The sequence below is a fragment of the Hyla sarda genome, chromosome 5 (genome assembly GCF_029499605.1).
Source record: "Hyla sarda isolate aHylSar1 chromosome 5, aHylSar1.hap1, whole genome shotgun sequence".
Lineage (NCBI taxonomy): Eukaryota > Metazoa > Chordata > Amphibia > Anura > Hylidae > Hyla > Hyla sarda.
The window spans coordinates 44,289,171-44,361,259 of record NC_079193.1 but is presented as its reverse complement, the minus strand read 5'-3'; the positions used below and the strand labels follow the sequence as shown (position 1 = coordinate 44,361,259).

Genomic DNA, 72,089 nt, shown 5'->3' with positions numbered 1-72,089 from the left:
GTGTATTGTGACGGGGTGACTGTTCCACCTCTTATACAGGCAACATTCCTTGTTCATGCTTTTTCAGCTGGACTCCGGTGAGTTTTTGGTTACCCTGCCTCTCACCTTGGGTTTTTATTGCCCGGTTTTCAGGTGGAACACTCACCCAATCTACTTTTTCCTGTACTACTTTTTTTTCACCTGGGATATGTGCAATATATATGAACTGTGGCCATTGCCTTCATATTAAAGTGTGTATACTGTTTACATCTATTGCATGCTGCACTTTAGTAGCCGCATAGATAGCACCAGTCACTTTGACCAATATATATGCACATCCCCAACCTCTACATACCAGGTTTATGTAACAGTCAGTGTATTTCTCTCTTCTGCTTTGCTGCTGTCTCATTTTAATTGTTTTTACTTATGTATGTTCAATAAAGTATCAACTATTTTTCATCAAATTTCCTTTGTTGTGATGTGTTTTTGGGTATGACTACCTGGTTATTGGCACACCAGTGTGTTACTTAGTACTTTATAGTGCCCTGTATATTTTGGATTATTCTGTTATAATGTATTGTAAGGTGTTTGTTTCAATTTAAAGATATATTTTCTGCTAAAAAGTGAAACCGAGAAGAAAAAGAGAAGTGAAACTATAGCAACTTTAAACATTTCTCAGTATTTCTCTGACCAAGGTCAGCACTTGTACTATCATGGCCTCATACAGATGGAGAGAACTTTAGGTTGACATTTCACTTGTTACTTCCCGTAATGCTTTAAATTTTGACTTTTTCAGCGGGATGTGATGCATTAAGTTATTATGTATCATGGTGAGTAATGTGTGAAAAGTCAACTTATATTTTGCTACATCTGTATCAGGGGAGGGCCCCTGTGCAAGTGTGGTGTCCCAGCACCAAAGGCTGTCCTGTGGGCTGCAGATCTCCTCGGCATGCCTGCGGCACCTATGAGACTGTTTGTTATTTTTCATATGTTCAAGCACTTTATTACATATTCATTTATGTTTGCCATATGCACTGCATAATATGTTATTTATGTGTGTTGTACCTTGAAGAGTGAGGAGCAGTGTAAACCAGGTGACCCTGCCTGCCCAATGGGAACCCCTAAATTGTTCAGTATAGAGTGGAGAGGGGAGGAGATACCCGAGTTTCCAGTTAGTTCTGGTCTGAGTTCATGTGTAGAAAGGAGGAGAAGTTGTGTGGAGAAACTCTGAAGGGAGCCTAAGAAAATATCTCTTCTAAAGTCTACCAGTCATTCCTTAAGTGTTCAGCAGAAATTCAAGTGAAGGTAATTGTACCTTGTAGGAACTATAGCCAGCGTGGAGAATCTACAGTCTCTAATCTCAAGTTAGTTATCCGTAACCCGGCATCGGTGTGTTTCTTATCCCCTGTGTCTTGCCCAGGAGAAGCTTTCTCAAACCTTGGACCGTGTATAGGATAACGGTGCCCTGGCATCACGAAGTGACAAGTATACCTTGCACTCCCGTGGTACCAAAACTCCATCACGTCCAAGAAAGAGTTGGTTCCCATACCTGCTGGGCCCCCGTGGAATGATGCAGGTTGTGCATATGATACATCTGTCCCTATCCCATACCATGAAACAAGTTGCGTTCCTTCCTGCCCAAGCCTTCTATCTCACATCTTGTAACCCCATTTGTTGGGCATTTTAGAGATGATGATTTGGAGCAGCTAAAAGAGCCATATCGCATTATAAAGATTCAGCTATACCAAAAAATCAAAGAATGCAGGAAAACTGCCCCCCCCCCCCCAAATAAATGGAGTGAATGGCGCGTGTGCACCCAGTACTCCATTCATTAACTCTGAACTTCCGACCACTGCTAAGCACTGAGCTCAGCAATGTCCAGAAGCTCCATATGAGAGGGTAGGGGTCTTTTCTCAAAATCCTCATGCAAGTCTATGGGACTTTCAGTACGCCTCCTGATCATGTAACTCTTGGGCTGCAGAGATTGCCCAGGACTTGGACTTGTCCCAACATCCTGCTGACTGTCGAGAAGGTGCAGAGAATAGTAAGTGCAGAGGATGAGACATAAGTACCTGATAAGAGAATGGCATGTGAGGTCAGAATATGTGGATGGGATAGGAGTTTAGGATATGAGGACGGGATATGAGATCAGCATATTAGGTCGCATTATAAGAACGAGGTATGTCATGGGCATACGAGGACGGGACATGAGGTCAGGATATGAAGTCGTGATATGTGGTGGGGATATGAGAACGGAATATGAGGACAGGATACGAGGCCAGGAAATGTGATCGGGATATGATTCCTTCCTTTTGGTTTCAGCTCAATGTAATCCACAGCCTAGGAGCTACAGTGAGAGCAGACAGGTGTAGTGTAAGGTCTCGTTGCAACAAGACTCTATTTCCTTTGTGGAAAGCTACACCTTACCTCGGGGGCAAAGTTACTGCTCCTTAACTATATATGTGTACACTATATTGGTTTCTTTGACATTTTTGACCTGTTTCATTAACGTACTGATTAGCAGTTACAGGGATTTTCCAGCATTAGTTTATCTTACTACTTTGGCATCCTTTTTGTGGCCTGCAGCTTACTAACTACATTGTTTCTTTTGTATTTTAGCTGTTTTATGCACCACTCCTAAAGGTGATCACCTTTCTTTGAACATCCCTTTTTTTTAATTTAAGCTGATTACAGGCTATCCTGCTTCCTAGAACGTCTGTGACCAGCTGTAACAGTGTTTCCCAACCAGCGTGCCTCCAGCTATGGCAAAACTACAACTCCCAGCATGCCCCACTCCAGGTATGCTGCGAGTTCTAGTTTTGCAACAGCTTGAGGCACGCTGGTTGGGAAACACTGAGCTGTAATCTGTGGAGAAAACTAGCAATTCATCTGAAGCGCTTCTACAGGCGATATAAAGCCTTAAACCATTTACATTAAAGGGGAACTCCAGTGGAAAACACGTTTTCTAATCAAATAGTGCTAGAAAGTTATAGAGATTTGTAAATTACTGCTATTTAAAAATCTTAATCCTTCCAGTACTTATCAGCTGCTGTATGCCCCAGAGGAAGATGTGTAGTTCTTTCCAGTCTGACCACAGTGCTCTCTGCTGACACCTCTGTCCATGTCAGGAACTATCCAGAATAGGAGCAAATCTCCATAGCAAACCTCTCCTGCTCTGGACAGTTCCTGACACAGACAGAGGTGTCAGCAGAGAGCATTGTGATCAGACTGAAAAAAAACACACAACTTCCTCTGGAGCATACAGCAGCTGATAAGTACTGGAAGGATTAATAATTTTTAAATAGAAGTAATTTACAAATGTGCATAAATTGATAAGTTTATTTGACAATTTTTTTCCCCAGAGTACCCCTTTAAAGGTGCCTATGTTGTAACAGCTGCATGTGGTATCCAATGGGCACAAAGTTTTATTGGTATTACAAGTAAAATTACAAAATCTTAAGAGGGAATCAGTCAGTCAGCATGCAGAAGCCGAAACACTGAGTGTAACCTATTTAATGAAAAAGTATGATCACTGGGCGCCTAAGACCCCATCAATCATAGAGTGGCAGTATATGCTAGTGAAGGGGGGGGGTTAAGCTTTTGATTTATATACAGTCAGACTGAAAAGAACTATTCAACTTCCTCTTGAGCATACAGCAGCTGATAAGTCCTGGAAGGATAACATTTTTTAAATAAACTTAATTTACAAATCTGTATAACTTTTTGATACCATTTGATTTGAAAACATTAGTTTTCCATCAGAGTATACCTTTAAATGGGTACTGACAGATGCAAATACTTTTTATATGTTGTACATCTTGGCGAAACATTCATCTTTGTAATATACTTCATAAGAAAATGTTATTTCCTTTTTATAGAAATCATGGCTTATAAAATCATGACTTTAACCTGTCTAATGGGACCAGAGAGAGCACAGAGGAGTGCTTTCAGACAGGAGAGAGCACAGAGGAGTACTATCAGACAGGAGAGAGCAGGGAGGAATCCTATCAGACAGGAGAGAGGAATCCTATCAGACAGGAGAGAGCACAGAGGAGTGCTATCAGACAGGGGAGAGCACAGAGGAGTCCTATCAGACAGGAGAGAGCACAGAGGAATCCTATCAGACAGGAGAGAGCAGGGAGGAGTCCTATCAGACAGGAGAGAGCAGGGAGGAGTACTATCAGACAGGAGAGAGCAGGGAGGAGTACTATTAGACAGGAGAGAGCAAAGAGGAGTCCTATCAGACAGGAGAGAGCAGGGAGGAGTACTATCAGACAGGAGAGAGCACAGAGGATTGCTATCAGACAGCAGAGAGCACAGAGGTGTCCTATCAGACAGGAGAGAGCACAGAGGAATCCTATCAGACAGGAGAGAGCAGGGAGGAGTACTATCAGACAGGAGAGAGCACAGAGGAGTCCTACCAGACAGGAGAGAGCAGGGAGGAGTACTATCAGACAGGAGAGAGCACAGAGGAGTACTATCAGACAGGAGAGAGAGAGAACACAGAGGAATCCTATCAGACAGAAGAGAGCACAGAGGAGTACTATCAGACAGAAGAGAGCACAGAGGAGTACTATCAGACAGGAGAATGCAGGGAGGAGTACTATCAGACAGGAGAGAGCACAGAGGAGTGCTATCAGACAGGAGAGAGCACAGAGGAGTGCTATCAGACAGGAGAGAGCACAGAGGAGTCCTATCAGACAGGAGAGAGCAGGGAGGAGTACTATCAGACAGGAGAGAGCACAGAGGAGTCCTATCAGACAGGAGAGAGCAGGGAGGAGTACTATCAGACAGGAGAGAGCAGGGAGGAGTACTAATAGACAGGAGAGAGCACAGAGGAGTCCTATCAGACAGGAGAGAGCAGGGAGGAGTATTATCAGACAGGAGAGAGCACAGAGGAGTGCTATCAGACAGCAGAGAGCACAGAGGTGTCCTATCAGACAGGAGAGAGCACAGAGGAATCCTATCAGACAGGAGAGAGCAGGGAGGAGTACTATCAGACAGGAGAGAGCACAGAGGAGTCCTACCAGACAGGAGAGAGCAGGGAGGAGTACTGTCAGACAGGAGAGAGCACAGAGGAGTGCTATCAGACAGGAGAGAGCACAGAGGAGTACTATCAGACAGGAGAAAGAGAGAGCACAGAGGAATCCTATCAGACAGAAGAGAGCACAGAGGAGTACTATCAGACAGAAGAGAGCACAGAGGAGTACTATCAGACAGGAGAATGCAGGGAGGAGTACTATCAGACAGGAGAGAGCACAGAGGAGTGCTATCAGACAGGAGAGAGTACAGAGGAGTGCTATCAGACAGGAGAGAGCACAGAGGAGTCCTATCATACAGGAGAGAGCAGGGAGGAGTACTATCAGACAGGAGAGAGCACAGAGGAGTCCTATCAGATAGGAGAGAGCACAGAGGAGTGCTATCAGACAGGAGAGAGCACAGAGGAGTCCTATCAGACAGGAGAGAGCAGGGAGGAGTACTATCAGACAGGAGAGAGCACAGAGGAGTCCTATCAGATAGGAGAGAGCACAGAAGAATCCTATCAGACAGGAGAGAGGAGAGAGGAATCCTATCAGACAGGAGAGAGCACAGAGGAATCCTATCAGACAGGAGAGAACAGGGAGGAGTACTATCAGACAGGAGAGAGCACAGAGGAGTCCTATCAGACAGGAGAGAGCAGGGAGGAGTACTATCAGACAGTAGAGAGAGGGGAGGAGTACTATTAGACAGGAGAGAGCACAGAGGAGTCCTATCAGACAGGAGAGAGCAGGGAGGAGTACTATCAGACAGGAGAGAGCACAGAGGAGTGCTATCAGACAGCAGAGAGCACAGAGGTGTCCTATCAGACAGGAGAGAGCACAGAGGAATCCTATCAGACAGTAGAGAGCAGGGAGGAGAACTATCAGACAGGAGAGAGCACAGAGGAGTCCTACCAGACAGGAGAGAGCAGGGAGGAGTACTATCAGACAGGAGAGAGCACAGAGGAGTGCTATCAGACAGGAGAGAGCACAGAGGAGTACTATCAGACAGGAGAGAGAGAGCACAGAGGAATCCTATCAGACAGAAGAGAGCACAGAGGAGTACTATCAGACAGAAGAGAGCACAGAGGAGTACTATCAGACAGGAGAATGCAGGGAGGAGTACTATCAGACAGGAGAGAGCACAGAGGAGTGCTATCAGACAGGAGAGAGCACAGAGGAGTCCTATCAGACAGGAGAGAGCAGGGAGGAGTACTATTAGACAGGAGAGAGCACAGAGGAGTCCTATCAGATAGGAGAGAGCACAGAGGAGTGCTATCAGACAGGAGAGAGCACAGAGGAGTCCTATCAGACAGGAGAGAGCAGGGAGGAGTACTATCAGACAGGAGAGAGCACAGAGGAGTCCTATCAGATAGGAGAGAACACAGAGGAGTGCTATCAGACAGGATAGAGCAGGGAGGAGTGCTATCAGATAGGAGAGAGCACAGAGGAGTACTATCAGACAGGATACAGCACAGAGGAGTACTATCAGACAGGAGAGAGCACAGAGGAGTGCTATCAGACAGGAGAGAACACAGAGGAGTACTATCAGATAGGAGAGAGCACAGAGGTGTGCTATCAGACAGGAGAGAGCACAGAGGAGTGCTATCAGACAGGAGAGAGCACAGAGGAGTGCTATCAGACAGGATACAGCACAGAGGAGTACTATCAGACAGGAGAGAGCACAAAGGAGCGCTATCAGACAGGAGAGAGCACAGAGGAGTCCTATCAGACAGGAGAGAGCACAGAAGAGTCCTATCAGACAGGAGAGAGCACAGAGGAGTACTATCAGACAGGAGAGAGCCCAGAGGAGTGCTATCAGACAGGAGAGAGCACAGAGGAGTGCTATCAGACAGGAGAGAGCACAGAGGAGTGCTATCAGACAGGAGAGAGCACAGAGGAGTGTTAGCCTTGATTTCTATAAAAAGGAAATATCATTTTCTTATGAAGTATATTAGAAAGGTTCATGTTTGGCCAAGATGTACAACATATACATTTTTATTTTATCTGGCAGTGCCCATTTAATACACTGCTCAAAAAAATAAAGGGAACACTTAAACAACACAATGTAACTCCAAGTCAATCACACTTCTGTGAAATCCCACTGTCCAACACTGATTGACAATCAATTTCACATGCTGTTGTGCAAATGGAACAGACAACATATGGAAATTATGGGCAATTAGCACGACACCCCAATAAAGGAGTGGTTCTGCAGGTGGTGACCACAGACCACTTCTCAGTTCCCATGCTTCCTGGCTGATGTTTTGGTCACTTTTGAATGCTGGCGGTGCTTTCCCTCTAGTGGTAGCATGAGACGGAGTCTACAACCCACACAAGTGGCTCAGGTAGTGCTGCTCATCCAGGATGGCACATAAATGCGAGCTGTGGCAAGAAGGTTTGTTGTGTCTGTCAGCGTAGTGTCCAGAGCATGGAGGCGCTATCAGGAGACAGGCCGGTACATCAGGAGATGTGGAGGAGGCTGTAGGAGGGCAATAACCCAGCAAAAGGACCGCTACCTCTGCCTTTGTGCAAGGGGGAGCAGGGGGAGCACTGCTAGAGCCCTGCAAAATGACCTCCAGCATGACACAAGTGTGCAGGTGTCCACTCAAATGGTCAGAAACAGACTCCATGAGGGTGGGACGTCCACAGGTGGGGGTTGTGCTAACGGCCTTAGAACTACGTAGTTTATCTAGCCCTGTGAAGCCTCCAGGTTTTCGGTCTCTTTTTAGATCACGTTTTTATGGTGTCTGGCAGAAGTCTATGTTGGGGGACTCCTCGATGCATACCCCTGCCACTTTGTTCAAATCTATTTTTATTGAAGTTATTGAAATAAATGAGTATACAACAATAACACATAATTATAATATCCAAATCTTACAGTAGACAGGCACAACATCCTTCAAATAATCACTATATCTAGCAGCGTGTCAAGAAGAAAAAAAGATGGAAAGAATTGAAAAACAAAAAGGGAGATAAAAAAAAAAAAAAAAGAAGAAAACATTCAAAAAAGAATTTCTGGTATAACCGTGTGTTGTATGTTATAATCTGACTAAAAGGTCAAAGAGCTCTGAAGGGCACTGTCTGATACCCAGTGTATAAAGGCAGGGGGTTCTCTGTATAAGTCCCAGACAGACCAAACATTATTAAATGCTTCTACCTGGTCCCTATCCATAGAGACCAGTTCCTCCATCCTACTGTCCGGATACGGTTCAGTGTCTCCACGAACTCCAATCTAGAGGGTGTAACAAAGGATTTTCAGTGTCGTGGGATAACCACTCGTGTGGCACTTAGAAAATGTCTTAATAGTCCCTTCTTCACCTCCAAAATTGTATATGTGTGGTGGCCCAGTACGGGAGATATTGCCCCGTACCCTTGCTGTCCTGTCAGGCAGCCTCCTTCAGTCTCCCCAGGGCCCCCTGCACCTGTTTCCCCCCTGTACGTATGTTCTGCAGTGTATTGTAATATAAAATGTGTTGTATCTTTAAGAGTTATGTCATGTGATTGTTACCAAGGAGGTATCAGTGACCAGGTGATCCCAGGGTAGTGATGAGTGGCATTGCCCATATTCGAATTCACGATATTTCACGATTATATAGATGAATATTTGTCCTATATTCACGAATTTCCCGTATTCGTTATATTCGCATATTCAAGGAAGAAAACAGTGAGGAGGTGGGCAACTTTACTATTGGTTGTTAGGGATGTTGTTGATAACCTCTGACAAGTGTATTTGCATCATTTTAATTGGCCCACAAGTGAAAAGAAGGAATATGCGAATATTCACATATGCGGGGGAAAAAAGCGAATATTCGCAATTTAGGATATATAGCGAATATTCACAATATTCGTGAATTTGCGATATTTGCGATAATAATTTGAAATGCGAATATTCGCGCCCAACACTATCCCAGGGGTGACCTATGGGCTCCCTGCTAGTCTCCCCCATATAAGCCCTGGGTGGAGCTTCTCTCTTAGCTCTTGTCTCCTGCTGAGGTCCAGTGCAGTCTTGTCTAGTGTGTGTGTCCAGAGTGTTGGAGACCTCAAAGTCCAGTCCTGCAGCCACCATCAAGTCAAGTAAGCTAAAGTCACAGCTTTATGAGTCAAGTCAAGTCAGTCCCCGTCATCTGTCAAGTCAGCGTGATCTGCATTCAATTGTCGAGTCCTACTTCAAGTCCCAGTAAGCCCTTAAGGTCTCTGAAGTCACTGGTCTCCTCCTTGGGCCCAGACTGAACTGTATAGACTTTACCAACTGTCTACCCTCAGTAAAGCTCCCGTTATCCGTAACTTGGCATTGGAGTCTTTATTGCCCCCGTGCCTAGCCCAGGATCTAGTGGTATACCTTCGGGTGGTTTTAGGCTAAATCACACCCTGGCATCACGAATATAAGGGGTTAATGCCATCTACCTCTAGGGTAACAACATCTGCCCTCATCACACCCCGCTACCACATATGGATAGTAAGATAGTAATGCACATTCTGGGGAGGGGTTAATGGAGTCCGTGGAGACCTGATTAAACAGGTTGTATACAGGCAGTCAGTATGGACTAATCCTAGTACATTCCCACCATATATGGAGGAAAGACCCCAGAGCATGACCACAACGCCAACATGATGCCGAGGCTGAGGGGAACATTTCGTGTATCCTTTCTGGGCATCTATACCACCTAGAGATAATCTTGTAGTTCCATTTTTGGGTTTTAGAGGATAGGGAGGTTTTATGAGTACAAAGGAAGATTTTAGAACGTTCCTGCTCATAGTGATACCCATCCTATTATGGGATCCTGCTCCATACATGCAATGTAAAGAAGCAGGGACTCCTGTCAAAGCCTGCTCCTGTACACTAAGTGGCATACGCCAGTTACAATGTGCGCTGTTCAGAGGTAATCAATAGTGTTGCTCGCGAATATTCGCAATGCGAATTTTATTCATGAATATCGCATATTCGCGAATTCGCGAATATTCGCAAATATAGCACTATATATTCGCAATTACAAATATTGTTTTATTTATTAATTTTTTTTCACAGTACACATCACAGTGATCACCCCTCTCTGCTTCCAGTTTGTGTGGTGTAAAGAAGCCTCTAATACTACTGTGTGAGACTGGCGTGCAAATTTTTGCATATGCGCAAAATAGCATATGCGAATTTGCGCATATGCAAATGATATATGCTTATTTGCACATATGCAATTTTTTTTATATGCTAATTTGCCCATATGCAAATTTTCACATATGCAAAAATAAAACGCAAATATTACGGATATGCGAATTTAGCAAATATATGACGAATATTCGTCCATATGTTCGCGAAATTTCACGAATTCAAATATGGCCTATGCCTCTCAACACTAGTAAGCAATAAAGCTCAATGGCCCCCATCAGCATGAAGCCTAGGTCTCCAAATTGTAAACCTCCAGCTGAAACATAACTACAGTAGTTTTAGTTTTGCAACATCTGGAGGTCCACACTTTAGAGACCACTGCTCTATTGCTACTCTTCCCCAAACTTACAACTCTCTGCATGCTGGGAGTTGTAGTTTTGCAACATCTGGAGGTCCACACTTTAGAGACCACTGCTCTATTACTACTCTTCCCCAAACTTACAACTCTCGGCATGCTGGGAGTTGTAGTTTTGCAACATCTGGAGGTCCACACTTTAGCGACCACTGCTCTATTGCAACTCTTCGCCAAACTTACAACTCTCGGCATGCTGGGAGTTGTAGTTTTGCAACATCTGGAGGTCCACACTTTAGCGACCACTGCTCTATTACTACTCTTCCCCAAACTTACAACTCTCGGCATGCTGGGAGTTGTAGTTTTGCAACATCTGGAGGTCCACACTTTAGAGACCACTGCTCTATTACTACTCTTCCCCAAACTTACAACTCTCTGCATGCTGGGAGTTGTAGTTTTGCAACATCTGGAGGTCCACACTTTAGCGACCACTGCTCTATTACTACTCTTCCCCAAACTTACAACTCTCGGCATGCTGGGAGTTGTAGTTTTGCAACATCTGGAGGTCCACACTTTAGCGACCACTGCTCTATTGCAACTCTTTACCAAACTTACAACTCTCAGCATGCTGGGAGTTTTGCAACATCTGGAGGGCCACACTTTGGAAACCACAGCCCTATAGTTAAATCTATCCAATAGCATTGGTTATGGCTTTACCGAGACGTTCGATGAACTATCCCTAAGGGTGTCTGCCTTTACGTAATGACAGGTCCTGCGGTTATCTAATCAATCGCCTTCTCCTCTGCACTTATGTAACCATTTAACCCCGATATTCCAAACACAATGTACTATATGGGACAAGTCATCTGCCGTATGATTCATCATACATTGTGTAGGACTATAAAGAATGTACGGCTCTATCTTGTTGTTCATCCTCAGAGGGTTTATACTCTGTTTTGAGTCACTTTGTGTTTACAGTTTTATCAGTAGCCGCCCCACCTTTCTTCATAAAACTCTACACTTCTGCTTTTTCTGGATTTCTCGGGCATGACCGAAGCGTTACAACAATGTCTAATAGTGTGTCACCGCTTCATTTACATTATTTAACACTTTCATCAAAAACAGAGACCTTACTCATTCGGTGGTTTCATAACACTTTGTTGGTATCAGGTCCCGTTCTTGTTTACGGCCTCTGTAGAGGTGATGGGGTAAAATCATGGCGCCCTCACCATTCCCTTCCGTTTCTGCAGTGAAACCTTCACGTGATTTATTGGAATAAGACGAAGGAACTGTTATGTCCGCAAAATGGGGTTCTGGCGTATCCGCGCACGTACAGGTCTCATTGATTTTAGTGGTCTGAGTGTAGTCAGCTGGTGACTACATTTTCTGAACATACATTTGTTTGGGGCTCGGATCTAAAAGTGCAGCAAATTACGCTTTAAAGGGGTACTCTCGTGAATACCTTTTTTCTTTTAAATCAACTGGTGGCAGAAAGTTAAACATATTTGTAAATTACTTCTATTAAAAAATCTTAATCCTTCCAGTACTTATTAGCTGCTGAATGCTACAGAGGAAATTCCTTTCTTTTTGGAACACTGATGACATCATGAACACAGTGCTCTCTGCTGACATCTCTGTCCATTTTAGCAACCATGCATAGCAGATGTATGCTAAGGGCAGCATGGTGGCTCAGTGGTTAGTACTGCTGCCTTGCAGTGCTGGGGCCTTGGGTTCAAATCCCACTAAGGACAACAATAAACAAAGCGTTATTATTATTATAATAACGTCAGCAGAGAGAACTGTGCTCGTGATGTCATCAGAGAGCATTCCAAAAAGAAAATAATTTCCTCTGTAGTATTCAGCAGCTAATAAGTACAGGAAGGATTAAGATTTTTTAATAGAAGTAATTTACAAATATGTTTAACTTTCTGCCACCAGTCGATTTAAAAGAAAAAAGGTTTTCACCAGAGTACCCCTTTAAAGTTTGTGTATAGGCCATGTTTACATGGTATTAAAGGGGTACTCCAGTGGAAAAAAAATTCTTAAATCAACTGGTGCCAGAAAGTTAAACAGATTTTTAAATTACTTCTATTTAAAAATGTTATTATTTCCAGTACTTATCAGCTGCTGTATGCTCCACAGGAAGTTCTTTTCTTTTTTTAATTTATTTTCTGTCTGACCACAGTGCTCTCTGCTGACACCTCTGTTTGTTTCAGGAACTGTCCAGAGCAGGATAGGTTTGCTATGGGGATTTGTTTCTACTCTGGACAGTTCCTGACATGGACAGAGGTGCCAGCAGAGAGCACTGTGGTCAGACAGAAAATAAATTCCTCTGGAGCATACAACAGCTGATAAGTACTGGAAGGGTTAATATTTTTAAATAGAAGTAATTTACAAATCTGTTTAACTTTCTGGCACCAGTGAAAATAATTTCACCGGAGTACCCCTTTAAATGTGCGGAATGTCTGCCCGGGTTTCTCTTCCACGGAATAAAAAAAAAAAAAACACCACAAAAAATGTCATGTGGTTTTAGCATTGGTGTTTTTTCTTGCTCCCCCCCCCCCCCCCCCGTTTCTCCAATTAAAATCAATGAGTCACATGATGAAAGAATCACATGACTTGTCATGATAAAAACGCAGAGGAAAAACTCCAAGACGAAAATCCATCTGTTCATTGACAAAATCCAAACAAAAGTTATATCTGTTCATAGATTTACACAGGATCCAAGGACAGAACTTTTTCCTGCCGTCACGAATAGTGTTGAGCACGAATATTCGTAATGTGAATTTTTATCGCGAATATCGGCACTTCGCGATTTTGCGAATATTTAGAATATAGTCCTATATATTCGTAATGACGAATATTCGTGTTTTTGTTCTTTTTTTCCCATGAAAATTTTTATACGAATTTTCCATGCGAATAGGGGTCTATCACGTGGGTCTGTTTTTTTTTTTTTCACATGCAAATTTTTATGCAAATTTTCCATGCAAATTTTCGCATGGAAAAAAAGTGAATGAACATAGCGGATATGCGAATTTCGCAAACATAGGACGAAAAATCGTCAATACATTTGTGAAATGTAGCGAATTCGAATATGGCCCCTGCTGCTCAACCCTCCATAGATATGAATGGAGGGGGCGTGGTGGGATGTCACTAGGGGGCGTGACCATGATGTCACATCCCCGTCTCGGAAGCAGTGACCGACACAGAATGCTGGGGGCTGCACCGAGATTGCGGGGGTCCCCAGCGGCGGGAACCCTGTGATCATACCTCTTGTCCCCCATCCTTTGGATACGGGAATAAGATGTACAGTATAAACCCGGCTGCCGCACACTGATTGACTGATGCCCTCTTGGGTTAACGATTTTGCCTGCAATACCAATAAAACTATGTGCCTATTGTCCACCACATGCAGCTGGTACAACGTAGGCACCTTTAGGTCACCCTGCTCTCTGGTCCCTCCTGGCAACCAGCTTTGCAAGAAACTGCACCATGGTGCCCCCTGTGCAAGGGAAAACAGTGCGGCCATATTCACCCCGCAGAATGTCCGCCCGCAGAATTTTTCCACTTAGAAATTGTGCTGTGTGAACGAGGCCTGAGGCTATAGTTGCCACCTTTCTTGCAAAAAAAATACTGGCCATGCTAATTTGTATAATTAATTATATATGCGTGACATCACAGGATACACATATGTGGGGGAAATTTTGTCCTATTCTGACCCCTTTAACTTTTTTATTTCTCCTTATACGGGCCATTTTCTGCACCTTGACCTGTAGTTTTTAACAGGACCATTTTTATTTTGATGGGCCTTTTTGATCGCTTTTTTAATTAAATTCGAGAGTTGTAGTTAGTTACTAACTACAACTCCCAGCATGCCCTGATACAGCCTGTGGTTCAGGAGCTGCCCCAAATGAAAACTACAACTCCCAGCATGTTGGACTATATAGTAGTGTATAGTATAGGTCAGTGTTTCCCAACCAGGGGTACCTCATGCCCGGACTGCATGCTGGAGTCGTAGTTTTGCAACAGCTGGAGGTGCTCTGGTTGGGAAACACTGCCATATAGCACTAGGGAAATATAAAATGCCAGACCCATGTTCTTTTTTTTTTCTTTTTTTTTTTTGTCTTTCACCCTGTTGAGGCAATTTTATGCTTCATTGCAGTTTTTGCAGAAAATAATTAATAAAATAGTGGAAACTTAGCCTGAATCTTTTGGTTCTAGGACCGCTCGGACATGCGCTGTCTCCATAAAGGGCAATGCATTTTCAAGCAGGTTCGGGAAAAGGATAATCATGATCTTTCTTTTGTCGGAGTCCAGTGCACAGTGCAGCAGATTCCCAGTGATGACAATGGAAGGATGCCACACTGGTATTTTCAAGCGGAATTTCGAAAATCCTATAGTGTGAATGCGCCTTTGTCAATGACATAATCTGCAGCACAAAAAGCACATGTGAGCGTACCCTTAGGCTGCGTTGAGAGTTTTTTTGGAATACTACCACTGCACTTTTTGAGCCAAAGCCAGAAATGTATTCAAAAGGAATGGGAAATAGTAAGGAAGGACTTATACTTCTCCTGCCGAAACTATGTTCACACATCAGAATGTCTGCACAGAAAATCTCATCATAACATGCCGGCACTAGGACCGCACAGGAATGTGTGGTGGCCCAGTACAGGAGTTGCCCTCCTGTACCCTTTTCCATCCTGTGTTCCATCCTATGTCAGTGCCCCCTGGGTCTATTTTCATTCCACAGACCCTAAATGTTTAGCAGTGCCTTATGTTATTTATGAATTTATCTTTCTGATGTTAATGTGCCTTTAAGTGTGGTTACTAAGTCCTATGTAACCAGGGAAGGTGTCAGTGATCAGGTGACTTGTGGGTAACCTATGGGAGTCCTCTAAACTGCTCCCTTATATTTACATGGAGGAGATAGCCTAGTCAGTTGAGTGGAGGGGTTTAGACCTTGCTGAGCTACAATACAGTCAGGACCTGAGAGTGTCTGGTGTCCTGAGAGAGACCAAGGCCTGACCACGCAGCCACGCTTCTACCAACAGTAAACCCCCTTCAGGTGAAAGTCAAAGCCTGGTAAGCAGATACAGGGGAGAAGTCTAGTCAGCATAGTCAAGTCTGTCAAGTCTAAAGTCAGTGTGGGACTGCATAATTGAGTCCAAGTCCACTACAAGTCCCAGTGAGCTAACAAGTCTCCTAAAGTCACTGGTTATCTCCTTGGGCCTAACTGAGCTGTAAAGACTGACTGTTGAGACCCAATTAGCTCCTAGCAGGCTATATCTACCCCTCCCCCTTACTACAATAAATAATTCAATAATAACTGACACAACAACAATTTAACTTTTCCGTGGGTGGGGATCGGCCACAGCTTTATTTATAAAATCACTTATATAAATAACAATTTAACTGTAACAAAGACACCGATTGGCTTCTTACCAACCCGAGAGGTGCTGCCACACCGTCCTGTGTGGAGGTCTACCCCGGGTTGACCCCGCTTTCACCGTCTTCTTACCGCCAAGCTGTGACTTACAATAAACAGAGATACAAAAAGGGAGGGAGGGAGGGCAAAACTCCGGGTCCTGGGCATATTGATGGGGGAAGGGAGACACCACAGCTATAAATACCCAGGGGAGGGCCCCTGAAAGCCAGGGAAACTATTAAATCCCTGATTGGGCACAGTCCTTCCCCCACACCCATGGGACATACCACTATAGTTACCGACAAGTTTTACAGGCGGGGGAGGGGGCTAAAAACCTTGCCGGTATTATTTCTTAACCCCTTAACTGCTCACCAGTCAGGGGGCAAGCTAGTTATGCACAGCTTGCCCCTCCAATACCATCTGTCTGCTTCGGTAAAGCTGCCATTGTTCCGTAACCTTGCATCGGAGTGATTATTTGCCCAGCGCCTGGCCCAGGAACCAGCGGCCATATCTCGGGTGGTGTAGATAAGGGTTAGTAACATCTGCCCTAAGGGTAATAACATCTGCCATTCATCACACCCCTCATCACAACTTTTGGCATCCTACGAACAGTATACGGGTGTGCGCCTTATGCGAAAAGTACCCCTCCCCCCCGGTTTGAACTATGTCTGTACTGCCGAAAATTTACATGTCAATGCAAAAAGAAATTGTGCCAAAATTGTACGGGAATTTGTCTGCGAAAACTAATATGTTGAGAGGCGCTTGTGAAATAGAGGGGGAGGTGAAGAAACATTTATTTTCTGCCATTGGGAACAGTGTGAAAATTGTACCCGCCATGTGTAAAATACGTGCTGAAGCTATGCTACCTGGTGAAATGTTTGTCGTACCTGAAAGGGTTAAAGATGTTGAAGAAAAACACGCAAAGAAGTCCCGCCCCTTGGCATGCAAGTCAAGTTGCAGTCTCGAATCCTAAGTGGAATCAGAAAGGTCATCGCCTTGTTGGCGGGGGAGCGGAAGTAGGGGATGCACTTGCTGATGTACTTCCTGCCGACGGGGCTGAAGAGGCATGCTTACAAGTCCTGCTGCCGGAAGATGATAAACAGTGACCAGCGACTCCTGAGGGCAGAACGCCCACATCATCCAGAGGAGCATCGCCGGGGAGACTGTCTTCACACCACCGATCCTGGGGTCCTGGGCTGAGATACCAACTGAGGAGTCAGATGTGAGTACTCCGGTGGAAGCCTCATTTTCTACCCCTTCCAGCCAGTCCAGCCCAGAATCCACCCCCCAGGCCCAGAAACCCGTAGCAGGATGAGCCACAACTTATTGAATATATGCTTCGGTACCTACTCCCTCTGCCCGGAAAGGAGCATCCCCCTGTCCCAGCAGCAGTGTCCAAAAGGGCCAGGCAAGAAGCCCAAATGTCTGCAATCATAGAAGAGCTGAGGGCACAGAGGAGGCGGAAGTATGGCCCAAAATAGATGCCTTATGAGGTGCAACAGGCCCAACAATCAGACACTAAAAATTTGGAACGTCTGTACATCCATATGTTGGACCACCTCAGAGCAGGAGAACCACCCCATGGGAGGCAAAGAGCGTCAGTAATCAAATTTGATAGAGTCCGGGACTTTGGAACTTTAATGGACTGCTACCATGGGGGCACCATCCTTGTGAATCATCGGGCAGTCAAGAGAGACTACCTCCCCCCACACCTACATTCCTTAGAGAGCGGGGAGATAGTGGAGTACACCCCAGTGCAAGAAGAGAATGGGCGGCCGCTGTGACAAGGCCAAAGAATCCCACACAGCTCCCTTTTATCTGCTCCCCTCAGAGGATTGGGAGTCGGATCCCTTCGGCCTACTACCTTCACAAGTCAGAGATCAAAGTCAAGTCAAGGAGGAAGGTTATCTGTCCGAGGCACCCATCATGGCATCTAAATACCAGCCAAAGAAGTCTACAGATGTGCCCAGGCCTACTCCTGGCATTAAAGGGATACTCCGGTGAAAACCTTTTTTCTTTTAAATCCACTGGTGCCAGAAAGTTAAACAGATTTGTAAATTACTTCTATTAAAAAATCTTAATCCTTCCTGTACTTATTAGCTGCTGAATACTACAGAGGAAATTATTTTCTTTTTGGAATTCTCTCTGATGACATCATGAGCACAGTGCTCTTTGCTGACGTCACTATAATAATAATTACAATAAGTCTTTATTTATTGTTGTCCTTTGTGGCATTTGAACCCAAGGCCCCAGCACTGCAAGGCAGCAGTGCTAACCACTGAGCCACCATGCTGCCCTTAGCATACATCTGCTATGCACGGTTGCTAAAATGGACAGAGATGTCAGCAGAGAGCACTGTGGTCGTGATGTCATCAGTGTTCCAAAAAGAAAGGAATTTCCTCTGTAGCATTCAACAGCTCCAACCAAGGTGCCTCGGCCTACTCTTGCTGAGGAGGAGGTTTGGCCGGCTCAGCAGGCACCAACACTTTGTCCCACAGTGGCGCAAGCTGCTGCGCGGTACAGGTGGTGGTAACAGTGAGCCCCATCATCACTGATTCCTAGCTTTCTCAAGTGTCTTGGAAAACACGAGTCAATCCCTTAGAGGGGGCACAGTCCTGTGGTCCCGCTACATGTCCCAACCTAGAAAGCATCCTGACAGGCGAGGTTGGGATAGAAAGTTTCTGGGATGAACTTACCTGTGTTAATCTCATTTTTCCTACTATGTCGTGAGACTAACATTGTTCTGTGGAGTACCACTATTGTTTTACAGGTTCCACTGTAATGTTCAAGAGATGCACCTGGCGGACTAGCCAAGAACTACCTGTAACCATTATGAGTAAGCTCATGTGGCCGGCTCAAGCCGTGATCCTTTACTACGGACTCTTGAGTACCAGAACTGTAGAGCGGTACTATAAATTGCTTAAAAAGAGTAATAATAATATATTGTTCACTGTTGTTGGGTAAGTGTATGTAATACTAGATATTATTGTGAAGTTAATTCACTGGGGCACCTTGTAATAAAGTGTATATAAAATGTTTGCACAAAACTTCTATAGTGTATAATGTTCTTGCTAGATATGATATTTGTACAGGAGATATCCTGAACCCATCAGGAGAAGTATATCTACTTACCTCATTGCCATAAAATGCATGTTAGTAAACAAAACATTTATGTATATGATAGTCATTAGTCAAAAATATGCTATTATTGTCTAGTCATTTCTAGTCATTAGGAAGTATATAATTTCATGTACAGAAAGTCAGTAAAATACAAAATAGTCAGTAATGTACCTATAATATATTTTGTTTACAGAGAATACTTACATGTCATATTCAGTTAGGACTGTAACCATATAATCAATGTATATTCAGACCACATCAGTCTACAAAATGTGTCATGTCTAATGTCTATTATTTCCTGTCCACTGAGCACAGGGTTCTCTTGTGGCCAGAGAGATCACCTGACCATCGTAAGTAGCACATGAAAGTGGCAAAGCTACTGTGTACATATGTAATTTTGTCATGTATAGTAAGAAGGTAATTAACTGATAACTAGCTGTTACGGGGAGAAGTAGCAAATATGCCGATGGGCCCCGTTAGCACAGGCATCAGGGTAGAGAGCCTCAGGCAGCCCGATCCACAACAACCTTTAACAAAGAAGTTGTAAAGCCAAAGGAATTCATACAGATTGTTGTTTATATCACCTCAGCTAAATAACCTGTTACTTGAGTATGTATGGACATTGTTCAAAATGCCAAATGAACTCTGTTTCCCCAATTTATTAGCCCTGTGAAGGACATTGGTGCAATGCCACAGGAACTGTCTTTACTACTGTTATTGCGGGGCCCCAGTTGTCACTTCATTTCATCCGCCCTCCAGGACTATACGGAGAGGATGGCTTCTTTTAAGAGGGGGAGTTTGTGGTAGCCCAGTACAGGAGTTGCCCTCCTGTACCCTTTTCCTTGCTGTGTGGCAGACTCTATGTCAGTGTCCCCAGGGTCCACCTCCATTCTATAGACCCTAAATGTTTAACAGTGCCTTATGTTATTTATTAATTTATCTTTCTGATGTTAATATGCCTTTAAGTGTGGTTACTAAGCCCTATGTAACCAGGGAAGGTGTCAGTGACCAGGTGACTTGTGGGTGATCTATGGGAGTCTTTCAAATTGCTCCCTAATATATACAAGGATGAGCTAGCCTAGTCAGTTGAGTGGAGGAGTTTAGACCTTGCTGAGCCCGGGAACCAGCGGCCATACCTCGGGTGGTGTAGAGGATAATCAGGCCCTGGCATCACGAATACTAAGGGTTAGTAACATCTGCCCTAAGGGTAATAACATCTTCCCTTTATCACACCCCTCACCACAAATGGGCAGTCTCATAGACAGCTATGCATTCCATGCGGAGTCTGCAGAAAGAATGGACAGGTTCATTATGAAAATTGGAATTTCAGTGCCAGAAACATCTGGTGCAGAAATTCCACTATGTGAACAAGGCCTAAGGGTCCGTTCACACTGGCAGATTTTATTGCCGGATAGCTGGGTGTTTCCCGCTGTAAGTTTAAATTGGGGCAGGCTCTCTGTGGCAGATTCTGCATCAGGTTTTCAGCAGTGGAAATTCAGCTGCCGAAAATGCTATCCCGCAATAAAGTCTGCCCATGTGAATAAGTTTGCTACCAGTTGACTTCAATGGGCAGCAAAATCTGCTGCAGAAAATCTGCTGCAAAATACGCACATGTGAATGTACCCTTAGGGATTGTTCAAATGGGTTGACTTTATTATGAGTTAGCAGTGCATTTCCCACTCCGGGTTTGAATGAGGGCGGGCTCTCCGTGGCACATTTTCATCAGCGGAATTTCCACTGCTTAAAACCTGCTGTAGAATTTATTTACTTCCATGGAGTCTGTGGTGGATTTTCGACAGCAGAATTTCTGCAGCAGAAAATCTGCTGCGGAGATCCCGCCCCCATTCAAACTCACAGTGGGAAACACGCTGCGATTACACAGTCAAATCGGCCTGTGTGAACGAGCCCTTAGGGCAGTGATTCACAACCCCAGGGTCCCATCAGGCCTTGCCCGGGGTACCACGATGCTCCGGCAATTTTTTTTTTTAATCTCCTGCCCTGGCCTGGGCGCCGGAGCCTGCGCCTGAGCTGTAGTGCCAATAAATCGTATTTTAGGACATGAACCTTGTGTCCTAACTATTTTACACCAATTGGACCAGCGTCACAGGCGCGCAGGCCGGGAAGGGGATATATGCAATGGGGATGGTGCGCCAAACCAACCTCCTGGCCCCAGGACCATCTTCCCGGCCCCAGGACCATCCATCCTCCCGGCCTCAGGACCATTTATCCTCTCGGCCCCAGGACCATCCATCCTCCCGGCCTCAGGACCATTTATCCTCTCGGCCCCAGGACCATCCATCCTCCCGGCCCCAGGACCATCCTCCCTGCCCCAGAACCATCTTCTCGGACCCCTGCAGAAGGGCATTGAAAAACAGCTGAATTAAGGTGCTGCACCCTCTTCCATCTGTCACCCCTCTGTTACCCCCTTTCACCCTTGTCCACTTTATTGTCATCCATGTCCACCTTCTCCATCCCTGTCACCAATGTTTACCACCCTTCTTGTCAGGCCCAAGGCCTGATTATTAAAATCCTATATGTGTATTATAAATTATATCTGTGTATAACCTAAGACCTGGGGGTGAGAGGTCATTCAGACTGTGGGTTTGTGTATTGCATTATATTGGGGGTCTGGCTGTTTGTTTACATCTCCTTTGAAGGCAAAGGCTTTTTTGAAGTCATGCACTCTGGTCTCATCATATATTCAAACAGATAAGGGGCCAGGAAGAGATCCCCTGGTGGGATCAGAGGGGAGGGGGGAATGGAGTCTCCCTTTCAAAAAGGCAGATGTATAATATTTAACAATGCTAGACTCAGGGTGTTCAATGCTGTGCAACAAGCTGACAAGACCATCCTAAGAACAGCTGGAACTCACTCTCATGGACTGCTATATCATCATGCTGTAAGAACTTCATCTTTTGTTTTCTGAACTTGCCTTGCTAAACTCTTTTATATTTTGTTATACCTGTATGCCATTTGTTTCTGTATTTTTATGCATAGCACTGTGATACCTTTTATCAGATTAAATGTTTAATTAATCAGCTCTGGTCTTTGATCTCTAAATATATGAGCTCCCTTTCTGAAGGCAGCTCTGGTGGAAACACGTTTATCTAAGGGTTAATTTGGTGACTTGCTGGGACTAGTAGTGGATACCCAGAGGTCCGGTGGCCTTAACCCTTGCACCATCACACTCTCTCCAGCGTCTTGGCTGGACCGATAGGGTGTGATCGTGACACTTCTGACCACCCCACAGTCTACCCCCATCACCAATGTTCACCCCTCTGTCCCTTTGCCACTCTTGCCCACCCCTCTGTTACCTCCTTGTCACTCCTGTCCAACCCTCTGTTACCACCTTGTCACTGCTGTCCACCCCTTTGTTACCACCTTGTCACTCCTGTCCACCCCTCTTTCACCCCCTATGCCCCCTGTCACCCATGTACACTCTTCTACACCCATGTGCACCCCTCTGTCACCCCCACACCCCCCTGTAACTCATGTACACTCTTCTACACCCATGTATACCCCCTGTCACCCATGTACACTCTTCTACGCCCACCGATGTACACTCCTCTACACCCCCAACACCCCTGTTACCCATGTACAACCCCCTGTCACCCCCTACGCCCCCTGTCTCCCATGTACACTCTTCTTCACCCATGTTCTCCCCTCTGTCAACCCCTATGCCCCCTGTCACCCATGTACACTCTTCTAAACCCCTCTGTCACCCATGTACACCCCTCAACACCCCTCTGTCACCCATGTACACTCCTCTACACCCCTCTGTCACCCATGTACACTCCTCTACACCCCTCTGTTACCCATTTACACCTATACGCCCCTGTATTCCTCTTCACTTGCAAAAGGGGAATCTGGAGGCTGATGAAGGAAAAATGTTGAGCCTAATAGGTTTGTTTTGCAGTTTTAACGGTAAAGAATTGTGGCTGGAATAAATTGTTATGATGACCCGGAGAAGAGAAGGGAACGACTGTTAGAAGACATCACTTGTGAGATGCTGTATAAAGCAGCACTGTAATTTACATAGCTAACAGATAAATTGATGTTGTGCATTGCGGCTGTTTACCGCCCCCATCCCCCCCTTTTTTTCTTTTTTTTTTGTCAAATTCGGTAGGGGTACCTCACGAAAAAAAAAAATTCGGAGTGATTCCCCAAGACGAAAAAGGTTGGGAACAACTGCCATAGAGTGTATTCACATGTACAGCACCTGCTGCATATTTGATACTGTGTTCAATGATTTAGTTTATAGTGAAAACTGCAACATAATATCGGTAGCATCAAGCATGCAGAAGATCCTGTGCGTGTGAACATACCCTTAGGATATTGTCCCACGTAGCGCAGTGGTAAATACTCTGAGTATTCTCCGATCAGCATACACATAAGGCTACCTGGTGGCACCCCTGTGTGCACAGTGAGGTTTGGGCGGCAGGGCCATGCCTCCAAATCTCACTGAACACACAGAGGTGACGCCGGGTAGCCGTGTGCCTACACTTATCGGAGATTAGCAGCGTATTTACCACACATTTTAGGCAGCGTGAAATGCCCTTAAAGGGGTTCTCCGGTGCTTAGACATCTTATCCCCTATCGAAAGGATAGGGGATAAGATGCCTGATCACGGGAGTCCCGCCGCTGGGGACCCCCAGGATTTTGCACGCGGCACCCCGTTTGTAATCAGTCCCCAGAGCGTATTCGCTCCGGGTCTGATTACGGACGACCACAAGGCCGGCGGCGGGTGACATCACGCCGGCGGCGTGTGACGTCACGCTCCGCCCCTCAATGCAAACCTATCAACAACCAGTCAGTTGCTATCAACAACCAGGACCCGCGGCTAATACTGGACATTGTCGGGCTAATGTCTGGTATTAACCTTTTAAAACAGGAGAAAACACTTGCCGATTAGTTCAGCTGGCTGTTCGTGACCGCGATGTCCCGAACAGCTGAGAGGACGGCGGGAGGCTCCATACCTTTCTCCCCGCCATCTGATTGGCGTTCTATTGCTCCAAGCCTGCCATGCAGGCTGGAGCAGCAGAGCACCGATAACACTGATCAATGATATGCTATGGCATAGCATTGATCAGTGTATGCAATCTAAGAATTGCATGTAATAGTCTCCTATGGGGACAAAAAAAAAAGTGTAAAAAATGTAAAAAAAAGAAAAAGTTAATAAATGTGATTTAACCCCTTCAGTTATAAAAGTTTGAATCACCCCCCCTCCCCCACATTTTCCCATTTAGAAATAAAAACAGATATATAAACAAAAATAAACATATGTGGTACCAATGCCTGCGTTTATGTCTGAACTATAAAAATATAACATTAATTAAACCGCACGGTCAATGGCGTACACGTAAAAAGATTAAAAGTCCAAAATTGCATATTTTTGGTCAGTTGTATACCCTAAAAATAAATATAAAAAGCGATCAAAAAGTCCCATCAAAACAAAAACTTCAGATCACAGCACAAAAAAATGAGCCCTCATACGGAAGCCCCCCAAATTAACAAAATGGCTTTTTTTTTCCAATTGTGCCCTACAAATATTTTTTTCTCCTGTTTTCGGCCTACATTTTGTGGTGAAATGATTGATGTCATTACAAAGTACAATTGGTGCCGCAAAAAACAAGCCCTTAATCCCTTGCCGCAAATGGACGTTCAATGAAATCCAGGCTAGAGCAATCGACTGCCGATAACACTGATCAATGCAATCCAATGCAATGGCATTGATCAGTGTTTTGAATAAATATGCTGGATGTTATAGTCCCCTATGGGGGCTATAACATAGCAAAAAAAAAAAGTAAAAAAAAATTATTTAACCCCTCCCCTAATAAAAGTTTGAATCACCCCCCTTTTCCCATTAAAAAAAAAAATAACAGTGTAGATAAAAATAAACATATGTGATATTGCTGCGTACGTAAATGTACAAGCTATAAAAATATATGGTTAATTAAACCGTGCGGTCAATGGCATACGCGCAAAAAAGTTACAAAGTCCAAAATAGCGTCTTTTTGGTCACTTTTTATATAATGAAAAAATGAATAAAAAGCGATCAAAAAGTCTGATCAAAACTAAAACGGTACCGCTAAAAACTTCGGATCACGGTGCAAAAAATTAACCCTCATACCGCCCCATACACGTTAAAATAAAAACGTTATAGGGGTCAGAAAATGACAATTTTAACCCCTTAAGGACAATGGACGTACTCCTACGCCCCCGTTTCCGAGTCCTTAAGGACCGAGGACGTAGGAGTACGTCCTGTCCTTTCCCGGCCCCCCGCCGCTATCCGGAGGGGAGCCGGTGCCCGATGCCTGCTGAAATCGTTCAGCAGGCATCGCGGCATATCGCCCAGGGGGGTCATTATGCCCCCCCATGTCGGCGATGGCGGCAGATCGCTGGACAATTCAGTCCAGCGATCTGCGGCGATTCCGGGTCAATCGGGTCTCCAGTGACCCGGTGACCCGGAATTACTGGCTGATCGGGGCCATCAGAGACGGCCCCGAACAGCCAGAGCCTGCAGGAGTGAGGTGGCACTGGTGCCACCTCATGATCGCCCTGATTCGTCGGCCGGATTACCGGCCGACCAATCAGGGCGCCTGCTGCGGGTGTCACTCCCGCACCCGCTCCGCCCCTCTTCCGGAGGACGTGAGCGGGTGCGGGACGTGCACCCCTGGTGCTGGGGACCCCGATCCCAGGCGTTAATGTTGGGATCGGGGCCCCAGGAGCGACGACGACGGCGGCGGCGGGACTGACCTGTGTGGCGATCAAGCAGCAGCAGGAGGTGAGTGACAGCCTCCTGCTGTTGCTTAGCAACAGCTCCCAGCATGCAAAAAGGGCATGCTGGGAGCTGTAGTTATGCAACAGGAGGAGGCAGACCACCACAACTCCCAGCATGCACTTATGGGCATGCTGGGACTTATGGTTTTGCAACAGCTGGAGGCACATTCTTTCTATGGAAAAGTGTACCTTCAGCTGTTGTGTAACTACAACTCCCAGCTTGCACAAACAGCTTAAGTGCATGCTGGGAGTTGTAGTGGTGCATCTGCTGGGTGCATAACTACAACTCCCAGCATGCCCGTTGGCTGTCGGTGACTGCTGAGAGTTGTAGTTTTGCAACAGCTGAAGGCACTCTGAGTTAAGTAGCAAACCAGTGTGTCTCCAGCTGTTGCATAACTACAATCCCCAGCATCCCCAGCCAAAGTAGTATGCCTTCCGCTGTTGCATAACTACAACACCCAGCATGCCCTTCCGCTGTCCGTACATGCTGGGGGTTGTAGCTTTTGCAACAGCTGAAGGCACACTGCTTGCAAAACACTGAGTTTGTTGCCAAACTCGGTGTTTCACAACCTGTGTGTCTCCAGCTATTGCAAAACTACAACTCCCAGCATGCACTGATAGACCGTACATGCTGGGAGTTGTAGTTTTGCAACAGCTGGATGTTCCCCCCCAATGTGAATGTACAGGGTACACTCACATGGGCGGAGGATTACAGTAAGTATCCGGCTGCAAGTTTGAGCTGCAGCAAATTTTCTGCTACAGATCAAGCTGCCAGCGAGAAACTACTGTGAACCCCCCGCCCATGTGACTGTACCCTAAAAACACTACACTGCACTAACACAAAATAAAATAAAAAGTAAAAAAAACACTACATATACACATACCCCTACAATAAAAATGAAAAATGTCTGGTACGCCACCGTTTCCAAAACAGAGCCTCCAGCTGTTGCAAAACTACAACTCCCAGCATGCACTTATAGACCCTACATGCTGGGAGTTGTAGTCTTGCAACAGCTGGATGTCTCCCCCCCCCCCAATGTGAATGTACAGGGTACACTCACATGGGCGGAGGATTACAGTAAGTATCCGGCTGCAAGTTTAAGCTGAGGCAAATTTTCTGCCGCTGCTCAAACTGCCAGCGAGAAACTACTGTGAACCCCCCGCCCGTGCGACTGTACCCTAAAAACACTACACTACACTAACACAAAATAAAATAAAAAGTAAAAAACACTACATATACACATACCCCTACACAGCCCCCCTCCCCTCCCCAATAAAAATGAAAAACGTCTGGTACGCCACTGTTTCCAAAACGGAGCCTCCAGCTGTTGCAAAACAACTACTCCCAGTATTACCAGACAGCCACTGACTGTCCAGGCATGCTGGGACTTTTACAACAGCTGGAGGCACCCTATTTGGGAATCACTGGCGTAGAATACACCTATGTCCACCCCTATGCAAGTCCCTAATTCAGGCCTCAAATGCGCATGGCGCTCTGTCCTGTCGTATTTCAAGGCAACAGTTTAGGGTCACATATGGGGTATCGCCGTACTCGGGAGAAATTGTGTTACAAATTATGGGGGGTATTTTCTGCTATTACCCTTTTTAAAAATCAAAAATTTTTGGGAAACCAACATTTTAGGTAAAAATTTTTTTTATTTTTTTTTACATATGCAAAAGTTGTGAATCACCTGTGGGGTATTAAGGTTCACATTACCCCTTGTTACGTTCCCCGAGGGGTCTAGTTTCCAAAATGGTATGCCATGTGGGTTTTTTTTGCTTTCCTGGCACCATAGGGGCTTCCTAAATGCGGCATGCCCCCAGAGCAAAATTTGCTTTCAAAAAGCCAAATGTGACTCCTCCTCTTCTGAGACCTGTAGTGCGCCAGCAGAGCACTTCTCACCCCCATATGGGGTGTTTTCTGAATCGGGAGAAATTGAGCTTCAAATTTAGGGGGGTATTTTCTGCTATTACCCTTTTAAAAAATGAAAAAATTTTGGGAAACCAAGCATTTTAGGTAAAAAAATTTTTTTTTTTTAACATATGCAAAAGTCGTGAAACACCTGTAGGGTATTAAGGTTCACTTTACCCCTTTTTACGTTCCCCGAGGGGTCTGGTTTCCAAAATGGTATGCCATGTGGTTTTTTTTTGCGGTTCTGGCACCATAGGGGCTTCCTAAATGCGGCATGCCCCCAGAGTAAAATTTGCTTTCAAAAAGCCAAATGTGACTCCTTCTCTTCTGAGACCTGTAGTGCGCCAGCAGAGCACTTTTCACCCCCATATGGGGTGTTTTCTGAATCGGGAGAAATTGGGCTTCAAATTTTGGGGGGTATTTTCTGCTATTATCCTTTTTAAAAATGTAACATTTTTGGGAAACCAAGCATTTTAGGTAAAACATTTTTTTTTTTTTACATATGCAAAAGTCGTGAATCACCTGTGGGGTATTAAGGTTCACTTTACCCCTTGTTACGTTCCCTGAGGGGTCTAGTTTCCAAAATGGTATGCCATGTGGTTTTTTTTTGCTGTCCTGGCACCATAGGGGCTTCCTAAAGGTGACATGCCCCCCAAAAACCATTTGACGCTCCTTCCCTTCTGAGCCCACTACTGCGCCCACCGAACAATTAACATAGACATATGAGGTATGTGCTTACTCGAGAGAAATTGGGTTTCAAATACAAGTAAAAATTTTCTCCTTTTTACCCCTTGCAAAAATTCTAAAATTGGGTCTACAAGAACATGCGAGTGTAAAAAATGAAGATTTTTCTCCTTCACTTTTCTGCTATTCCTGTGAAACACCTAAAGGGTTAATACACTTATTGAATGTCATTTTGAATACTTTGGGGGGTTTAGTTTTTATAATGGGGTCATTTATGGGGTATTTCTAATATGAAGACCCTTCAAATCCACTTCAAACCTGAACTGGTCCATGAAAAATAGCGAGTTTGAAAATTTTGTGAAAAATTTCCAAATTGCTGCTGAACTTTGAAGCCCTCTGGTGTCTTCCAAAAGTAAAAACTCATAAATTTTATGATGCAAACATAAAGTAGACATATTGTATATGTGAACCCAAATTTTTTTATTTTGAATATCCATTTTCCTTACAAGCAGAGAGCTTCAAAGTTAGAAAAATGCAAAATTTTCATTTTTTTCATCAAATTTTGGGATTTTTCACCAAGAAAGGATGCAAGTTACCATAAAATTTTACCACTAAGTTAAAGTAGAATATGTCATGAAAAAACAATCTCGGAATCAGAATGATAACTAAAAGTATTCCAGAGTTATTAATGTTTAAAGTGACAGTGGTCAGAATTGCAAAAAACGCTCTGGTCCTTAAGGTGTAAAATGGCCTGGTCCTTAAGGGGTTAAACATATTAATTTTCATAACAAAATCAATCCTATATAAGTAGGGTATCCTTTTAATCGTATGGACCTACAGAATAAAGATAAGGTGTAATATTTACCCGAAAAATTTACTGCATAGAAACAGAATCCCCCAAAAGTTATAAAATGTCGTTTTTTCTTCAATATTGTTGCACAATAATTTTTATTTTTTTTTTGTTTCGCTGTAGATTTTTGGGTAAAATGTCTGATGTCATTACAAAGTAGAATTGGTGGCGCAAAAAAAAAAAAATAAGCCATCATATGGATTTTTAGTTGCAAAATTGAAAGCGTTGTGATTTTTAAAAGGTGAGGTGAAAAATACGAAAGTGTAAAAATGAAAAAACCTGTGGTCCTTAAGGGGTTAGATAGTATTTTGGCGCGCTAAACCTTTATCTGGCTTACAATCTGCAGGTTAACAGCTGCCTGTGAGCCCCCCTACCCACCGCTGTTTCGCAATTTTCTCAATAAAAAGCTGAAAAAAATTCCTGAAAATGATGCAAGACCCGTGTTATCTCTGCAGAAAACGTGTACTCTGGTTTAACTGCTCATTTACTAGACACAGGATAAAAAGCTTTATTTTCCCAGTAGCTGAAACATCAGATAGATTATCAGTTCATCGCTCCATTCTAAATATGACGCGCACATTGGAAAAAAAATATTTTCCTTCGAAACAAGTTTCCTTTCATCATGAGATTCCTAATATGTAAATACCATAGTGTGAACCCTCCCCGGGGGTGTCTCCCTAATTTGGGGATTTCCTCTGGGTGGCCCTGACATCTGAGATCACTTTGTACTTTGCCACTGCTAAGTGAGGATCTCCCTCTCTCTCTCTCTCTCTTCGCTTGCAGGCACTGTAAGGGTTAATATCGTCTTCTGTTTCCTTCTCATCATTTCCTGAAAGAGCTCTGCCTGTGTCTTGAGAAAGAAAGAAAAAAAAACTTCCTGCCTGGACTTTCCAGCATTGAGCTTCAGCCTAGGGAGAGAGCAACACTCAACACCTCAGAACATGGGGACCGTGAAGGTGGTCAGTCCTGGACCAAGAATGGACAGCTAGTGGGGACCTCTCATGGTCCTAGCCATGCTGGCACATATGGAGTGTAAAGGTAAGCTGGCGGTATTATGTGGGCTATAGGGAGAAAAGGTTTTGGGACCTACAGCTGGTTCACCGTATAGTAGCTGCGCCATTGTATCTTCGTCTGAATTAGATTGCAATCTCTGCGGATTCTATTCTTTTGTTCCACTTATAGCTTACTGGGTACAATTCTCATGTCTATTGCAAGTATTCCCCAAACTTCCAGCTCGCCACCTATGGCAAAACTACAACATCTGGAGGGCCACAGTATGGAGAACACTGGTCTATTGCAGGTTTTTCCCAACCTGTCTGGGCATGCTGGGAGTTGTAGTTTTGCAACATCTGGAGGGCCACAGTTTGGAGAACACTGGTCTATTGCAAGTTTTTTTTCCCAAACTGCAATTGTACGCCTATTGCAAAACTACAACTCAGCCAACGGATGTCCGGGCATGCTGAGAGTTGTAGTTTTGCAACATCTGGAGGGTCACAGTTTGCAGAACACTGGTTTACTGCAATTGTTTACCAACCTGCCTCTAACCACCTATTGCAAAACTACAACTCCCAGCATGCCCAGACAGCCGTTGGCTGTCCAGCATGCTGGGATTTGTAGTTTTGCAACATCTGGAGGGCCACAGTTTGGAGAACACTGGTCTATTGCAAGTTTTTCCTAAACTGCAATTCTACACCTATTGAAAAACTACAACTCCCAGCATGCCTGGGCAGCCAACGGATGTCCGGGCATGCTGAGAGTTGTAGTTTTGCTACATCTGGAGTCTTGCAACAGTTTGGAGACCACTCTGGTTTTTGCTAATGCAAAACTGCAACTCCCAGCATGCCCGAACAGCCATTGTCCGGGCATGCTGGGAGTTGTAGTTTTGCAATAGGTGTAGAATTGCAGTTTGGGAAAAAACGTGCAATAGGAGGGCTACCGTTTGGAGTACACTGGTCTACTGCAAGTGTTTCCATCCTGCCACTCATCACATATTGCAAACTACAACTCCCAGCAATGGCTGTCCGGGCATGCTGGGAGTTGTGGTTTTGCAACATCTGGGTGACCACAGTTTGAAGACCATTGGTCTAAGTGTTCCCCAACCTGCAACTTTCCATCTAATGCAAAACTACAACTCCCAGCATGCCCGGACAGCCATTGGCTGTCTGGGCATGCTCGGGGTTGTAAATTTGCAACATCTGGAGTTGCACAATTTGGAGACCACTCGTCTATTGCATGCGTTTCCCAACATGCATCCTTTGTCTGGACTCACACTGAGTTGTAGTTTTGCAACAGCTGGAGAGCCGCAAGTTTGGGGAATGCGGATCTATTGCTCTTTCTGTCTGTAAGGCTGTGGCTAGTCAACATCTCTAGTAGCATGTATAAAGGTATGTTCACACATACTGTATACACTGCAGATTTTATGCAGTATTCTGATTCAGAGGTGTGTTCACACAGGCTGCAGATTTTATAATTGAATACTATGGAATTTCACACTGTAGATTTTCTGCAGAAATTCATCTGCAGAAAGAATGAACATGTTCATTCTTTCGGCAGAATACAGAGCGGAATGCATTGTCTGCTGTAGGGACTGGCAATATCTGCATGGTCCTGGTCCTGACTACCCAGGCGGACATTCAATAGTGTGAACGCACCCTAAACCTGCAGAAAATGTGCTGCAAAAAATCTGCAGCAAAATATGCATGTGATAGCTGAACACTGCAAAAAATATCCGGCATAAAATCTGCAGTGCATACAGTAGCTATGCAAATGACAATTAGTTGCCCAGTCTGAATTGTGCACAAGGGCTCATGCAGGAGCTTGTACAGTGATGCCATATGGCTGCCGTATATTTTATTATTCTGGATTTATTTTTTCTGTCTGATCCATATTGAAGGCTTACAAAAGTAGAGCACAGGGCTCATGCACCTCAGTGGGAGCCCTAATACAAACTGAATGTGCTGCGGCCATAATGTACAGTGTGAAACTGGCCTCAGCCTGCAAAAGGGAGGTTCTACTGTATATAAATTAGGGATATTACTAGTAAGTGTGTACGGAGGTGACAGGTTGGCGTCTGTGGGCGTGGATGACACCACATATGTATGCAGCTACTTAAAGGGGTTTACCATGACTTTCATATTGTTAGGGGGCGCTTAATCTCATGCCTCCACTTAATGATGCGAGCGGGGGCGGGGGGGGGGGGGGCTTGGGGTGAGATTGACCCTCAAAATAGGGTGAGTTTTTCCACCTTTTTTTCTTTCAATGGACCCTACTGTATGTCACATTTTAATCTGTGTTAAAAACAATAGAGGACCAGTCTAATGGAAGGCTGCACACATATTGCCCGACAGCAATTCCTATCTAAGTGACGCAACCACCTACTGGATGTGCTGCAGATTTTATGCTGCAAAACAAAATCAGTGGCATGAAAAGGGGTACTCCCATGGAAAACTTTATTTTTTAAATCAACTGGTGCCAGAAAGTTAAAGAGATTTGTAAATTAATTCTATTAAAAAATCTTAATCCTTCCAGTACTTTTTAGGGGCTTTATACTACAGAGGAAATGCTTTTCTTTTTGGATTTCTCTTCTGTCACGACCACAGTGCTCTCTGCTGACCTCTGCTGTCCATTTTAGGAACTGTCCAGAGCAGCATATATTTGCTATGGGGATTTTCTCCTGCTCTGGACAGTTCCTAAAATGGACAGCAGATGTCAGCAGAGAGCACTGTGGTCGTGACAGAAGAGAAATCCAAAAATTAACGCATTTTCTCTGTAGTATACAGTCCCTAAAAAGTACTGGAAGGCTTAAGATTTTTTTTTATTAATTTACAAATCTGTATAACTTTCTGGCACCAGTTGATTAAAAAAAAAAAAAAGTTTAAATCTGCAGCAAGAAACCAATGGCTGTCCGGGCCTGCTGGGAGTTGTATGTGTAGTTTTGCAACAGCTGGAGGCACCCTGGTTGGGAAACACAGGGGGGGAGGGGGTAATTTATAATTAGTGCAGATTTTGGCACAATACAAAATCTGCTGCTCAAGTGTCAAATTTGGCCAATTGACAGGAAGCCCCTGGATAGTTTACAATATGGTGAAAAGCTCACGCACATTCCTGCACCAGTGGGCTACAAAATTATTTTCACTCAAGTGATAATATCAGCACATCTACTAACCACGCTCCCTGCGATTGCACATGAATAATGATGAAGCCGGCACAAACATCATGAAAATAGTGCAAATGATATGATAACTTTAGTGCAAGTCAATGCCTAAAATAAAAACATACAGCTCATAAAATTTTGCAGGCACAGGATGGTTAATAAATCCCCCATGTGTGAACACGGCATGCTATTTGTGGGACTTTCTGTCATGTAATGTTATTATAGTTAGCTTTGCAAGCAAGACACAGCGGCCTGTTGCTGTCTGGGCACAGGCATGCTAGGAGTTGTAGTTTTGCAACAGCTGGAGGCACCCTGGTTGGGAAACACTTCTCTAGCCTAGAACAGCTGGAGGCACCCTGGTTGGGAGGCACTTCCATAGCCTAGAACAGCTGGAGGCACCCTGGTTGGGAAACCCTTTCTTAGCCTTGAACAGCTCGGGGCACATCTTCCCTAGCCTAGAACATCTGGAGACACTCTGGTTGGGAAACACTTCTCAAGCCTAGAACAGCTGGAGGCACACTGGTTAAGAAACACTTCCATAGACTAGAACAGCTGGAGGCACACTAGTTGGGAAATATTTCCCTAGCCTTGAACAGCTGGAGGCACACTAGTTGGGAAATATTTCCCTAGCCTGGAACAGCTGGAGGCACCCTAGTTGGGAAACTTAATTTATTGTGAATGTAAATCTAGAATCATTGAGGAATAAACTGCACAATTGTTACAAAAAAGTAAACCTGATTGTGAGTGATTGTATCTGCTGTAGTGAGCAGCCATATCTCTGGGGGGGTCATGTACAGTCTCTGGTGGGTAGCCCATAGACTCCTGAGAGGCCGCTTCCTAGGAAACCTCATAAACTCTCTTGGCACTGCTACACGGCGCTCTATTTTAGGCACAGCTTCAATATTCTGATGTTTTTAGCTTCAGATCCCTTGTCTCAAATCAGTTATGCCTTGAAGTCTAATCCCATTGCTGTGGGTGAGAGATCCCCCACAATTCAGGGACTATATATGGACTGGAGCATTTTTGGGATTCCTGGCTGTAGTTGTCTTTCATTGTGAGGTTTGGATGAATCATAGGTAACAGATCCCGCTGTTCTGTTGTCTGCTGGCTAGTCGGTAGTAACAGCAGAACAAATACTGCACATACCAATGCTATAGCATCACACATCCCATTCATGTTCTTAGTTAAAGGAGTACTCCAATGGAAAAATATATATTTTTTTATCAACTGGTGCCAGAAAGTTAAACAGATTTGTAAATGACTTCTATTAAAAAAATCGCAATCCTTCCAGTACTTATCAGTTGCAATATTCTCCACAGGAAGTTCTTTTCTTTTTGAATTTATTTTCTGTCTCACCACAGTGCTCTCTGTTGACACCTCTGTCCATGTCAGGAACTGTCCAGAGCAGGAGAGGTTTGCTATGGGGATTTGCTTGGACAGTTCCTAAAATGGAAAGAGGTGTCAGCAGAGAGCACTGTGGTCAGACAGAAAGGAAACTGAAAAAGAAAAGAACTTCCAGTTGAGAATATAGCAGCTGATAAGTACTGGAAGGATTAAGATTTTTAAATAGAAGTAATTTACAAAGCTGTTTAACTTAAAGGGTACCTCTCATCAAATAAACTTTTGATATATTTTAGATTAATGAATGTTGAATAACTTTCCAATAGCATGTTAATGAAAAAATATGCTTCTTTCTATTGTATTTTTCCCGATCAGTCCTGTCAGCAAGCATTTCTGACTCATGCTGGAGTCCTAAACACTCAGAGCTGCCAGCCTGCTTTGTTCACAGCCAAAGAGGCTGTGAACAAAGCAGGCTGGCAGCTCTGGGTGTTCTCCTTTGTGAACAAAGCAGACTGGCAGCTCGTAGTGTTTAGGACTCCAGCATGAGTCTGAAATGCTTGCTGCCAGGACTGGTAGGGAGACCCCTAGTGGTCATTTCTTCAAAGTGGAAAATTAAATAGAAAGAAGCATATTTTTTAATAACATGCAATTGTAAAGTTATTCTGCATACATTAATCTATAATATATCAAAAAATGTTTTGGTTGAGAGGTACCCTTTAAAAAAATGGTTTCCAGTGGAGTACCCCTTATATGGTGCAGAGCAGTGTTTCTCATCCAAGGTGCCTCCAGCTGTTGCAAAACTACAACTCCCAGCATGCCCAGACGTTGGCTGTCCGGGCATGCTGGGAGTTGTAGTTTTGCAACAGCTGGGGCACCCTGGTTGGGAAACACTGGTGTAGGAGAGGTGGGGGGTACTGGTGCAATAATTGACTTTATTATTAATATCTATTGAATTTAAAAAATGAAGAATTCTTGTATAAATCCTCTTTATTTTTTACTTAAAAACAACGCAGTGAATTGCACGCCTTTTTGATGGTGTCATTACATTCTTTTGTTTGGTAACCTGTGTTTTTTTTCTTATTTTTTTTTTTTTTTTTATGTGGTCATTTCAAGTCCTATAGTGAATCTTATGGGGAAAAATGACAAACACCAAGTGTAACCCCAGCCCAATGTGGTTATGATCACACTGTATTTTCGGAGTGCATTTTAGAGGTGTAATGTCACACGTGTTGTATTTTGTTGCATATTTTCCAACCTATTGGAGTCAATGGGTAGCCAAATCAGCTTTGTATTTCACTACACATTGACTTCAATGGGAAGGAGAATACGCAGCAGTAAATATGCAGTAAAATACCGCATGTTTGAACCAACAGAAATTGTACACCTTGAGGGTACGGTCCCAGGTAGCATGTATGCAGCATATTTCACACCTTGCAAAATGTGCGGCTCAGTGGTAAATACGCTGTGTAATCTCCGATCATCATACAGAGAGCGTTACAAGACGTCAGTGCTGTGTGTTCAGTGAGATTTGGGGTGGGGCCGCGCAGCATGACTGTGACGTGCAGCGCCACAACCCAAACCTCACTGAACACACAGCACTGCCTCCAGGTAGCCCTGTGTATGATGATCGCAGACGTGCGGCGTAGCACATTTTGGGCAGCCTTAAATATGCTGCATTACGTGGGACCAGACCCTAAAATATGTTTTTGTAACATCAAATTTTTTCCCACTGAATTGCATTTTGTTAAACAGAAAAAAACTTGACAATTCCTGCAAAGTTTTTTTTTTAGTATGCCTATTTAAAAAAAAAGTGCATGCTAGCTATTGTGCACATTTGTATGCGTAAACACTTCAAAAACTTGCAAGCAAAGACCTGCTTTGCATACAATTCCTTTAAATCCCACCAAAAAGACAAACCCCCAAAAATGCAAAAGGCACTCACTAAAGGAAAACATATGCATACAAATACAACAAAAGCAAAATAAATAAATAGATAAATAAATACGGTAAATAAAACAAGTTTCCACTTGGTCTTTTGTCCTGCGTTTTTTGTGTAGAAAAAACGCCTGAAAAAATGCCAAAGTTAAAACCCACATCATTTTTTCTTGCCGTTTTTTTCACTCTCATAGACTTCTATGGGAGAAAAACGCCACGATTTTGACAAAAAAAATCGCCAGTGGCTCAACATGCTGTGATTTTGGAAAACCGTCAAGGAGCTGAAAAACACCCCAAAAAAAAGTGAAAAAACGCCAAAAGGAAGTGAAAAACGAATTTTAATTTTGCGATTTCTCATTGATTTACAGCTAACATCTGGCCGCAGCGTTTTTTGGCTGAAAAAACGCCATGCGGCAGAATTGGTGTTTTTCTTGGCATAAAAAAAAAAAAAAGTAGAAACTTAGCCTAAATATTTTAAGCTAATTTTGCTTGAAAAACAAGGATCTTTTTCTGCCAAATATCCACTGTGTGAACATAGGCTTAGGCTGCATTCACACGGATGTCTAGACTCGTCCCGCTCTTCTCCCGTCAAAAATGAAAGCAGACTTTTGTTAAAAAAAAGGACAATAACAGATGAAAACGGATGTTATCCGTTTGTATCCGTTAGTGTTCCGTTAATAAACAGTTTTTAATCCGTTTACAGCCTGCAAGAACGGAACCGAAACTGGGATAAGGGTGCTTTCACACCACGTTTTGTACTTACGGTTCCAGAATACGGTTGGGAGGAGGGGGTGCGGGGCTTAATTGCGGCGCCCGCACTCAGCCGTATTCGGGAACCGTATTTATTGCATGTCTATGAGCCGACCGGAGTGAACCGCAGCCTCCGGTTGGCTGCGTTTTCGCCCGTATGCGGTTTCCCGACCGTAGGCAAAAACGCTTTCCCGACCACGTTTTTGCCTGCGGTCGGGAAACCGCATACGGCCGAAAACGCAGCCGACCGGAGACTGCGGTTCACTCCGGTCGGCTCATAGACATGCATTCAATACGGTTCCCGAATACGGCTGAGTGCGGGCGCCGCGATTAAGCCCCGCACCCCCTCCTCCCAGCCATATTCGGGAACCATATGTACAAAACGTGGTGTGAAAGCACCCTTAAAAAAAAAAAACGGGGACAGACGGCCTAGTGAATGCACCCTCAGAAAAAGAAATCTTTTACAAGAATTCATAACTTGTCAATGGCCAAGTGCCCGGTGAGGGGAAATAACCAGACTTGTTATTTCCCTTCAGAACGGGACTTTCCCTGTCGACCTTTAGATGCGCAATGTGGTCTTGCAGTAGGAACGCCGGCACGTTTTTTTAAATATAAGACCATTACTGTTGTCGTCAGATAAAAGTAAAGGAGTACAGTTTAAGGCCTTGTTCGCGCACGGCATGGAAGTGTGGTTTATGGGGGAGTTTTTGAAAGCCAAAATGCCTCCGACCGGATGTTTGCGGTTAGTCTGCAAGCAGCAATCTCCAGGCTGTGGCTCTTCAGCTGTTGTGGAACCGATGTGGCTGTCAGGGCATGCTGGGAGTTGTAGTGGTGTGTTGTCCTGCAGGTAGCTGTAGTTTTGGACCATAGGTTGCTGAACATTGGCGTACAACAGTAGTCTACAAACTATGGACCTCCAGATGTTGCCAAACTACAACTCCCAGCATGCCCGGACAGCCGTTGGCTGTCCGGGCATGCTGGGAGTTGTAGTTTGCCAACATCTGGAGGTCCATAGTTTAGGGACTGTTGCATAAAATGGCCTAGAACATGGCATGAACATTACAGATTATTGAGACTGTTCCCAATAACCTGCATTCTCCTATAGAATACTACAATAAATGGCGCGGCGGTCCCGAACAGCCCGACTGAATAGCCGGGTTAGTGCTTACAGGACACCGGGAGGGACCTTACCTGCCTCCTCGGTGTCTTCTCCGTTCAGGGATCCCCTGTATGGCCGGCGCTCTCCTTCCTCGCCATCACGTTGTCGCGTACGTGCGTCGGCGTGCGTAACGACGTAATGGCGGCGACGGAGAGCGAGGATACCCGGCCGGCAGCAGAGACGTTCCAGAGCGACGGGGACACGGCGACAGCGATGGAGCGACATCCAGGGCAGCGGTGACGGGTCCAGAGCGGCGGGGACACGTGAGTATTACCTCCTCCTGCAGTGGTCTTCAATCTGCGGACCTCCAGATGTTGCAAAACTGCAACTCCCAGCATGCACTGACAGCCAACGGCTGTCCGGGCATGCTGGGAGTTGTAGTTTTGCAACATCTGGAGGTCCGCAGGTTGAAGACCACTATTGGGTTCAAAATCTTTATTTTTTTAGATTTTGCACCTATAAATTGGGTGCGTCTTATACGCCGGTGCGTCCTATAGGACGAAAAATACGGTACTTTGTTTGGAAATGTTGTTCCATGTCATGGAGACGTTACATACTCTTCATCCTTTCCAGTGATCAGGGCTTCTTTCCACACTTTTGTCCTTCACCGTGTTCCTCAGAGGTTGCCATAGCTCATGGGATTTGATCCTCGACAAAAATACATCTATAGTGCCCTTATGGCAGCCATGATTGTGACCCTATTGAATAGGAACAAAACTTTATTATTAATTAAAGGGGTTATCCAGGAAAAAAAAACTTTTTTTTATACATCAACTGGCTCCAAAAAGTTAAACAGATTTGTAAATGACTTCTATTAAAAAAAATCTTAATCCTTTCAGTATTTATGAGCTGCTGAAGTTGAGTTGTTCTTTTCTGTCTAAGTGCTCTCTGATGACACATGTCTCAGGAATTGTCCAGGGTAGAAGCAAATCCCCATAGCAAACCTCTTCTACTCTGTGCAGTTCCCGAGACAAGCAGAGATGTCAGCAGAGAGCACTGTTGCCAGACAGAAAACAACAACAACTCAACTTCAGCAGCCGATAATTATTGAAAGGATTAAGATTTTTTAATAGAAGTCATTTACAAATTTGTTTAACTTTCTGGAGCCAGCTGATTATATATATATATATATATATATATATATATATATATATAAAGTTTTTTCCTGGAATACCCCTTTAAACCTTCCCTGTACCAGCGGTGGGGATTCTGATAACCAAGCAGGGTCATGACAGAGGTATAAAATTCATCCTATAAGGGCTGGGTCACACATAGTGCATCCGCAGTGTATTTCACGCTGCGGATGCGCCGGCGACAGTCACAATAGTTAGCTCCTTGCTGCGGCTGGGTAGCTCTGTGTGTCCGCATGTAGCGGCGGATTTCCCACGGTAGAAACAGTGCCTGCCGGTAGCAGAAATGCAGCGGGAAATCCGCTGCTACAAGCGGATGCACTATATGTGTGATCCTACCCTTAAGCAGGAAATTGGGAAATTGCTTCTGCTTCTTAAAGGGATACTCCGGTGGAAAACTATTTTTTATATATCAACTGGCTCCAGAAAGTTAAACAGATTTGTAAGTTACTTCTATCAAAAAATCTTAATCCTTCCAGTACTTATCAGCTGCAGTATGCTACAAAGGAAGTTGTGTAGTTATTTCCAGTCTGAGCACAGTGCTCTCTGCTGACATCTCTGTCCGTGTCAGGAACTGTCTGGAGCAGGAGCAAATCCCCTGAGTAGGAGCAAATCCCCATCCTGGCTGGACAGTTCCTGACATGGACAGAGGTGTCAGCAGAGAGCACTGTGATCAGATTTGAAAGAACTACACAACTTCCTCTGGAGCATATAGCAGCTGATAAGTACTGGAAAGATTCATATTTTTTAATTGAAGTGATTTACAAATCTTTTCAACTTTCTGGCACCAGTTGATTAGAAAAAAAAAATAGTTTTCCACCAGAGTACCCCTTTAAGAATTTTACTGAAAAAAAGCGCCATAGTCTCAACATGCTGCAGTTTTGAAAACTACCACTGAGCTAAAAAATGCAGAAAAAACGCCAAAGAGAAAAACGCCAAGTGCGTATGGCATTTAATAAATCTCTATTGACTTGCAGCTAACCTCTGGCTGTGGCATTTTTTCACACAAAAAAACGCTCTGGGGCAGCCTGGGTGTAATTTTGGGCGTTTTTGTACGTGGGAACCTAGACTTATTGTATAGTCTAATGTCTAATAAAATTAGACTTGGAAACAGGCTTGAGTTGCATGTATGTCCATGGCTGCACTGCTTTCTGGGAAATCTCACTTTGCACGTTTCTACTATAGACTCCTCTCGCTTCACACTGGTTTTACATTATGCAAAGAGAAATAAACATTTTTACTAAGCAAGTGGTTAGAGGAATGGCTGGAGGAACGTCTGATTGCGATTACGGTAAGGCCTGCGACGAACCAGCCACAGACCACCTACTGACCTACATTCCCCTGTCAATCATCCTTTAGGGCACAAGTAAATATCAGTATAAACTACAAATGCTATTCGCCTGAACTGTTTTCCCTCTTTATATTCAATTATCCGACTAACAGTAGGTCCATCTATTGTAGTAACCTAGCACTACTTACAGCACTTCTACCTAGGGTCACCACCTTTCTTGCAAAAAAAAAATACCGGCCATGCTAATTTCCATAGTTAATTATACATGCGTGACATCACAGGATACACATATGCGGGGGAGGGAAATTTTGTCCTATTCTGACCCCTTTAACTTTTTAATTTTTTCTTATATGGGCTCATTTTTCGCACCCTGATCTGTAGTTTTTAACAGTACCATTTTTGTTATGATGTGACTTTTTGATCTTTTTTTTTTTTTTTACGCAAATACGGGAGTTGCAGTTAGTTACTAACTACAACTCCCAGCATGCCCTGATACAGCCTGTGGGTCAGCAGCTTCCCCAAACGAAAAATTACAACTCCCAGCATGTTGGAATATATAGTAGTATATAGTATAGGTCAGTGTTTCCCAACCAGGGGTGCCTCCAGCTGTTGCAAAACTTCAACTCCCAGCATGCCCGGACAGCCGTTGGCTGTCCGGGCATGCTGGGAGTTGTAGTTTTGCAACAGCTGGAGGCACTCTGGTTGGGAAACACTGGTCTATACTATATACCACTATATAGTCCAACATGCTCGAAGTTGTAGTTTTGCAACAGCTGGAGGCACTCTGGTTGGGAAACACTGGTCTATACTATATACCACTATATAGTCCAACATGCTGGAAGTTGTAGTTTTGCAACAGCTGGAGGCACTCTGGTTGGGAAACACTGGTCTATACTATATACCACTATATAGTCCAACATGCTGGAAGTTGTAGTTTTGCAACAGCTGGAGGCACTCTGGTTGGGAAACACTGGTCTATACTATATACTACTATATAGTCCAACATGCTGGAAGTTGTAGTTTTGCAACAGCTGGAGGCACTCTGGTTGGGAAACACTGGTCTATACTATATACCACTATATAGTCCAACATGCTGGAAGTTGTAGTTTTGCAACAGCTGGAGGCACTCTGGTTGGGAAACATTGGTCTATACTATATACCACTATATAGTCCAACATGCTGGAAGTTGTAGTTTTGCAACAGCTGGAGGCACTCTGGTTGGGAAACACTGGTCTATACTATATACCACTATATAGTCCAACATGCTGGAAGTTGTAGTTTTGCAACAGCTGGAGGCACTCTGGTTGGGAAACATTGGTCTATACTATATACCACTATATAGTCCAACATGCTGGAAGTGGTAGTTTTGCAACAGCTGGAGGCACTCTGGTTGGGAAACACTGGTCTATACTATATACCACTATATAGTCCAACATGCTGGAAGTTGTAGTTTTGCAACAGCTGGAGGCACTCTGGTTGGGAAACACTGGTCTATACTATATACCACTATATAGTCCAACATGCTGGAAGTTGTAGTTTTGCAACAGCTGGAGGCACTCTGGTTGGGAAACACTGGTCTATACTATATACTACTATATAGTCCAACATGCTGGAAGTTGTAGTTTTGCAACAGCTGGAGGCACTCTGGTTGGGAAACACTGGTCTATACTATATACCACTATATAGTCCAACATGCTGGAAGTTGTAGTTTTGCAACAGCTGGAGGCACTCTGGTTGGGAAACATTGGTCTATACTATATACCACTATATAGTCCAACATGCTGGAAGTGGTAGTTTTGCAACAGCTGGAGGCACTCTGGTTGGGAAACACTGGTCTATACTATATACCACTATATAGTCCAACATGCTGGAAGTTGTAGTTTTGCAACAGCTGGAGGCACTCTGTTTGGGAAACACTGGTCTATACTATATACCACTATATAGTCCAACATGCTGGAAGTTGTAGTTTTGCAACAGCTGGAGGCACTCTGGTTGGGAAACACTGGTCTATACTATATACCACTATATAGTCCAACATGCTGGAAGTTGTAGTTTTGCAACAGCTGGAGGCTCTCTGGTTGGGAAACACTGGTCTATACTATATACTACTATATAGTCCAACATGCTGGAAGTTGTAGTTTTGCAACAGCTGGAGGCTCTCTGGTTGGGAAACACTGGTATAGCATATGGTGCAACAATACACAAGTTGGAGGATTGGTTGGATAAATACCGGCCACCCTGCCGGTGTTTTTATATTTTGTGACGGAAGATAGTGACGGGAGAAATACTGCATGCACTATTTCTTCCGTTCATTCTCCCATCACAAAATAACGTCCGTTATTAATAACGGGCTATGACGGGTTAAAACGGATAATGTAAAAATCCCATAGACTATAATGGGATTTTGTAACGGCAATTTAACGGCCTATTTTCAAATGGATCTTAAAAACGGATACATTTTATAGTGTGAAAGGGGCCTTAGTGGGGCACAAGACTCAGAGGTGATGTCGGGGGACCTAAAGGGTTTAAAGGATTGGTGGGTTACAGAGGGAACAAGATGGCAGTGATAGAGTACAGGATAGCTATAGATGGCACCAAGAAGTACCAGATGACATTGTGTTCAAGGGAGCACATGAAAGGGGCACAGCATGGTCACAATTAGAGATGAGCGAACTTACAGTAAATTCGATTCGTCACGAACTTCTCGGCTCGGCAGTTAATTACTTTTCCTACGTAAATTAGTTCAGCCTTCAGGTGCTCCGGTGGGCTGGAAAAGGTGTATATATTCCTAGGAAAGAGTCTCCTAGGACTGTATCCACCTTTTCCAGCCCACGGGAGCACCTGAAAGCTGAACTAATTTATGCAGGAAAAGTCATCAACTGCCGAGCCGAGAAGTTTGTGACGAATCGAATTTACTGTAAGTTCGCTCATCTCTAGTCACAATGGATCAAAAAGTGGGAGATTTGTCAAAATCTGTCCAGAGGAAAAGTTGCCAAGTTGCCCATAGCAACCAATCAGATCGCTTCTTTCATTTTTAAAGAAACCTCTGAAAAGAAGCGATCTGATTGGTTGCTATGGGCAACTGGGCAACTTTTCCTCTGGACAGGTTTTGATAAATCTCCATAGACCATACTCATGTCAGGCTACATTACTGATTCCAAATTTTGGCACTGGATGTAAACTGCTAGGGAAATTCTGAATATGCTGTAATATTATACAAATGTCTCGTGACAACAAGAGGATTTTTCCACTCATACAGAATGCTGGGAAACATGTCTTCCCATTGGATTGTTACAGAACGATGCTTCAGTTTTTCCCGTAACCCAGTCAGAGTTTTCTTTGCCTTATTTGGAAAATAATATTTTTCGTTCTTCGCTCACATGTTAATGTTTGCCCAGAAGTTGCCTTGTTGTCTCTTCTTAAGTCGTCCTGCTATTCTTAGATTTCAATGGAGGAATTCACATGACACAGTTACATACAGAAGTATTGTAAAATGTAATGGGCTACATCCTGTGGCTCCTCGGATCCCAGCATCTCGTAGACAGGCAATACCTCTTGGGTTATGCTAAAAGTCAGACCACACTATAAAATCAACCTGTATTGTATTAATATTTTCGTTGCGTGAACCTGCTTGATTCTGCAGCACATATATTATAGGTTGGAACTAGAGATGAGCGAACTTACAGTAAATTCGATTCGTCACGAACTTCTCGGCTCGGCAGTTGATGACTTATCCTGCGTAAATTAGTTCAGCCTTCAGGTGCTCCGGTGGGCTGGAAAAGGTGGATACATTCCTAGGAAAGAGTCTCCTAGGACTGTATCCACCTTTTCCAGCCCATCGGAGCACCTGAAAGCTGAACTAATTTATGCAGGAAAAGTCATCAACTGCCGAGCCGAGAAGTTCGTGACGAATCGAATTTACTATAAGTTTGCTCATCTCTAGTTGGAACGATACAGAGATTAGAATCATCCCTACAAGAGACAATGGTTTTATGTTGGTTTAAGAAATGCAAATTGGAAGAAACAGAATAAAAGAAACAAGCAGTTGTGTCCCCTTCTTTGTAACCCTACAATGGTTATTGTTTCGGAAGCTGATTACATCTAGTATTATTGGGTAGGGCCACTTCTAAGTGACACATGGGTCCATGGCCTAAGGTGCCCTTTGGGACAGTTTACCATTCATTTGAACTATGACAGCTATTAGAAGATATGTAGATTATTACATAACGCGGTAATACAAAGTGAAGCCTAAAGACATATGTATGGAATGTGTGGTTTATCCTCAATACCACCTGAAGGTATACCGCTGGGTCTTGGGCTAGGCCCGGGAGCAATATTGACTCCGACGCCAAGTTACGGACAACGGTAGCTTTACTGAGTGACAGATGGTAAAGTCTATACAGTGTAGCGGGGCCCACGGAGGTGACCAGTGACTTCAGCGACCTTAAAGGACATCTGCAGCGTGATTAACACTTATCCCCTATCCACAGGATAGGGGATAAGTGTTTGGTCGCGGGGGGTCCGACCGTTGGGACCCCCTGTGATCTCCTGTACGGGGTCGTGGCTGTCCCGTGCAGGGGGCATGCCAGCCGCAGCATAACGTTGCGGCCGGCACGCCTCCTCCATACATCTCTATGGGAGAGGCGGGGAGGCAGCGTTCGTGCCTCCCCGTCTCCCCCATAGAACTGTATGGGGACGGGGAGGAGACGGGACATCACCAGCAACCTCTAGGTCGACGCTACGCGCCTTAGCGCTCACTATGAGCGCTAATGGCAGCGCCCCGTTAGGGAGATCGTGGGGGGGTCGCAGCGGTCGGACCCCCCGCGATCAAACATAGGGGATAAGTGTATATTGTGCTGCAGTTGTCCTTTAAGGGTTTTGGACAATTTAGTGCAGGCCATGTTGACTTGACAATAGATGACAATGACTGACTTGACTTGACTGGAGACAGACTAAGCTGTGACTTTATCTTACTTGTAGATTTGTAGCTTGTAGCTGCAGACTTGACTTGAGGCCTCATATGACTCCAGACTCTTAGGCTCGACTGCACCACAGCAAAGACTCAGGAACTAAGAGAGAGAAGAGATTCATCCCAGGGCTTTTATGGGGGAGACTCTGGTGGGGTCCCATTGGTCACCCTTAAGTCACCTGGTCACTAATACCTCCGGGGTAACAATCACATGACAACTGGTGATCACACGTTAACCTTTCTTAACCCCTTAAGGACCAGAGGTTTTTCCGTTTTTGCATTTTCGTTTTTTGCTCCTTGCCTTTAAAAAATCATAACTCTTTCAAATTTACACCTAAAAATCCATATGATGGCTTATTTTTTGCGCCACCAATTCTACTTTGTAATGACGTCAGTCATTTTGCCCAAAAATCTATGGTGAAGCGGGAAAAAAAATCATTGTGCGACAAAATTGAAAAAAATACGCTGTTTTGTAACTTTTGGGGGCTTCCGTTTCTACGTAGTACATTTTTTGGTAAAAATGACACCTGATATGCATTCTGTAGGTCCATACGATTAAAATGATACCCTACTTATATAGGTTTGATTTTGTCGGACTTCTGGAAAAAATCATAACTACATGCAGGAAAATTAATACGTTTAAAATTGATAGGACTTATTGATCACTTTTTATTCATTTTTAAATGATATAAAAAGTGACCAAAAATGCACTATTTTGGACTTTGGAATTTTTTTGCGCGCACGCCATTGACCGAGCGGTTTAATTAATGATATATTTTTATAATTCGGACATTTCCACACGCGGTGATACCACATATGTTTATTTTTATTTTCACTGTGTTTTTTTTTATTGGAAAAGGGGGGTGATTCAAACTTTTAATAGGGGAGGAGTTAAATGATCTTTATTCACTTTTTTTTCACTTTTTTTTTGCAGTGTTATAGGTCCCATAGGGATCTATAACACTGCACACACTGATCATTGTTATCCCATAGGGACCTATAACACTGCACACACTGATCTTCTATGTTGATCACTGATTTCTCATAAGAAACCAGTGATCAACGATTCTGCCGCATGACTGCTCATGCCTGGATCTCAGGCACTGAGCAGTCATTCGGCGATCGGACAGCGAGGAGGCAGGAAGGGGCCCTCCCGCTGTCCTGTCAGCTGTTCGGGATGCCGCGATTAGCCGCGGCTATCCCGAACAGCCCAACTGAGCTAGTCGGGAACTTTCACTTTCACTTTTAGCTGCGCGGCTCAGCTCTGAGCGCGCGGCTAAAGGGTTAATAGCGCGCGGCGCCGCGATCGGCGCTGCGCGCTATTAGAGGCGGGTCCCGGCTTCACTATGACGCCGGGCCCGCCATGATATGACGCGGGGTTACTGTGTAACCCCGCGTTATATCAGAAGAGCAGGACCAAGGACGTACCGGTACGTCCTTGGTCCTTAAGGGGTTAAATATACAACATTCTTATAGACATAACCAGGGGATAATATACAATTACAGTAGAACAGATGCAGGGGGGGGGGGGGGAGGGCACAGGGGACACTGCAGGGAGGCTGCCTGACAGGGCATTAAGGGTACGGGGTAACATCTCCCGTACTGGTACACCAAAAATGTTCTCCGGTGGTTATTTAGAAGCCACAAAGTAGCAAGGTTAATGGATCATAATCTGAGTGGGCTTGGTACCACATGGGGTAGCTAGGGGTGCGGATGTAGTAGTTACACTTGGGCCAATGTGCCTGAGGTGTCTTAAAGGCTCTTCTGTTACGTAAGAAGATGACTGTATGGTAGTTGGTGGAATCTGTTACAGATTTTTCTCTGGTTGTACAAACCCCTCTGGTATTGCAAAAGTATTGACATATGTTAAAGGGGTACTCCACCGGAAAATTTTTATTCCCTATCCAAAGAATAGGGGATAAGATGTCGAATTGCGGATGTCCTACTGCTGGGGACCCCCGCAATCGGAGCACCGAGCGAAGTCTCCATTCATGTCTATGGGAGGAGACGTGACGGCTATGTATTTCCGTGATCCGGACGCCACCGCTACCAGCCCGGCGATCACAGGGACCCCCAAGATCAGACATCTTATCCCCTATATTTTGGATAGGGAATAAGATGTTTTTCGGTAGAGTAACCCTTTAAGGAAGCCATACATACTACATGTATGGTCAGAAAGAAAAAAAATCACTGTATCTGCACTTTTGTATTTTAATCATATCTTTTACAACTACTGTGAAACCTGAATGTTGTTGTTTATGAACGTTCAAGGTAAAAAATGCACCTAACTTACATTGATCATTTTTGTTTTGTAGGTGGTGCTTTGGAAAGCGGTGCCATAATGGATTTCATGAGCACCACCAATGAACAGAAGGAGGAAGCGGAGCTGCTTCTCACCTATTTGAATGTCACCGATTTGGTAACTATAATGGAAAACCTCTATCGAGATGGGGAGGTGTGTGCAGGAGAAAAAAAACCCGTAACACACGGCCAAGAGGACTGTAACAATGAGGAGCGGACGGACTCTCTGTTTCTCAGTGGACAAGAAAATTCTCTTCTGTCATCGGTCAAATACGGAACTACTAAGGAATTACTCAGCTTCGCAAATCAGGTGTCAGATGCCACTAGACATTTACATAAATCTCTGCAACAGGAATGTGGGATTATATTAAACAAGGTAAGAAGATATGTTCAAATTACTACTGTACTTGTAGGGCCAAAGGGACCTTGTTCACATTCAGTATCTTTGAGAGTCACAGGTTTAAGGGGTACTCCACTGGCCAACGTTTGGAACATTTAGTTCCGAACGCTGTGTGCGCGCTGCGGGGGTCGGCCATGCCCCCTTGTGATGTCATGCCACACCCTCTCAATGCAAGTTTATGGGAGGGGGCCTGACGGCCGTCACGCCCCCTCCCATAGACTTGCATTGAAGGGGCGTGGCGTGATGTCACAAGGGGGCATGGCCGACCCCCGCAGCACACACACAGTGCACACAGCACGTACACACAATGGCAAACAGTCCCTTGTTAGAAATCACTACATTTTTGGAATTTCACTCGGCCTCTTGGCTGTCGGTTATTGTGTGAGGCAAACTCACACTTTTTCTCGAGTGATTTTGGAAGTACTCCGAGTATTTTTAGTTTTTTGTCGGTAAAACGCCCATTTTTGCATAAAACACGCCCATTTCAGAGTGAAAAAAAAAAAACACTCCGAGTGTTTTCTAAAGTGTTGGTTGTGCAATTAAAATTTGGTCGCATAAATAGTCGCACAGTCGTTGCAACTAAAATTTAGGCACAATAACCGAGAAAAAGAGTTGGTTGGACTTTAGTAAATGAGGGTCAATGTGTGACCATAGCCCAAAGACCTGAAATCTTCAAAAAACACCCCAATTGTGATAGGTCAAAATGACTTTCTCCCTTGGCGATACTTTGCACTTTGAATAAGACAACTCATCAAAACTGCATATAATGTGAACTGACAGCAATTCAATTATGAAACTCACCTAGCTTGACTCCAGCAGCCAGCCTGAATAGGTTGGTCCAATTATCTGACCTGCAGTGATGAGACTTCACCCTCTCTTTCTGCAATGCCAGAGGATTCATGGGAAATGTAAGCAGAATAAGAAAATAATTTCAGTGGGAAAATACAAATAAGTATGGCTGACAAAAACATGCCTGCCACATCAGGTAAGCACAAGAACCTTTACGTTACTCTCTAATAATACTCTATGCTGCACTATATTAGCAAAAATTAAAACAATTCCCAGAGTGTTTATTTACTTTTTATTTTTTTTCAACAATGAGATGACCACAAAATTCTACTGTTGGGACCCCCAGGGATCAGCTGCGATCTTTAGGGTAATCTGGCAAGAAGTTTTTCACGTTTTACCACAGGGGAAAATAACCATTATATAGTTCCTATTTACATTAAAGGGGTACTCCGGTTGGAAAAAAAAATGTTTTTAATCAACTAGTGCCAGAAAGTAAAACCAATTTGTAAATTACTTCAATTAAAAAATCTTAATCCTTCCAGTACCTATCAGCTGCTGTAAAGTACAGAGGAAGTTGAGTTGTTCTTTTCTGTCTGACCACAATACTCTCTGCTGTCACCTCTGTCCATGTCAGGAACTCTCCAGAGCAGGATAGGTTTGCTATGGGGATGCGCTTCTACTCTGGACAGTTCCTGACATGGACAGAGGTGACAGCAGAGAGCACTGTGGTTAGACAGAAAAGAACTACTCAACTTCCTCTGTAGTATACACCAGCTGATGAGTACTGGGAGAATTAAGATTTTTTAATAGAAGTCATTTACAAATCTGTTTAACTTTCCGGCACTAGTTGATTTGACATTTTTTTTCCACTGGGTACCAGTGACCAGGTGACCCCAAGAGTGACCTATGGGCTCCTTTCTAGTCTCCCCCATATAATCTCTGGGTGGAGCTTCTCTCTCTTTCCTTACAAGTCTTTGCTGAGGTCCAGTGCAGTCGCCTAGTGTGTGTGTCCAGAGTGTTGGAGACCTCAAAGTCAAGTCCTGCAGCCACCATCAAGTCAAGTACACTAAAGTCACAGCTTTATGAGTCAAGTCAAGTCAGTCCCTGTCATCTGTCAAGTCAGCGTGGTCTGCATTCAATTGTCCAGTCCTACTAGATGTCCCAACAAGCCCTTAAGGTCTCTGAGTCACTGGTCACCCCCTTGGGCCCTAGCTGCACTGTATAGACTTTACCAAGTGTCTACCCTCAGTAAAGCTACCGTTGTCCGTAACTTGGCATCAGAGTCTTTATTGCCCCCGTGCCTAGCCCAGGATCCAGCGGTATACCTTTGGGTGGTTTTAGGCTAAACCATGCCCTGGCTTCACGAATACAAGGGGTTAATGCCATCTGCCCCTAGGGTAACAACATCTGCCCTCATGACACCCCGCTACCACACTATCAACAACCTTCTAGACCTGTGTAGGCCAAGAACAATAGATTGGTCATTTCCAACTGGTCTTTTTCCTGGCCCCTTTATACAGATATGCGCTGTATATATAGAGAGCTTGAGGATATCTGAATGCTATAACCAGGGTTATTATTAGAATAATTTCTGATGTTAATAAGAACGTCATGTGTAAATAACAGTTTCAGGAAGACATTCTCGACGTGACTGTACAAGTGTGATAGCAACAACAGAGTATTATGCCATGTTACTATAAGGTAGCACCCCAGTGAAAGTCTATGTGTCTGTTCTATATCAGTGTTTACAATGAGACGTTGTTGTTTTGACAATTACTAAATCCTATTTGTCAGCCACACCACTCCTGTAGGATGGGTCACAGAGTTTATCTTCCGCTGTATAGCTTTGGTACTTTATTGCGTAAATGGCAGGAACATGTCGTGAAAGCATAAAGGAAGAAAAGCTTGTTTGTCCTGATATTACATGACGTTTCGCATGATGAGACGACTAGATTATTTAGGTGTCTAATTACAAATATTATATTTATATAGTGCAGCAACGGCTATTATTAGAGAATAATGTAGAGGCTCTTGTGTATGCCTTCTGCTTAACCCCTTAAGGACGCAAGGCGTACAGGTACGCCCTGACATCTTGGTACTTAAGGACTCAGGGCATACCTGTACGTGCTGAGTCCCAATAATTGGGTTTAAACCGTTCTCTGTGTTTGCTCATGTGGCATGCACTGGATAGGTTCCATGCACACAGAATCTCTGCATCACACATTGGATGCACACAGAATCTCTGAAATGACAAAGGGAAACTCCGCCCCTAGACATCTTATCCCCTATGAGACCTAAGATAAGAGGTCTGATCGCGGGGGTCCTGACGCTGGGAACCGTTCTCCCTGCTGCATCCGGCATTCGTTTAGATTGTTCGAGGCCGGAGGCCCGTGTCATCACGAACGTCACGCCCTCTCCCACAGGCTTGCATTGAGGGGGTATGGCCGTGATGTCACAAGCCTCCGCCCCCCATTGCCAGTCATCTGGCACAGAACGAAGTTCGCTCCGTGCACCGGATTTCTGAGGGGCCGCAGCCTAGATCGTGGGGGTCTCCACCGGTGGGACTCCCGCGATCAGAAATCCTATCCCCCATCCTTTGAATAGGGGATAAGATGTCTACGGGCGGAGTATCCCTTTAAAATGGCTAGGTTTCCACACACACAGGTTTTTTGTGGCCTCTTTTTTTTTTTTTTTTTTTTAAACTGCCAGTGCAGTTTTTGAGTCAAAGCCAGAAGAGTATTCAAATGGAATGGGAAATATAAAGAAAGGACTTATACTTCTCCTGCCTACTTTTGACTTTGGCTCAGAAACTGCAGTGGCAGCTTTTCAAAAAATGCAAAAAATAAATAAAAAATAAGTCTGTGTGGAAACCGAGCCTATTGCTGGCCATATTTCCCATGAATGGTTTGGCTTTGGGTGTGGCATTTGATCACTGCACCTGATCATCTCATTAGGCTGCTGGTGCTGGGGATCACCCAGGTGAACTCATTGGACGCACATGTGTGTTGGTGTTAGTTCACACTGTGCAGTTTTCATACATTTTCTTACTCAAAATACATTTTTTAGAACAATATTACTATGAGGAGAAAGTGATTTAACCTATAATCACAATTGAGATGTTTTATGAAGATTTGAAGTCTTTTGCCTGTGTTCACATGTACAGTTTTACTGAATTTCATTTGCACATTTTTACTGTTTTTGCAGCAATTTTCTCAAAAATCATATTTAAAATCACACATTTTTTTTTACATTATTTTGCACAATTGAAATTATGTTTTTAACACATTCATGTTTAGGGCTAAATTCATAAGTTTGGTGCATCCAGTTACTATGGAGCAGTGCATTGTGGGAGCTTAGATGGAATTCGCACAGTTAAAGGGTGACTCTCATTAAAACTAATTTTTGCTATTGCACTCCTTATGGTAAATGAAAAATATTTCTAATATACTTTGTTTAAAAAAAAGTTTTCTATGTTTTATTTGTGCTTAAAAAAGCTCAAGAGCACATTTTCCCCAACTCATACACAGACTTTGGACAAAAGTCCGAACACAGGAAGTGCCGCCTGGAGTGCTGAGTGGGGGGGGGGGGGGTGTCCAGCCTCATCCAATCATAGCTCCTCTCACACGTAACTGCCATATTCTGTTGGCTGGACACCCCCCTCAGCACTCCAGGCGGCACTTCCTGTGTTTGGACTTTGGTCCAAAGTCTGTGTATGAGTTGGGGGAAAATGTGCTCTTGAGCTTTTATCAAGCACAAATAAAACAGAAAACTTCATTTTTTTTAAACAAAGTATATGAGAAATATTTTTCATTTACCATAAGGCGTGCAATAGCAAAAATTAGTTTTAATGAGAGTGCCCATTTAAAGAGTTTACATAAAAGGGGGAGATTTATCAAAACCTGTGTAAAGTCAAATTGACCAGTTGCCCATAGCGACCAATCCGATTGCTTCTTTTATTTCTCAGGGGCCTTTTTCAAAATAAAAGAAACAATCTGAATCGTTGCTAAGGGCAACTGGTCAACTTTTCCTATGTACAGGTTTTGATAAATCTCCACCTACAGGTCTGATATTAGGGTTCTAACTGTAGGGAAGTCTTTCCCAACTGGGGTGCCTCCAGCTGTTTCACAACTACAACTCCAAGCATGCAAAGTTTTGCAACAGCTGGAGGCACCCCAGTTGGGAAACACTATTGTTGGAAATACCTCTCAGCCAATAACTGGCTGTGTTGGTTCGCCGCTGTGGCTAGTGATGTAGAAATATTTACATTCTATATCCGGAATTCCCATTTAATTTTTCATGCAAAAACCTAAAAGTAGGCCTGAAGAGTTAAAATAAACTGTGCAGTCAAAGCCGATGCTGTTACGTAATAAAGTTTCTACTGTGGTTTAAGTTTCCCTTTTAATATTTGTCTCCAGATGCTCACAATACGAAATGGGCGCTATCAGACGGACACGGACGTACTGTTGTTTCCATGGAAGATGACCTACAAAAGCATCGGTTCAGAGTTCATTCCTAGGGGGGCATTCGGCAAAGTTCATCTGGCGCAAGATATCGAGTCAAGGAAGAGAATGGCGTGTAAACTGGTATGTTATCCGCAGGGAATGTTATACTAAAGCCATGTTCACACAACGAATTCCAGCGTAAAAAGTTCGCTCAGAAACTCTGTTGCAGCAGAGTCCAATTTCTTTCAATGGGACTCCACTACACCGTACACACGACAGAAATCCCAATTCCGGTCTCCGCTGAATTTACATGTCAATTCTTTCTGCGGAATTCGCTCCAAAATGCATTGCTGTCTATGGAGAAAGTGCATCTCCGAGCAGTCTTAGCGCCGGCAAGCTCTGCCAGCGCTCACTATTTGTGGAATGTGGAACAACACATTCTGCATCAAATTAAAGCCCACAGACTTCTATGGGATTCCATACTCTCATTCAACCTTCTGAAATTCCGCTTGCGGAATTTCAGAAGGTTGAATGGGAGTGCGGAATCCCATAGAAGTCTATGGGCTTTAATTTGAGGCGGAAATTCTGCCATGTGAATAGATCTGCGGTGGACCACCAGTGTATGGCGGGACCACGGGTGTAGCGGTCTGAGTGGTGGGATCAGATGGTATTAACCCCGGGGGCAAGATGGTATTAACCCCTAGTGTTGATTACACCAGTGTGGTTTTAGGGATCCGGAACACCACGCGCCCTGGCTTCTCCGCTATCCCAGTTGCTAGTAGTGAAAGGAGAGTCCACAACCAGTTATGGACAAACGGAAGCTTTACTGAGTATAAGACAGATGGAATTATCTTCACAGCTAAGGCCAGATTTCCCAGAGTCGTGGCCAGGACCCAGAAGGACCTTGAAGCTTGCTGGACCAATACTTGTAATTAACTTGACTTGAGATTGGACTTGACTTGACTATATGCAGGACTTGACTAGTTTCAGTGACAGCAGACATAGACTTGAGACTTACTGGAATGACTGTAGCTTTTGGGGTCTTCCAGATGCTGATCACTTGCACTGAGGTCTCTGGTGGTTGCTGTCTCAGTAAAGACTGATGGTACAAGAGCTGCTTGCAGCAGAGGAGAGTGAATTGCAAATGGCCACCCCTTTATATAGTGGGGGCTGGACTAAAGCCCATTGGTCAAGCTGCGGGTCATAGGTTAAGCTGGTGCTCTCTGGGAGAACATGTGACAACAAATCATGTGACAACATAACATGTGACAGACTTACACAGGTCCTTGAGGCCTCCCACAACAACTCTGCTCTATCTATACATTAGGATACTGTCTTGGCATTAAAGTGATATACACAACATTATGGAACAATAGGGGGAGACCCTGCAGGGGAGCCCCCAGGTCACTGAGGGTCTCAACCTGACAGGGCCTAAGCGTAGTACAGGACTGTACTTGGACATCACAGATCCTTAGGGGGAGATTTATCAAAACCTGTGCATAGAAAAAGCTGCCCAGTTGCCCGTAGCAACCAATCAGATCGCTTCTTTTATTTTTAACCAGACCTCTGCAAAATGAAAGAAGCAATCTGATTGGTTGCTATGGGCAACTGGGCAAATTTTTCTCTGCACAAGTTTTTATAAATCCCCCCCTAGTGTTAATTTCCCCTGCAGTGCCCCCACAGGTGAAATGATGCAAGAATTTTGGTTTTGTTTTTCTTTCCATTATGCATCGGTTCAATGCAAAAATAATATAACACCCACGTTGTGAAAATGTCATGTATCCCCATTGTTGTTTTTTAATATTTTTAGAGCTATTCAGTTACTAAAATTATACCACAGGATTGTTGGTGGGGAAATATGTGTCTGAGATCATATCAGCGATTACCATGGAGACAATGCACATTTCTTTTTATTTTTGCTGTGTGGATAAGATAAGCAGTTTTCCTGCTTTGTGTACAAGGAAGTTTATATATTACCTTATGTTCCATGTTCCATGACACCGGTTAATCCTATCGTTGCATAGGAGAAACACATTAGAAATACAGGGCTTGCTTTTGGTAGACACCAATTGTCTTTTTTTCTATTGCTTCTATAGTACCCACGTATTCTGCAACACTGTATAGAACAACAACAGGCACATCAGTCCGTGTCCCCTACTCCCCACCTCTACTGTTCTTAAATTTACATGTACCTAGGTGTATTGAGTGGCAGAGTATTGATTACCTCCATCCTGTACATTTCCATCATGGGTTGGGTAAGCAGGGCTGGTGAAAGGATTTTTGCCATCCTAGGCAAAAGCTAATTTTGCCACCTCATTGACTTCGCCCATTGCCCCCCCCCCTCTTGACATGCCCCACTTTACTACTGCTGTGACGCACTGTAGCAAACCTCCTCCTCATCTAATCACCTTACCCCTTGCTTATGTAATTACTTTACTACCAGGGTGACACACATGGGGGGAGGTTTGGATGCTGGCTGTCTAACTTTCTTGTGGCAGGCTGAGTGGTGCCCCTATGAAGGTTGCTCTAGGTTAATGCCTATTTTGCCTATAGGCAGAGCCGACCCTGCGGGTAAGGCAGTATGAAGTGTGCTCGAGAGTAGTGTTGAGCGGCATAGGCCATATTCGAATTTGCAATATTTTGCGAATATATGGACGAATATTCGTCATATATTCGCTAAATTCGCATATTCGTAATATTCGTGTTTTATTTTCGCATATACGAAAATTCGCGTATGCGAAAATTAGCATATACAAAAGTTAGCATAAGCGAAAATTCGCATATGCGAAAATTTGCACGCCAGTCTCACACAATAGTATTGGAGCCTTCTTTACACCACACAAGCTGGAAGCAGAGAGGGATGATCACTGTGATGTGTACTGTGAAAAAAAAATACGAATATTCGTAATTACGAATATATAGTGCTGAATTCACGAATATGCGATATTCGCGAATAAAATTCGCATTGCGAATACTGGCGAGCAACACTACTCGAGAGTCTATCAGCAGCCGTCATCAGCCAGTAATGACAGAAATCAGAGATCACGCCAATGCCGATTATTTAACTCTTTAAATGTTACTTAATGTGGCATTAAAACAGTTTTTGATCATCCTTGGTGCATAGTGACCTGATCAGCACCCCTACGATGTAATCACGGGGTACCGATCGGTACTAGGCCTCAGTGCCTGCTGTGACTCTGCTATTGATACAGGTTGCCTATGGCAGGCTGTACCAATAGAGTGATGATCTAATAAATCAATGTATTACATATGCATTACATTGATCTACATACGGAATCGAATGATTTCTCAAAATAGGCGCCTAGGGTGGCAAAAAAAAAAGTGATAAAAGTAAAGAAAAATTTACCGATACTGATAAAAACTACAACTCACAGGACAAAAAATTAGCCCTTACCACAGCTTCATAGGTGGAAAAATAAAAAAGTATCAGAACATAGCGATGTGCATATTTTTTATTTTTATTTTGTATAGTAAAACAAAACAAAGATTTTACTAATACGGAACAGTTGGAATCATACTGACCCATAGAATACATTTAGCACGTCCGCTACTAAATTGAGCGATTCATTTTTTTTTTTTTTCAATTTTGCCCCCTGCAACTTCATAATACATTATATGGTTTAACAAAAAAAGGGCAGGAGTAAAAAGTACAACTTGACCTGGATCATAGAAGGTGAGGAAATAGAAAATATAAGCCACAATATTAAAAAAAAATTTTGGGTGGGGGGGTCGCGAAGAGGCTACTATAGCTGGTTGTTGGAGATGACCAAATCGGGGCATGAAATAGATCTGGTGTGAATTTTTACAAAAAGGTTTCTTTAAATTCCGAACTTTTGTGACTTTCTTTTGGATTCACTTTGCCCCTGCTTCTTTACACTAAACGCCTCACAGGTACACATATGACCATCTCAATCTCACTACACTCACTGTAGTCACGGAAGGCTGTAAGGGCATGCTGGGAATTGTAGTTTTGCAATGGGCGCTAATAGAATATTTTTTATATGATAACATTTTCCTATATAATTATGGTATATATCTCTCCCATCTCCCAAACAGATCCCTGTGGAGCAGTTCAAGCCCGCAGATGTGGAGTTTCAGGTCCAGTTCCAGCATGAGAATATTGCAGAGTTATATGGAGCCATCTTGTCTGAGAATATGGTTCACCTATACATGGAAGCTGGAGAAGGAGGGTCTGTGCTGGAAAAGCTGGAGAGCTGCGGACCGCTGCGGGAATTCGAAATTATCTGGGTCGCCAAACATATTCTGAAGGGTCTCGATTTCCTTCACTCTAAAAATGTCATTCACCACGACATTAAACGTAGGTTACTATTTTTAATTTTTTTATTTCTATTATTACTTGCATTGGCCCCACAGTATAATAGACAATTATTACAATATATGATGCCCTGCATAGATTTATATATAGAAGCAATTTAGCATTTGGAGAATGTTATATTATGGACCATGATATCTTAAAAGGGGTTCTCCGGTGCTTACACATCTTATCCCCTATCCAAAGGATAGGGTATAAGATGCCTGATCGCGGGAGTCCCGCAGCTGGGTACGCCCGTGATCATGCACGCGGCACCCCGTTTGTAATCAGTCCCCGGAGCGTGTTCGCTCCGGGTCTGATTACGGGCGACTACAGGGCCGGCGGCATGTGACGTCACGCCTCCGCCCCCGTGTGACGTCACGCTCCGCCCCTCAATGCAAGCCTACAGGAGGGGGCGTGATAGCTATCACGCCCCCTCCCGTAGGCTTGCATTGAGGGGCGGAGCGTGACGACTTACATTGAGGGGGCGTGACGACTTACATTGAGGGGGCAGGGCGTGACACCATGAGTGGGCGGGGCTATAACGTCACGAGCTCCAGGCGCCAGCTCAAGCGTTCAGCGTTTGGAACAAACTGTTCTGAGTAGCGGAGTACCCCTTTAAGACAAGGATATCATTTTCTTAGCGGAAGTTACACAGGCACTGTTATTTGAACACACTTTGCATAGATCAATAGTACAAGCTAATATAAGAAACTTTGTAATATATCTTATCAGAAAAAAAATGTTTCTTTCTCCTGTTATTAAAATCTCCCCTCCTGTTGCTCAAATCTTCTTCACTAAAAACCAGCTCAGCCTTGTCCTGTGTCTGCAAGACAAGCAATACAAGTCTAAGGAAGAGGGGAGGGGAGTTCAGCCCACCAGCTCTAGGAGATTTGCAAATTATAGATGAAGCCTGCAGAGCAGAAAAAATACCATATACAAGTTATACAGCATAATGGTCAGACATAGTGCCGCTCCTCATGTACACACACAGGACAGCTTATCCTGAAAACACAAGTACACTTTTAAGCTATTATAATGTAAACCTGTTCTTTTTTCTCTTCCAGCCAGCAACATTGTATTCATGTCAACAAAAGCCGTCCTGGTGGATTTTGGCCTCAGCATTCAGATGACTGGTGATCTGTATTACCCGAAAGACTTGAGGGGAACTGAGGTAATTCTTTCTGGCTGCTGGTTTAGAACACACAGGCTATTCACATATATTGGCTGGGGCCCAGCTATAATCCTGAAGGATGGTAAATCATATTATAAAAAGCAGGAAGGAATGCTAGGTACTTCTGACTATTCTGTGTCCCGTGTTTCCTTCTTCCTCTTTTGTGCTCAGTCTCGGTTCTTCGGGCATTATATGCACTAGTATAGCACTATTATTCATATTATTCATGCACTACAAGAGCTTGTAAAGCAAGAGCTCTAGATTGAGGAATGTAAAGGATATGCATGTAACCATTCCTATAGGTTAGCCTCTTTTTACACTGTGTTAGCAATGCACTGAGAAAGCCCCAAACATATTCATAGACCCTCTTACTTAAAGGGCTACTACCGTGGAAAACTTTTTTTTTTTTTAAATCAACTGGTGCCAGAAAGTTAAACAGATTTGTAAATCACTTCTATTAACAAATCGTAATCCTTCCAGTACTTTTTAGGGGCTGTATACTAAAGAGAGATCCAAAAAAGAAATGCATTTCCTGTGATGTCCTGACTAGAGATGATCGAACTTACAGTAAATTAGATTCGTCACGAACTTCTCGACTCGGCGGTTGCTGACTTTTCCTGCATAAATTAGTTCAGCTTTACGGTGCTCCGGTGGGCTGGAAAAGGTGGATACAGTCCTAGGAAAGAGTCTCCTAGGACTGTATCCACCTTTTCCAGCCCACCGGAGCACCTGAAAGCTGAACTAATTTATGCAGGATAAGTCATCAACTGCCGAGCCGAGAAGTTCGTGACGAATCGAATTTACTGTAAGTTCGCTCATCTCTAGTCCTGACCATAGTGCTCTCTGCTGACCTCTGCTGTCCATTTTAGGAACTGGAGAAAATCCCCATAGCAAACATATGCTTCTCTGGACAGTTCCTAAAATGGACAGCAGTTTAACTTTCTGGCACCAGTTGATTTAAAAAAAAATAAAAAATTCCACGGTAGTACTCCTTTAATGGGGGTCATGTCGTCTTCTGTTTCAGTGGCACATGTCAAGGTTTGCAAGATGATAGTATAGTCTTCTGCACTATTCCGTAGAACAGTATCCAGTAAAAAAAAAAAAAAAAAAAACATAATTATTCTATGAAATTGTTCCTATGTTGGGTTCTTACCAGTACAGGGCAAAGGTGGGCTGGGTGATATGCTTTTGGATAACGTCTTCTGGCTTAGAACATAATGTAGATCAGACAATATTCATGCATTCAAAGTGTTCATGCAGTGTTTTCCCAACAGTGTTTTTACCAGCTGTTGCAAAACTACAACTCCCAGCATGCCCGAACAGCCTTCGGCTGTTCGGGCATGCTGGGAGTTGTAGTTTTGCAGCAGCTGGAAAACACTGTTTGAAAAAAGCGCTGTTCAGCAAACAACTATCTTATAGGGATGCCCGGCTTAAGACGTATAGCTTTAAAAAAAGATGGAGATCTGTATCAGAAAAACAATGTAGGAAAGAAATCTGAAGAATTCAACCAAAGAATAAAATCTTATATTGTTCTATTTTCTTTTCGTGCAGATTTACATGAGTCCAGAAGTTGTTCTCTGCAGAGGACATTCGACTAAAGCTGATATTTATAGTATGGGCGCTACCATGATTCACATGCAGACAGGAAATCCACCCTGGGTGAAGCGATACCCTCGGTCAGCATACCCCTCCTACCTGTATATTGTAAGTTTTTTAGTTTTTTTTTTTGCTATGTTATTTTGCTAATGGGTATTTTTGGTGAAAATATTCATATTTAGGGTACATTCCCACACGGCGTATTTGCTGCTGCATATTTTATTTTCTCTGTTGGAGTCAATGGGTAGGAAAATACGCAGCACCAAATACGCAGCAAAATACGCCACGTGGGAATGCACCCTTAATTGTGTTTTAGTATGTTTTAGGAATTCTCCAATGTAAAAGGTTCATCATCGTGAGAGACTCTCTGCTTTAAAGGGGTACTCCACTGGAAAACATCTTATCCCTTATCCTAAGGCTAGGGGATAAGATGTCTGATCATGGGGGTCTCGCCACTGGGGACCCCTGCAATCTCAGGCAGTGGCGGTATCCGGAGCAGGGAAGCTTGGAGCTTCCGTGTTTGTGACATCACGCCAAGCCCCCTCCATTCATGTCTATGGGAGGGGGATTGACGGCTAGTCATCAATGGAGGGGGCGTGGTGCCTGTAGTCTCCAGTCATCCGGCATGGACCGGATTTCGCTCTGTGCACCGGATGACTGGGGTGCCATAGTAGAGTTCGCTCGCAGGTTTTTTTTACGACCACAGGGGTCCCCATAAGATGTTTTTCCGATGGAGTACCCCTTTAAAACTCCATTACTGTACAGTGGGGAGGAGGAGACTGCTACCTTTAGGTCAGCTTTGAGGCACTTTATGGAGTTCCAGGGAGATCAAGCGTTAATAACCTGTTCTTTTATGGAGTTTTTTTGGGACAACTTACCTTAAAATCTCTGAAAGCCAATATTTTTTTATGGTCCTCTCCAAAACTGAAAAAGTGCCATCCTCCTAGGGCCACCTATTGTAGATAGCCTCTCTGCAAGTCAATGCTTGGCCCCTTCACTTCCAGTAGGGGGCACTGGAGAGAAAGCTTTTTTCCTTGAGGAAAACTACTTTGCATATTTTTTTCCAGTGGACCATATTATGGCCTATAAGACTTCACATGCCTTTTGGTACTCTCTTCAATGAGAAAATATATGCCTTCTTTCATACTGCTACTCCTTACTGCTAGCAGCCCATAGCTAGATAGAGCTAGTCATCCGGATTCTGGGCACACCTTTTTTTATTTTTATTTTTTTATTCCATAGTCCTTTTCAATATGGAGAGATGAGCATTTTTGTTATTATGCAAATGAGGCTCAAGTGTCCAGGGGGATGTTCCCGAGCATAACAAGAGCCCAGATAAATTCCATGGCCTTTTTATCTAGTATTTCTCAGTCAAACAAGTTTGGCAGATCCAAGTGAGGCGGTGATAAAAAAAAACACCCCTGGGCTCTTGAACCACACTTGCATAATAAAAGGCCTATATTTTTCACTGGAGAAGACTACTGAAAAAAAATGTCCAGAATCATGATGATTAGCCCAGTCTAGCCATGTGCTTATTTACATCCATGCTTTTTTGCCGATCCATGTGGCATAGGCCTAGTTCACATCAGCATTGTGCGCCATTCAGAACAAGCAGTACATTTTCTTCACTCATCTCCTGCGAAACAACGGACACCTGACGAATATCTGACGGACCCCATTCAAGGTCAATGGGACCCATCGGGCCCTAGTGGTGTCTGTTGTGCTTCCACCTACTCAGGGTCCGTTCAGCATAGAAAAAAATAAAACGAACGGACCCCAAATGGGGCAGAACACAAAGCTGATGTGAACTTTTCCTTAAGCCTTAAGATGGAACATCTCAGATCCTTTAGGCTTAATGCAATTTTCTCTTTAATATTTTCCCACAGATACACAAACAAGCTCCCCCATTGGAGGACATTGCTGAAGATTGCAGCCCTGTCATGCGAGACTTTTTGGTATCCATCTTGGATAAGAATCCAAATCAGCGACCAACTGCGGCGGAGCTACTGAAACACGAGGCGCTGAACCCACCTCCGGAGGACCAGCCCCGCTGCCAGAGCCTGGATACGGCTTTGCTCGAAAGGAAAAGGATGCTTAAAAAGGAGCTTGAGCTGCCTGAAAACATTACAGGTACAACATTCTTCTATTGTCTGCCTTATTTTACTTCCTATATTTGTTGGTTTATTAGTGACTGTATACAGGGGGTTGGTTCTTCCAGTTTTCTACTTTCATGGGTGATAATAGTAAATAAGCCTCTCTGTACCTCTATATAGTAAATAGGCCCCTCTGTGCTCCCACATACTAAATAGGCCCCTTTGGCCACCATATAGTAAATAGGACCCTTTGTTCCCCCATATAGTAAATAGGCTCCTCTGTGTCACTAAATAGTTAGGCCCCATATGTGGCCCCATGAAAAACAAAACAAAAGACTCGCCTGTCACACCACTCCCCGGTCATTCCTGTCTATGCTCTTGGCGCTTCCCTTCAGGTCTTCTCTTTTCTAACCTTCCAGTGCAGGCAGCGTGGCATAGAGACACTACCTGCATCGGATGTCCAACATACTCTTTAATTGTGCATGCTTCTTGCTGACACGCACAACCTTGTAAACAGTGCACATCCTGGGCCTCGGGTGGGGTCTTGTTACACCTCTGTAGCACTCAGGTAGCAAGGGTGTCCTGGGTCTTCTAGGGTAGTCTTTTCCAAACAGTGTGTCTGCAACTATTGCAAAACTCCAACTCCCAGAATGAGAGCCAACGGCCTTCCGGGCATTCTGGGAGTTGGAGGTTTGCAATAGCTGAAGACACACCATTGGTAAAACACTGTTCTAGGTAAGGAAGACTCAGGTCACTCATGCTGTCTATTTAATGGGCCATTTGCAACTGTGACCTCTGCGACCCCTATTGTTACTCTGCTAGAATTGAACACTTCATGCTGGGTTCCCCTTCAGATTACAGCGCTACTGTATCTTCTACCAAAACAGGATTGCACAAAGCAGACAACCCCTGTAACATCTATATTATGGTAACAAAACTTGGAATACCAGCGATTCTACTGAACCTAAATCCCCAGATAACCCTATGATGTTCCGAGCTTAGTTCAGTATAAAGGCAGAAGGTTCCGTTTTTTACATAAAAATGCAGCCAATGTGTTGATTCCTCTTTCTTCTTTGCTTTTTAAGGCTCTGTATCAACAAAAGGTTTTATAGTGGTATAAATATATTTGCATGCATTCCGGATACTCTTCCGTGACCCGTCCTATGGAGACTAGATTTTTCCACTTTACAATTAAGTCTTTGTAAGAAAAATACAGAACTTCTACCCTGAGCGGATTTTGTGAAGACTTAAAATAAAGAGGAACTTGCACACACAACTTCCTCTGTCTATTATTATCAGGTTCATATCTTTTAAAAGATTTATTAGTACTGGAAGTGCTTCAAAAAAGCAAAGAATAGTTGTATCACATTTATAGGAGGAATTTATCTGGGTGTATTTTTATTTTTTTTTGGACCATACAAAGCCTATTTTATTTCATTAACATTCAGGTTAGCCTGCAGTTAAGGGCTCGTTCACTCAGCCATTGTGTTCTGGTAAAGGGAGCTCTGTCGACCATGTCCTATATTTTTTCCTCCGCTCAACTCCGGTAACATACCAAATCCCCGACAAACCCTATTCAAGTCAATGGGATCCAACAGGGTCAGATATGCTCAAACCCGCTCTGGGTCAGCTCAGTGCAAAAAAAAAAAAAAAGCAAACCGACCCAGAACGGGTCAACGCACAACGGCAGTATTAACTCAGCTCTAAAGGGGTTGTCCAGCTTAGAAAAACATATCCCATATGCAAAGGATAGGGAATACGTGTCAAATCGTGGGGGGCATAACCTCTGGGAACCCCTGCAATCTCCTACCCGGTTCCCCAGCTCCCTTTCTTCACAGAGAGGTTGTGGGCACTTGCGCTCCATTCATCTCTATAGGAGTGCCGAAACAATGTACTTGGGGGTCCCAGCAGTCGGACCCCTGCAATCGACACTTCTTTCCTATCCTATAGATATAGGGACACATTTTTTGTAACCTCTACTACTCTTTTAAACGGATCTGTTAACTGGAAAACAGAATTTTGTTTCCCTGTAAACAAGAGTGGTTCTGTAGGATTAAATGGCTTAAAGAGACAGCCTCTTTCTTTATGGCCTATTGGGGTATACAGATTTTATAGAGGGAAGCCCAATATGTCTAACACTGGATTGGCACTTAGACATACATACATTGCTCTGGGGAATATTTGATGACTGTACTGCCCCCAGATCACCAGGGGGTTCAGAATGCAGATTTGCGGCTAATTGTTGGGCCGGCTTAATTTCAAAAAGGGGATGTCCTATTAAGAATTTTTTTTTTCCAAACATTAGAATGTTTTGGTCTTTCTTTGATCTTATTAATGTGTTAGCTCCCAAGTAAGGGGCTTGTTTTTTGTTTACAGGGTTCACTTACTTTTGACACTTGTTTTTGCTCCGTAGATTCTTCTTTATACACAAGCGAGGAGTCTGAGCTGCTGAGGAGACAGCGATCTCTGTCCATCGACCTGGGCGCTCTCGCTGGATATTTTAACCTTGTGCGCGGGCCTCCTACCGTGGAATATGAATGTCAATAAATGGAGGACAGAAAGGACTGATATCAAATCTGAAGAAACCTAAAAAAAAATCTGCATTCATATTTTGGAGAAAGCTGCAAAGAAATGCTGCTGTATGGAAAGTGATGGATGGGTGAATATGGGGGTAACAGTGCGACATAAGGAAATTCGACAGCTGGCTCATCCGCACTAAACCCATGTGGACGAACCAGCTGTTAGTTTCTCTTTACTGTTTATAGCCAACACTTTGCTACTATTTGTACAATACATACTATGTAAGATTTTTAAGAGAGTCTCTGCTCACATCTATATATATATAGTTGCACAATAGGAGCAGGTTCCTAAATGTACTTGATTATACGTGAAATGTGAATTATTATGTTTTAATAGGCCTATAGTACATCCTCTCGGATGATGGAGAACGCCAATGTCATGAGCCGCGTTGATCGCCCTGCTTTTGACATTGATAAGGTTTATTTTGCTTCTTGAATGTAATTTGACAGTCATTCATACCGTGTATGATGAATGTGGAGAGTGCGTCAGTATAAAGCATTCGTTCTAGAGTGTCATCTGTAATCTGTATAACGGATTGCAAAAAAATAATAAATACGTCTGAAATTGAGTTTGTTGATTCTGTTTTATTACATCACTGTTTATAAATAAAAAACAGTAATTTAAGGGTGGAAACATGTTGTTTGGTCACGCTATATTACCGTTTTCATTTGTTTAAAGTGTACCTGTCAGATCCCACAATAAAAAAAAAAAAAATATATATATATATATATATATATATATATATATATATATATAATTATGTTACTCAGCACCTAATCCTGACCATGAACCCATTAACATCTAATTTTTATGCCTCTATTACCTATCTTTATTATAAAAATCCCTCTTTTCATTAGCTCACAGTGTTAGAAATCCTCTCAGGGGAAGTGGGCATGTCCCTCCCTTGTGGTGATGGATGGTGATTGGTTGGTCTGCTCATGCAGCCTTGTCCAAGCCTGATGCTGCTGCAGGACTGGTTCGTGTCCCATTAGGTATGGGGACCCCTAGTGGTGGGATTTTTTCTTTATTAAATATAAAAAAAAAATTTTGGAACAACCATATTACAAAAAGTTTCATTTTCATCAGTAACAACATATAAAAGAGTTTTTGAATCTGACAGTGCCCATTTTAACATTGCAACAGGATACCCATAGAAGTGAATGGTGCTTTGAATACAAAGCCCCGTAGCCATATGAGGCCATATACTACAGAGCCATTGGTGGCCATTGGTGCTTCCATACTGGGACCTAATCATTTTCTTGTTTTTTTATTTTTATTTTTTTTGTCTTTATAAAAATTTTCTTGGAAAAATCACTCCTACATAAAACCATACTGCAACAGGAAGTTACTGTGATGTCCCAGTACAGGACATGGTCCTGCACTATAGTTAGGCCTGACAGGTTGAGACCCTCAGTGACCTGAGGGCTCCCCTGCAAGGTCTCCCCCTGTTGGTTTTATAAAGGTGTGTATATCACTTTAATGCCTAGACAGGATCCCTATTTATAGGTAGTACAGAGGACCTGTGGAAGGTCTCAAGGACCTGTGTGAGATTGTCACATGTTATGTTATGCAGTCACATGATTTGTTGTCACATGTTCTCCCAGAGAGCACCAGCTTAACCTATGACCCTCAGCTTGACCAATGGGCTTTAGTCCAGCCATCCACTATATAAAGGGGCGGCCATTACAGTTTCTCGGAAATTCCCTCTGCTACTGAGCACAGCAACCACCAGAGATCTCAGTGCAAGTGATCAGCTTCTGGAAGACCCCAAAAGTTACAGTCATTCCAGTAAGTCTCAAGTCTATGTCTGCTGTCACTGAAAGTAGTCAAGTCCTGCACATAGTCAAGTCTAATTTCAAGTCAAGTTAACTACAAGTATATTGGTCCAGTAAGCTGCGAGGTCCTCTGGGTCCTGGCCACCTCTCTGGGAATCTGGTCTTAGCTGTGAAGATAATTACACCTGTCTTCTACTCAGTAAAGCCTCCGCTTGACCATAACTGGTTGTGGACTCTCATTTCACTTCTAGCAATTGGGATATCGGAGAATCCGGGCGTGTGGTGTTCCGGAACCCGAATACCACATTGGCGTCACGAACACTAGGGGTTAACACCATCCAGTCCCCGGGGTTAATACCATCTGATCCCACCACTCACACCGCTACACTCCTGGTCCCGCCATACACCGGTGCTCCACCACATTGCATAACATCCACCTGTGCCAACTAATGCCGAAGTGCGGCCCCACTGGCCGCTGCATTGCTTTCACCAACCACTCCAACAACTAAGGCCAAGTTCACATTGGCATTGAGCTCTGCTCAGAGGGAAAGTCAATTCAGATTATGGGAATTAAGCGGAGAAAAAAAAAATTTGAAATCTGTTGTCCGTTTAACTCCTGTGAATCAATGGACCCCAAATGGAAATGCCTCAGAGATGACAGGGAATCCTTGAGTGACAGCCAAATTTAGGACAGAATATAGGAAATGAGTCAGGGTTTAACCATGTAGTTGTGTGTGAGAAAGCCTGGACTCTGTACCTGCAATCCAATCCAATCTGCTTGCTGAAGATTATCCATTTTGTGCATTAAAGGTAAATCACAGATTCCTTGTCATCTCTGAACTTTCATATAGTTCTGGGCAACTGTGCATTTTATAAATACCTGTGTACCTACTACTGTATGTCTATAGAGCTGAAGTGTAATCTCCCCATACCTTTGGTATTTTTTTTAATTTTATTTTTTATTTTTTTAGCAGCAACAGTTCCGTGCTAAATATAACCCTTTCCTGGCTGTTTTTGCATTTTTATTCACTGCTGTTTCTTGCATTACTATTCACATTGCAAACCAAGTGTGTCAGTTACCCCTTCTGTCCTCACATGTCATCTAAAGTATTGTACTGTGTAAATCATCTCCCCGTACAGTTCTAGCCTGTTCTGTGCACAGTGAACAGAAATCACCATTACTTTAAGGGTGGTATGAGGGCCCGACGTCCACAGGTGGGGGTTGTGCTAACAGCCAAACACCATGCAGGACGTTTGGCATTTGCCAGAGAGCACCAAGATTGGCAAATTCACCACTGGCGCCATGTGCTCTTCACAGATGAAAGCAGGTTCACACTGAGCACATGTGACAGATGTGACAGAGTCTGGAGACGCCGTGGAGAACATTCTGCTGCCTGCAACATCCTCCAGCATGACCGGTTTGGTGGTGGGTCAGTAATGGTGTGAGGTGGAATTTTTTTGGGGGCCGCACAGCCCTCCATGTGCTTGCCAGAGGTAGCCTGACTGCCATTAGGTACCGAGATGAGATCCTCAGACCCCTTGTGAGACCATATACTGGTGCGGTTGGCCCTGGCTTCCTCCTAATGTAAGACAATGCTAGACTTCATGTGGCTGGAGTGTGTCAGCAGTTCCTGCAAGAGGAAGGCATTGAGATTGAGCACATCTGGGACATCATGTCTCGCTCCATCCACCAACTCCACAATGCACCACAGACTGTCCAGGAGTTGGCAGATGCTTTAGTCCAGGTCTGGGAAGACATCCCTCAGGAGACCATCCACCACCTCATCAGGAGCATGCCCAGGCACTGTAGGGAGGTCATACGGGCACGTGGAGGCCACACACACTACTGAGCCTCATTGTGATTTGTTTTAAGGACATTTCCATTGATTATTTTTGTGTGATTTTGTTGTCAGCACATTCAACTATGGAAAGACAAAAGTATTTCATACAATTAGTTCATTCATTCAGATCTAGGGTGTGTTATCTTAGTGTTCCCTTTATTTTTTTTTAGCAGTGTACTACACAAGAAGACACTGCCGATCTTAGATGTATGGATTTATGGCTAGGTTGGAGGGATGCACAAGGATTATAAGATTTGGCAGGTGTTCTTCAGAGTATGGTTGTACAAAGGAGAGTGCACTAGGGAGGGTACACCATTGCAATAAATATTTTTTATGGTTCCAGTACTTGCCTACCAAATATTTAATGCTTAGGCCTCTTATACATAGCCTTATAGGGGTTATCCAACATAAGGTGACTTAAGTAATTAAGTGTCATACAGTAATGGACATGCTTACCAAGAATCTGTGTTTGTATTGGTGGTAAATTGCCGTTTCTTGTATCTGGTTTTGTGGGCTCCCTCAGACAATCCCCAGGATCCTTTGTTTCAAGGTGGGAGATGACTAATTTCCCTCCCATACATCGGTCACCCCACCCATTGCAGCACAGCCGTGCTCCCTTTGATCACATGACTTGCCAGACAAGCTGTGGATCTGTGTGATGATGAATGCACATAATGCACATTTGCATGCCTCCAACTTTATATAAAGTCATACAGAGGTCTCTTCCTTTTCAGTTACATTCATTTTTATTTAAGATTAATTCAGTTGTTGGTAGCAGACTTTTATTGGTAGGCATGTTACCAGTGTTCCCTGTAAAGCAAGAAATGGAAAAAGGAAACAAAGCTGAATGGATGAATAGATAGTAAATTCATTGTAATGTATTTCACCCTCCAAAACTTTTTAGCATATTTTTTCATGTCAATTTATTTGAATGGTAAAGTAGCCAAAACCGTATAACAAGGATTGTTATGCGACCAGTATACTGAATGGCTTCTTCTCATAGAAGGAACAACTCTGAAAGATGTTCTTACATGTGACATTGCACCTTCATACAGTGGAAAGTCTCAGTGGAGCCCACAATTAGTAGTAACTCCATCTACCCATATAAGAATACCCTAAAAGTGCTGTGTCCCTGTACAGATCCTGCTTCCAAGTTCTATTGGTTGTCGTAAGGTCGCAATACTGTCCTTGTGTTTGAGTGTGAAGGTTAATTAGCCTGTATTTGTGGGAGGGGCGATAAGGGCTTAAATACCCATGTCGGCTCTCCCAACAGCAGGCATTCTGTCTCGGGTTGTACTTGACGTTTTGTGGTATTGGCAGGAGAATCGTATCAGTAGCACGGGATGCTGGCGTACATGCGCCTCGCCGTTCTGTTTGGATCTGTCATGGTGTACAGCGGCGAGGATCAGGTTTGTGGGACTGAAGAAGCGGTGGTGATTAGGTAAAGTAAGGGGCTCCTGCACGCCGGCTCTGCCTGCAGCATGGCAGGATTCAGGTGCCAGGCGGATGTACGATGTGTATGCAGGGGGTAGCTTTTGCTGAGAGCTCTGGAAGTTGGCCACCGCTGCGGTCATCTCGCAGGCTGAGGACATTACCCCGGTGACGCCATGCCTGTTTGGTATGATGGGTTCTGCTGAAATCTCAGCTACTTGTTTTCTTTTTCTGTGCCTAAGGATGCAGTTAATTAGCAGCTCGGCCCATCGAGCCTGGCACACTGTAACAAGAGTCCCAGCGGTGGTCAGGTATCTTCTGTAGGAGTTTCTGCTCATGCTGCAGCTTCTTGTCACTCCAGGCAAACTTGTTTCCAGTGCCATTATGGTAAATGTTAATGTTCTATCACATATTTACTGCTACTAGGTAAAGTTCATGACTGTAGTTATGATATAGTAACCCTTTCAGTTTCCAGTACTTCTTTGCCAATGTTTTTCACTTCCTGACACTCTGTAAGCAGCCCCATCTGTGGTCAGGGTATCTTCTGTAAGTATTGGCTGCAGTTTTATTGGAGTTACGTGTGGCACTGGTGTCATTACATACACTATTCTCATGTACATTTGTAGCATAGCGTTTATGCTACACATACGCGCAAAGTATTTATACTGCACATACGCTCATAGTATTTATACTGCACATAAGCTCATAGCATTTATACTGCTCATACGCTCATAGGGGGAGATTTATCAAAACCTGTCTAGAGGAAAAGTTACCCAGTTGCCCATAGCAACCAATCAGCTAGCTTCTTTCATTTTTAACAAGGCCTCTGCAATATGAAAGGAGCGATCTGATTGGTTGCTATGGGCAACTGGGCAACTTTTCCTTTGCACAGGTTTTAAAAATCTCCCCCATAGTATTTATACTGCACATACGTGCACAGCTTTTATACTGCACATACTATAGGCTCATAGCTTTTATACTGCACATACGCTCATAGTATTTATACCGCACATACGCTCATAGTATTTATACTGCTCATACACTCATAGTATTTATACTGCACATACGTGCACAGCTTTTATACTGCACGTACGCTCATAGCATTTATACCACACATACGCTCATAGCATTTATACCACACATACGCTCATAGCATTTATACTGCACATACGCTCATAGCATTTATACTACTCATACGCGCATAGTATTTATACTGCACATACGTGCACAGCTTTTGTACTGCACATATGTTCATAGCATTTATACTACTCATACGCGCATAGCTTTTATACTGCACATAGGCTCATAGCATTTATACCACACATATGCTCATAGCATTTATACCGCACACACGCTCATAGCAATTATACCGCACATACGCT

The 72,089-nt window shown here is 43.8% G+C and overlaps 1 protein-coding gene across 5 annotated transcripts; it reads left to right on the top strand.

Moving 5' to 3' along the window:
• The first annotated feature begins 15,419 nt into the window (after positions 1-15,419).
• Positions 15,420-66,246, top strand: MAP3K8 (mitogen-activated protein kinase kinase kinase 8). 5 transcript variants are annotated; one of them, XM_056518369.1, is made up of 9 exons: positions 15,420-15,518; positions 30,008-30,262; positions 48,268-48,629; positions 53,858-54,025; positions 57,962-58,223; positions 59,285-59,391; positions 60,943-61,095; positions 62,874-63,117; positions 65,494-66,246. In XM_056518369.1, exons 2-9 carry the CDS (start codon positions 30,226-30,228, stop codon positions 65,625-65,627), a joined length of 1,467 nt encoding a protein of 488 aa, XP_056374344.1. In that variant the 5' UTR covers positions 15,420-15,518; positions 30,008-30,225; the 3' UTR covers positions 65,628-66,246. The 5 variants fall into 5 exon arrangements, with proteins under 5 accessions (XP_056374344.1, XP_056374343.1, XP_056374345.1 ...); XM_056518368.1 differs by having other exon boundaries at positions 15,424-15,535; XM_056518370.1 differs by lacking the exons at positions 15,420-15,518; positions 30,008-30,262 and adding an exon at positions 39,103-39,184.
• Positions 66,247-72,089: the final 5,843 nt, after the last annotated feature.

Coding starts and splice junctions, on each gene's coding strand:
- MAP3K8 (XM_056518366.1), top strand. CDS start 40,908: ATGCAAAGAGAAATAAACATTTTTACTAAGCAAGTGGTTAGAGGAATG. Junction 40,984..48,267: donor AACGTCTGATTGCGATTACG/GTAAGGCCTGCG, acceptor TTTGTTTTGTAG/GTGGTGCTTTGGAAAGCGGT. Junction 48,630..53,857: donor GTGGGATTATATTAAACAAG/GTAAGAAGATAT, acceptor ATTTGTCTCCAG/ATGCTCACAATACGAAATGG.